This window comes from Abramis brama (assembly GCF_963993115.1).
Source record: "Abramis brama genome assembly, chromosome: 7".
NCBI classification, from domain to species: domain Eukaryota; kingdom Metazoa; phylum Chordata; class Actinopteri; order Cypriniformes; family Leuciscidae; genus Abramis; species Abramis brama.
The window spans coordinates 23,148,586-23,206,160 of record NC_139969.1 but is presented as its reverse complement, the minus strand read 5'-3'; the positions used below and the strand labels follow the sequence as shown (position 1 = coordinate 23,206,160).

Sequence of the window (57,575 nt, the reverse complement as noted above, 5' to 3'; positions counted from 1 at the left end):
ACAGCAATGGCTTTTTAAGTAATGCATTTGATACAATTTTGCAAATTTCCTGACCAATAATAAATAAGAGACAATTAAAAGATTTGTGTTTAGACATTTTGGGCTTGACCCTTTTTCCCCCCCCAGGAGCGTGTGTGTGAGAGAGTGTACGTGTATATATATATATATATATATATATATATATATATATATAGGCCTATATATATATATATAACTTTGAAGGCAATTACCTGTTAAAATTAAGTTTTATTTAAAATAAATTAAATAAAACTAATTTAAATCGCTTATTGGTGATGTTGATGATCGTTAAATAGAAAATAGAAAAATAACTGAAAATAAATAATTTAATAGAAAAGACATAGGACCTAATGTAATAAAATTTATCTGTATACTTTCTATGACAACATCCACAATACAAACAAAGCAACAACACTCTTATAGGGACATTTTCTCTTAAATGTACATCTTATTCACACTACAAGAACTGTGCATGCAAACATGCAGGAGCATTTTCATGCCAGCAACTATGATTAACAATACGCATGTACTTCTGACAGCTAAAAAGATCTTGGACTAAATATCCTCTTTAGAAAGACCAATCTCATAAAAAAAAAAAAAAAAATGCATCTACAATTGTCTTTATGCAACAGTGCAGTTACACAACCCATGTAAATGTTAACATAGAACTATACAATTACACTATAAATCACTATCATAAAACACAGAATGACGCACTATACTTCAGCTGCACAAGTAAGCTTGCTTTTATGACTCTCAATGAGAGACGTTTGTTTGTCCACATGTCCACAGACATGCAAGCACATGACAAAAATGGGTAGGACGCAAAAACAGGATTGTAGCAGAATGTCAGTCTGTCTGAATCACATGACTTTTTTCCTGGAATAAGGAAGGAGATAAAAATAAAACCTGGTCACAAGAGACCTAAAAGGTCACCTTTCAGCTTTACAGATTATTAAGAGTCTGACAAATATTGAGCAGCAAAATGAGGGCAGGGGAAACAGAAAAACACAACAGACAGATACCAACTAGAAGAATAATGCCTGTGGTGGTGTTGTGCACCAAAATGGGGCGATGGATGGGGACCACGAATCAAACGCTTCTTCTTCAGCAAAATCCTTGTACTAAAGACAGCGTCCTTTGCTGTTCAGAGTCAGTAGTTTAATGAAACACAATCAAACCTCAAAGAGTCCATTTTCCCCGCATGTTTCCCTCCTGATCGATGTGTTTGAAATGATGGCTATGACCACCATCACATGCCAAAACGTCCCCATAAGCCTTGAGCTGCACGGTTTCCCTCATGTTCCTGCTGAGCAGTGAGATGCGCAGTTCCTACAGGAATGACGACGGAGCTGCACCCTGCAGATGGTGGAGGTGGTGTGGTGTACAGCACAGATTCATTGGTTTCTGTGTCCCGTTATAAACGGAGCATCGCTCGGCATTCAGACGGTGGAGAAGTCATCTTGGCAGGCGGAAGCGCGACGTGTGGTCGGGCTGCATTTCGTCATCATAGTGATTTGGGAGCTGAAGTTGAGGCCGTTGCTTGCCATTGAGGGCTGCTGGTACTTGGTATCAGCTCCCAGAAATCTCTGCATGTGCCACCGCCTCCACTTTCGTTTAATCTCAGACTGAACCTGGACAGTGTGTGAATGAGGTCAGGGAAAAGAAAATTACAGTTGCTTTTGTTAAAAGATTATTATGATCACAAGAAACAAATTCACTTTTCAAACATTTTCACGTTTCCAAACATTTGACTGGTTGTGTAACTGGCATGTGCAATTCTATCTGATTTAATAAAATATAAATAAGAATTCAATTCTGGTCATATTACCTCTCCATTTAGAAAACAGTACAGGACAGCGACACAAAATCCCTGAAGAAAAAAAAGTCAGTCATAACAACAAACAAATAAAAAAAAACTAGAATATATATATATATATAGAATATACATTCATGCTGTTTTAATCAGAATCAGTTTTAGAAATGACCATCTTAGACCACAAAATCAATGTTATATGTGACCCTGGATCACAAAACCAGTCACAAGTCGCACGGGTATATTTGTGGCAATAGCCAACAATGCATTGCATGGGTCAAAATTATCGATTTTTCTTTTATACCAAAAATCATTAGGATATTAAGTAAAGATCATGTTTCCAACCGCAAATATATAAAACATTTATTTTTGTGAGTGAATGCAGCAAAATCGTGAAAATAAATGGACAACTTTAAAGGCGATTTTCTCAATGTTCCGATTTTTTTGCATCCTCAGATTCCAGATTTTCAAGTAGTTGTATCTCGGGCAAATATTGTCCTACCCTAACAAACCATACGTCAATGGAAAGCTTATTTATTCAGCTTTCAGGTGATGTATACATCTCAATTTCAAAAAAATTACCCATGTGACTGATTTACCCATGTGACATTTAAGAAATCCAAACTAGATAAGCAATTGCTTATAGAAGAGTGCAGCTGTGGGTAAAAACATGTTTCAGTCCCCTGCTGCCTACCTGGAAAGACCCCAGGATCAAGTCAAACACCAAACGCACATAAGACGAGATGTGATGAGGCATAAAGGCAAAGATTATGTAGTTTATTCCAAACAAGGGAATCAAAAGTAGAGTTGATTTTGCAAGTCTCCTGTAAATCGAAAGAAATGGCATATGTTGGAATACTTTTGTGTTTATATTGTGCATGTAAGACCGCGGTGTCTATGGTCTAACACAAAAACTCACGAGTACTGGTGTGATTCATTTCTCCCAATATCCCGGGAACTGATTTTCTGACGAAGTATCCGTATGATACAAATGAAGAGAATAAAGTTCATCTAGAGAAAAACAGAATAAACAGATTATGACCTATTTGAATATTGCATTCACCACTTGCTATATTAGTTTATTTTATATTGCCATATTAGAATTGAATGCTGCTATACGGCCACTCACCAGTATTGTTATGAACGTAGGGGTTCTTATAATCCACCACAGATCATCGTCAATAAAATCCCAGCATCTGTTAAAAGGAAATAATTGGTGTAGAATGAATCTACGGTGATGGAGCAAAACATTTGGGTTCTGCAAGTAAAATTCTCGTTCATTTTCTGCATAGAGAAATTTATTTTCAGCAATACTGTATAAACCATTTAAGACAGATCTACCTTGAGCTACAAGGTTGTTAATGCCGTTATCAATCTATCTATATATTTTTTCCTCTTTCTGAAAGATGTGAAAACACTTGTGGAGTTTTTCTTATGCTATTTGAGCACATGGGAACACAAAAAATATATTTAATGTATTCTCTCATTCACCGCTATAAAGGTTTACCCAACTATGACGACTCCCGCTTCTGAGAAACCCGGAAATGTGAAAAGAGTCAATCCTGAAGAGTTAAACGCCACTTTTACCATTGAAACAAAGCTGATTGATATAGTTATTTTCTTAAACTCTTTATTAAATAATTGTTTAAAATTAAAAATGAATGTGGAAAAATATTTCCAGACCCAATGCTGCTAAAAAAGTGGACTTCGATCACTGTTTGAACGTATGTTGCATTCCACAGTCTACACATGTAGATTTAATGCAAAAACAAATTATGAATTTTTTTAAAATGAGGCAATGAAGAAGAAAATATCCACGTAAATTATTTTCAAATGTCCACTCCTATGAGCTCTGTTCTAAATATAGACTACTGACCTCCACAACGGCATGTCATTTATCATCAAGGAACAGCCTTGAGTGAAAATTACAGTGTCAGCTATACTGTAGCTATCGGCAAAAGGTGTGCAGAAGACAGAAATTCAACTGAGCTCATAAACTCATACAAATAGTTACATCCTTACTCCATTTGTTACTCTTAGGTAACGGTGGCTACAACAAGTATTTTTGATATGGCTTTATAGTAGCAAAGAGCAGTTCTCTTAAAAGCTCCATTTACTTACCCAACATCATGTAAATAAGCTTTTGTGATGCTCCAGACTGTTATGAAGACACCCGGAACTCCTGTAACACACATATCGACTATAATTATTATCAATATTTGAATACATACAGTTTTGACATATGAAGGCATAAATTAAGGCATATTTCCAGGGATTCCTTATTTAATTGGCCTACACAACCATTAGGAATTCAATAAAACAAGTGGGATTTCCAATTAGCCTCAAAATTAGCCTTAATTGATCCTGAGATACAGATCGGCGCCTGCTTATCGCATTATACAATCCTTAATGTAAAAAAATGTGATGTGAAACTCTTTCCAACACAATATAGTGACGTCAATGTAAAGGTTAATTGTTAAATCTCAAGTGTATACATTACATGGACAAGGTCCTATTGACTTTAGTGATCAATTTTTCATTCATATTTGACAGGCGTTTCTCTCCTGACGTGAAGAGTTATGAGACTGAGGGGCCATATATCTTAATTTCACTGGCACTGAGATACATGCACATACACACCCCATCCAATGAGAATGTACCACCAGAAGTACTTCCTCTCAGAGAAGAAGGACACAGCCAGGAGAGCGTGCAGATACAGACCCTCCACCAGTAACCAGAAGAAACTGGCTATGACGCCGTACTGGAAGAAAACCATCGCAGCCTTGCAGCCCACCTGTAAAATGCAGAGAGGATTTTGTTTAGAACTATTATGCACTTGTGTATATTATAACAGGAACTGCGGTCTTGCATGTTTACCATGTACTTAAACAAAGGGAATGCCTTTGCGCTGGTGTGTTGCATGCGCTTAGCACTAGAAGACATTGTGCAATACTTCTAAAGAGGGGCATTCAAAAGAGTGTAAACACATATAAAGAACTCCGCATGCTGGTCTGTTAATGTTTGAAACTTGTAGTGCACTGACTGTTCAGATATACTACATGTAATTATCACCCAGAAGTGTTAATAATTATTGCAATAATCACACAGACATAAACAATCTATATAGCGAATCCATTTTAATTAACAACAATATCCAACTAAGCCTGATTCCTCTACGGGCCGCTTAAATGTCAAACATGTTGTTGTGACCTTGCAAGGGTGTTTACGGAGGGGATACCGTGCCATCATGAGTGTTTGAGCACCCTGTTGTGACAGATGTGACATATTCTGTTGGCCAACAGCTGCGTCCAGACTACTCAAAACACTCAGAGCCAGATGAAGAGTGTTTATACAGGAAAACACACAGAGAACACACTATTAAACCTTTACACACACAGGCCGTTGAAAATGTAAGCTTTCTAATAACCCTTTATTATCTAATAACTCTTTATTAACAAAATGTTATTACTTCACAATTTTTTTTTTAAATCCGAGCACAACACATATGCTATTAATGAATATGAAATTGGCACTAAACAAGCCAAACATTACCATGATGCTGGGTAAATACAGCGTCGACCATATCCGGATGAGGGAGGTAATTTACAAACTCTTCAAAGATCTTAAAGGACTGCTCAAACACGGCTACGCCTCGCCACAAAATGAGATTAATGAGCACTTTACCAACCAACATTTAAAGAGCAAACCTTATGACAAAACATTAGAGCAATTTACTCCTGGCAGTGTATCAATTGTGCAGTCTGTGCTGTTTGTTTCTTAGGTTAAGAGGGGGGAAAAATCAATTGCATTCACCAGGTGCAGTTACATTCAGCTAAGAAAGCAGAAATAAAGTAGAACGCAACCAAATACACCTATAACCTAATGAATGTGCTTTATGTGGTAATATTCAAGTGAAAAATATGATTTAAAATCTTTAAATGGTTACAAAAACATTAGTCATTTTTGTTAGTTCAGTTAAAAAAGACCTCCTTAAGGTAACAGTTAATACGTTTTACAGTGCACCAGGAAATATAATTGTAAATATAACTGGAATATCACATTTTATTACATATCTCTCTGCAGTACTTCATTCTGATTAGTCAATGGCAGAATTCAGAGGTTAGATTTTCATCAGTCAGGCCTTGGGCCGGAAGTAAAATTCCCATTAAATTAATTTAATTAATTTCGCTTATTCAAAACAAAAACAAAAGCGTAGCTTGATGAAGCTGTGAATGAGCGTGGAATCATGGGAGTTGTCGTCTTTACCTCCACAGCCGATGAAAAGCCGTCCGACGGGTTAATGTATTAAGAGCTCAGCTAATGTATTAAAGTTTTATTAGCGTTACAGTGGCATGAAGCAGGACGGGCCGAGTGACTGGGACATTTTACGTTTCTGTTTTATTATGTTTATATGCCGCAGTCGGTCGCTGACGCACCTTTCATTTTGTTGTTTATGCATATTGTACAATCAAAGTTTTGTTTAATGTCCGCCAACTTGAACTTTGTTACAGTAATATTTGATCGCTTAAATTGACATTATTTTGTTTCATTCTTATAAAACACCCGTAAATGCTGAATTACTACTCATACGGGTCACTTTATCTGATGAATTAAAATTGTGGGGTGACGCAACACTGTTTTACTTGGTCAAAACAATCATATAAAAAATACATTTGAGTGTGTTGAAAGTTGTTATAATGTTACTCTGTGGCTTCGCTCGTGGCTGTTGTGAGACACTTGTTGCACACTGCAGTAATCTAGATCGATATTATAATATCATATTAATAAAAGCTGGATGACTGTGCTGCTAAATGGCTTGCAATTCATTTTAAAATATTGAATGGTGTTGAAAATGCTGTATTTCTGTTACTACAAATAAAGCTCTTTCTGATTTTGCTGTTAGCCACTTGACATAATAATGTTGTCTGATTTACTTTTTGGGTACAAACATGTTACTTACGGTAAATCAAGAAAACAAGAGATTCAAACAATAAGACTAACCGTGTTGAGCTATACAATTAGCTGTCTGTCGATAAAGGTATCCAAACAGTTGCTCACCTGTCTAATAAAACTCATAATGTATTAAAGCGTCTTTGGTGTTTCCATGATTTCAACGGAAAACCAGAAATCAAGGGTACCGCGGAAATGGCGTTATTATGACACAGGACATTACACTGGTTAAAAAGAGTATTTCTCTGGATGTAAACATTGTTTACATGATACCTTACTTAAAAACCACTTACAGATCTATAGTGGCAGTCATCAGGTTCCTCCACCTCATACAGGACAACATCCTTCATTATTACAGCCACAGCCTTCAGTATAAAGGACATGAACAGGTGAATATGGATGTAGTTCCTTGTGCAGTGCAGTTTTCTGGAAAGAAAAGACAGAAAGAGACTCAGTGGTTTGTTTCAACATAATAAATGATACGCAATAATAGGCTCTGCAAATACACTGTGTTCTAAATTATTATGCAAGTGACATATCAGTAGGATTTCGGTACAATAAAAATTCATATTTGAGTTTTTCAAAGAAAGTTTTTGTTTGTTTTATTTCTTGTATCTTTTTAGATAACTGGTATCAATCTCAGACAGGTTTGTTGAGTATTTTGCCAGGTCTTCTTAGGTGAATGGAAAACCTACTTAAAGAGGTGTTTTCACATTATTAATAAAATCACAGTTCTTTTTGAAGATGAAAAGTATGAAATGGTGCGATGCGAACTTAATGTTTTCCAAAAACTGAATAGATCGAAAAGATTTGTGAGTGATTTAAAGCATAGAAGAACCCAGTCAGATAAAGGCTTTAGAATGGAAGTTTCTGTCAAACTAGATAATTTGATTATTAAACAAGCCACTGCTGGTGTCTCTGGAGCCTCAAGAACCTCTCCATGCAGGCTGCCAGTTGTGCATAAAGCTGCATTTCAGCCACCCCTAACCAAAGCTCACAAATTAAGAGAAACCTTTACAATGGGTTTAGAAATACATTTTTAAATAGTTGTGTTTACGGACGAATGCTGTGCTGCAATGGATGGTCCAGACGGATGGATTTCTGGATGGTTGGTGAATGGCCACCCCGCTCCAACAAGACTGTGACGTCAGCAAGGAGCTAGCATTTGATGATTTGGGCTGGAATATTAGGAAGTGAGATTGTTTGAAGTGTTAACCGTTTAGCGGGGTCCCAGGCCATGCTCCGCATGAGATTTATTTGTTTGCTTGCTTGTTTGTTTATTTATTTTTGCAAAATAGTATTTTGTGGTATCATCCACATACAAAGGTTTTTAATAACATAACTGCATGTATTTTATATTATTTAAGCACTTAAAACCTTATCAGTTTGAGAATTTTACTTAAACAACTTTACTTAAAATGTTTTAATATTGACAATGTTAATTTCCAGTCATCTGCCAGGTTTTTCCTAATATCTGTCATTATTAGCAGAACACATATTGTACATGGAAACCAATTGTTTAGTAAGTAATTCAGGAAGGTCCAGACATTAAAGCTCTTGATTCTAACTTGTACTCAGCCTTATAAAAGTTCTTGTAATTGTTTAACTATAGTATTTGTTACAATAAGGATAATCACAGGTAAGACCATTGATGGCTCCTCATTACCATGCTTTGAGCAATGTTAACTTTTCTTTCTTTTTTATCTATAGCATTTGTCATGAAGAATAGACAAACACTTGTAATGAAAAATCTGTTCCCTTGACAGATAATCTATTATTAGTTAGTTATAACAAGTAAGTCAACAATTACCACAATAAATACAATAAAAGTGATACATTCTAGTAAAGGTGGTCATGAGTAGTTTAAAACGCTTTCTGGTTTATGTTGGTGCAAGATGATGTTTTCTCCTCTTTTTATCAGTCTTTTCAGTTTATGTGGCTGTTTTAGATCACGTTTGATTTTCTCCATAGCGTTTTAAAGTGGCAAATTCTCAATAGAATTCAAATGGGTCGCACATTTTATCATCAGCTGCGCGATAGGAAGTGATTTGCGTGCCACACATGCACAATTAAATAAACCAGACCTCAGTCATGTTGCGCAGATAATTGGTCCGTTCGGTTCGTACGGGAACTTAGTGCACTTCGTGTACTTGCTTGTTTTGGTTATTGGGGACGTTACCTCCCCCATCCCAATGTCTGCGAGACAGAATTTGATACATTAAGACAAAAGGGCTACATACAATAGGAAACTGTTACGCCCTCGCCCTCCCACAGGAGATCGATCTACCCTGCAAGAGTTGATTGCATCTGAGGCACAGTCACAATGTAAATGCATCTGTCTAAAGATGACTGAAAATAGGCTACACATAATCTTTCAACTGTTTGCTGCTCAGCATTGGCTTTTTTATAGCTGTCCTTTTGATACAATTCATTTGTTTGACAGACACTTCCCTTAATAAGCCTTTATCTGATCAGGTTCTTCTGTGCTTTAAATCACTCACAAATCTTTCGACAGTTTGATAATCTCTATTCAGTTTTCGCAAAATATTAGTTGTTTTCATGCCTTTTGAAAGACATTGCACCATTTCATGCTTTTCATCTTCATAGAAAGATCTTTCTTCCACCCCATATAGCATGAGAACTGTGACTTGCTTAATAATGTGGAAAAACCTCTTTAAGTAGGTTTTCCATTTACCTAAGAAGACCTGGCAAACTAATTAACAAACCTGTCTGAGGATGATATTGATACCAGTTATCTAAAAAGATTCAAGAAATAAAACAAACACATTTTTTTTGAAAAACTAAAATATGAATGTTTAAATGTTTATTGTACTAAAATCCTACTGATATGTCAATTGCATAATAATTTGGAACACAAATATATATATAATTTTATAAAATTCATGAAATTTCCGTACATATTACTATCTGCACTCAAATGAATGTTCTTCATTCATATATGTTGTTCATGTTGAGGAGAGCAGCTCATTCTGTTCAAACACACTGCTTGTGTTCAAAGCTGAGAAGGAAACTTGTATACTATATATGAGAGCTTAAACATATCAAGACTCTCAAGAACTGTGTTCCTGTTTAATTAAGTGTGATGTAAGCCAAAAGAGGAAGCTGTTCAATACACTTGAGATATGGCTTCACCTCTGAGGTCACTGAGCGGGGCATTCACTGTGTTTTACACTCACTAATTTACTGCTGAGAAGCTTGTGCACTGCAAAGCTGCATCTCAGAGGTTACAAGCCATTTTGTTTGGGAGGTTGTGCAATAATGGAAACTGTGTATAACCCAATCAAATGCCTGACTTGGTGTACTTTCGCAATGTATTGTTAAATGTGATATAAAACAGGGCATTGTGAACAAGGTCTTCTGGCTTGACACCAGTGTGATTTAGCAGAACACTGATTTGCTGCTAGATCACAGCTGGATCAATCACATAAAATGTGGGTATCCACTGAGGACAACAAAACTATCAAATTTGAGTTATTTGGGAGTTTCTGAGAGAGGCAAAAGCCATAAAGAGCCAAGGTCTTGTGACTCCTGTCCAATAAAACACATCAATGGTATATTTTGAGTTGTATTTGAGGACTTACCTGAAAAAGCACAGGATGATGATGGCGATAATGAGGGATATAAGAGACACCGTGTGACCAATGGTGTATCCAATTCTCACAGAGCCCAGGAATTCACCCTATGAGGGAAAAAATGTGAATGATAGCCAACTAAACTTGATTAGTTGTAAAATGATTAATATGTAGAACTGGAATAAGAACTATAACAACAGTCTTGATTGTTTTGGATAGCTGGTTTAATTAGCTGCCATTTAGCAGAAGATTTTCCATTAAAACTGAATTACCCCGCTAATTAGTGTTTGCGTGTTCAAGACAGACAGTCTGTAAATCAGTGGTTTGTATTTCTCACCAACTCTTTCTGCAGGTTATATCAGTATTCCAGTCGGTGGTGAAAAGAGACTGTGTTTATTGATTCATTCAGCCGATTTGTTCAAAACACGGATTCATTCAGAAACAAAACAAGTGACTGGCTGCATCTAAATAATATGTCTACTTCCCTACAATATAGTAGGCAAAAATACCAATGGACACTTTACTATCCCATGAGGCCACAGAGAGGAGTTATGAAAGGCAGTAAAGCGATGCAACTGATGCTGATAGGTCAACATGATAATGACAACTTGACGAATGTCGTACGTCCAGATACTACACACATTCAAACTATATAGAACATATTTTTTAAACTACGTAATTAATTATTTAAAAGAACTACCAATTTAGAAAGTAGATTTCAGCGTTTCCACCGCAGGAACCTTCCCCAAGAACTAGGGACTTTGGGGAGGTACTCGGTGTGTTGGAACCCAGGTACCAGGGTCTAAATTAAGTTCTGGGTAAAAATGTCCCCCTCAGAAAGTCCCTGCTCGTAAGGTAGTACTTTTTCAAAGTTTAAGAACTTTCGGAGGTGGGACTTGGGCGCTGAACATGCTGATTGGTTGAGTTCACGCAGCATTTTGATTGGTTGAATCCACACAGCATTTTATTTCAACCACCATTTTTAAAAGTCAGTTGCGGTGCGTGCAGTAAGAGTTGTTTGCAATTCAAATCAACGATGGACTTTAAAAAATACAACCGATGGACCGAAGACGAAGTTCAGGCTTTATTAAGCTTATACGGAGGATGAAATCCAATGCGAACTGAAAAGTCGACCGCACTCCCATGTCACTGGACTAATTTGCCTAATCTTCACGGTACTTTAGACCACGAGGGAAATGCAGACAGCAACAGGTCTGGGGGAAAAAAAAGTTCCTGGGACAAATTGTTCTGGGTAATTTTGGTGGAAACGCGGCTATTCATTGAGTGAGTCATTGAATCATTTACCCAACCGATTCAAACACAAATTAAATCAGCAATGAAGCCCCACTACTGTCAGACTCAGCCTCAGACCACCCACGGACCTCTGGCTTAACGTCTGATGCATATGGCACACTAAACTGAAAACACTTCAGGATTTTCGAAGTCGTCATCTGATTGGTTGAATTCTACAAGATGTTTGGGAGACATGTCGCGTTATTTAGCGGTCCGCCTGGAAACAAAGATGCCGTGAGGCCGAACCCTCTCATTTAAGAAGAACGCCGTTGTGTTTACAACTGTGATAATAAACGCTTATCAGGATCAACTAAAAGCTGGATGTGAAGTATGTAAAGTTTGCGGCATATACTCTTTAAAATACGTCCAGGAGTTTTACACACCGTTCTATTATTGTAGGGACATCGACATTACATTTTCACACCCCTAAACATGACGCAGAACAAAACAAACTGTGATTGGTTGCTTTACATGTCAGTCAGACGACATCTGGGTAGTCCTTGGTCATTAAAAAATGTGCTATGGAGTCAGGTTAGGGTTAGGGTTAGTTAGGGTTAGGGTTAGGTGTTAATACTTATGTGTTAACACCTAACACATAGGTGTTAACACACGCTCTATGTGTTAATACTATACTGCAAGCTGAGGTTAAAGAGTCTTAACCTTTGGGCGCCTACCATACATTGTATTAATTGATTTATTGCAGCCAGCAGCCATATCACCCTGTAACCCAAGACTGGTTGCCCACTGAAGCTAAGCAGGTTTGAGCCTGGTAAGTACCTGGATGGGAGACCTCCTGGGAAAACTAGGTTGCTGCTGGAAGAGGTGTTAGTGGGGCCAATGCCCCAGTAAAGTGATGGGGACACTTTACTGTCAAAGAGCACCGTCCTTCGGATGAGACGTTAAACAGAGGTCCTGACTCTCTGTGGTCATTAAAAATCCCAGGATGTCCTTCAGAAAAAGAGTAGGGGTGTAACCCTGGCATCCTGGCCAAATTTGCCCATTGGCCTCTGTCCATCATGGCCTATTAATCATCCCCATATGTACTGATTGGCTTCATCACTCTGTCTCCTCTCCACCAATAAGCTGGTGTGTGGTGGGCGTTCTGGCGCAATATGGCTGCCGTCGCATCATCCAGGTGGATGTTGCACATTGGTGGTGGTTGAGGAGATTCCTCCTTCTATATAGAAAAGCGCTATATAAATGTAACGAATTATTATTATTATTATTAATTTAGATTTAATAGTGAACTCGATTGATGTTGAAGCCATAGTCTTGTGGGCAGCGTTCTGACATATAGTGCAACAGCACTTCAGGCGACCAAACTCGTGGTCCTTTCCCGATCCTGTGCCCCTCTCAACCTCCTGTCTCTTTTTGACTGTCCTATCCAACAAAGGCAAAAATGCCTAACAATATAACTTAAAAAAAGAAAACTTGATTGATTGCGGATTTGGTACCTGTGAAAATGTATGTAGTTACTGATTAAAACACACTGGATGCCAATCAAAACAATAAAGAAAAAAAGCAACCATACGCACCATGTTTCCATCCTCTGTGATATTTGGGTCGTAGCCACAGTTGAACGCAACGACAACTGGGTTTATTTCTGTCCAGCCATTGGCAGTACAGCTCTTCGAAATGTTTCCTGAAAATGGCAAAAGGGCGGTGAATACGTTAAACTAGAAGATTCAATCACAGCTTAATTCCTCCATGTAATCACTGCTACTCAGTCACACTTAAAACGCATAGCCAAAAATGAGCTGACCGATTACTGCAAAACAAGCAAAGGAAATGAGCACTTCATGGATCTCAAGCGGCCAATGAATTAATCAACAGGAAATTACTTACATCTACATGCACTGGAAAACTTGGAATATCTTTTTTTTTTTAATGTTGCAACACAAATTTTATGATCTTTGAATTTTATGAGCAAACTTTAATGGAATTATCTGACATTTTTTGGAACAGTTTTCCTTGCAATTTGGAGAAGCAAATTTCAGCAACTGATCACTGTGCTAAATGTTAATTGGCTTGAGAATCCTCTCAGGCCTAGAGGACTTCAAACTGAATGGAGCTGATTTGTGAAGTACACAAGCTCATCATCAGGTAATCACGCTCTGCAAAGTGGAGGAGGAAAAATAACAGATGTAGTCCTGTCGGTCTTATCGCTGCCTGAAATACCAGCTGGTAAATCCTTTTACTTACTGGACACATTACATCACGCTTATCAAATTCATGACCTTTCTGCCATAGACTTGAGGCCAGGTTTTTTGAGGGCTGATGTCACAACAGAAGATGAATGGAAAGGAATGGAATTTTAAAAAACAGCACCTCCTAAAATATTACCAGTATTACGAGGAAAGGATTGTAAATTTGCCTCTGACTTAACCGAGTATTAAAATGTCATACAGATATCTCACTCTGCATTTGGAAATATTTAGTTTTCTATCAAATAAATAAATTAAAAACAATCAAATAAAATAAAAGTTGAATGTACTGTTTGTCACTGGTTGTATTTTCATCTAACAAATTTCCCAGGGGAAAATTTGGCTCACAATTAGAGAGATTAGTCATGAATAAAACATCAACTTCTTCACCCCTGAAAATGTTACTCTCATTTGTAGGAACCTTGTTATCCTTGGGGAAAATTAGGGCATCAAAGAAGGTAGGCATAAACCTTTAGAGAACACATCAGGCTCCACTTGTGAACAGAGAAACATAACTGTGTGCAGGGTTTCATGTAAATCCACTGCACATTAATTATAACAGAATCTTTGTAACGAAATGTCATAAAATCAGCTAGCTAAAAAAGCCTTTAATGAGTAGCATTTTCTCCATGCAAAGCTTCCACAATTAACTGACAGATTTTGACCACCCCATTCTGCCTGTTCACCAAGCCTTTAAACAGAGAAGCTGTTTTCTATTCCTGAAGTTAAACAGCAGCCCCACATACAATTAAAATGGCTCTGTGGGAACCAAGAGGGGGGAAAAAAACTCACTGCAAAACACTGAATTTTTTTTGGAACGTTTGATATGCATTTGGCAAGTTGTAGCGGTGATCATCTCCCTCAGATGGGACAGCTTGGAAACCTCATTATCAGTCTGCCAGCAGTATGTGTAGCTGATGATGTTATACCTCTGAGAGCGAAAATCTACATTTAGACAAAGTGAGGATTGGGGACATTCACAGTGCCTGCAACAGAATTACATAAAATATGAGCTATTTTATAGTGATAACTAATAAACAGATTATAGTCAAAAACTGCTCCTGCTCAACTCATATCAGCATCCAGAGCTTGCAAAATCCTTCGATGACTCAATTTTTTATTCATGTCCATGACAAAAGCACTGTCATTCGGTATGTTTTTCCTAAATGACAATCTCCTCATCAAAATACATGTGCATTAAAAACGCATAAGACATTGTCTGTGTAATCTTAAGCAATGGGGCTAGACCGAGGCAGATAAGCTACTGCTGCTAGAGTCTGGGTTTGTTTTCAATGAGGGATTGTCAGAAGAATGCTTTCATCATCCCGAAAGACAATGAGGATTGTCAGTGCCATGTATGAAGATGTGGACCGAACATGGGAGCTAATCAACCTGCTGTTATGTTATTTCAGAGCGTGCCTTTGAAGAGATCGTCTGCCTTGAAGCACGCTGCAGAAACACACGCTGGGCCTCAGAGGAGGCCTCAGATTTAAGCTTGCTCCTGTCAGAATTTACACAAGATTCATTGCCAGCCTGAAGGGAGAGGATGGGGGTTCTGGTAAAGTTTTGGTCCTTGTGCAAGTATTGACAGTAGCATGACTTGTATAAACATGAATCCAACTAGGCTTTTGATAAAGCTCTTTGAGCAAAGTGTTATTACAGCAGCTTTCTGCATTGAAGGTGAGTGTTTAGGTGTGTCCTTCTCTTTCAAATGCAAGCTACTTGATGTATTATTATGACAGCGGCTCCAAAAGTGGAACTATTGTTAGAAGTCGTAAGAATGTGGGTAATTAAAGAATATTCAGTGTTCAATACAAGCTAAGTTCAATCCAACAGCATTTGTGGCATGCCTCCAAAAATAATGGTCACACTGAGGTACTTACAACTTACAGGAAAAGTTCGCTCCAGCTGGTAAACACCTTCGAGATTGGTCCGTGGTGATGATATAATACAGGGGTCACCAAACTCGGTCCTGGAGGGCCGCTGTCCTGCAGAGTTTAGCTCAAACCAGGTCTAACACACCTGCCTGAAAGTTTCTATATGCCTATTGAGACCTTGATTAGCTGGTTCAGGTGTGTTTAATTCGGGTTGGAGCTAAACCCTGCAGGACAGCGGCCCTCCAGGACCGAGTTTGGTGACCCCTGATATAATAGGTAGGCTCCGCCTTCTTTGACGTGGTAATCTTCTCCAGTTCATTGAATTCCAGTTCAAAACATGAACACACTAAAGAGGCGCTTTATAGTAGAAAATTAAGTTGTATTTCTAATTGAAAGGGTGTTTTTTTTGTTTTTCAAGTTCAATACTGTAAAACTGCTTGCTTTAAAGCAATATATAAAGTAGTTTATGTATAAAGTAATGTATAAAGTAGTTTATAAACATGATGTGACTTGACTGGAGTACCGAATTGCAGAGCTTGTGCAAACATGTCCTCATCGCTATAATCAGACGCTTTCTTAGCAGCTGTTTTCTCACTGCTGTCATTTTTGTTGTGTGTTGAATGGAAAGTGTGCATCACATACTTACATATTCATCAAAACGGGATGTTCGCTAACAGTATACTTGCTGGGCACATATTTCAGAAATTTTTTTTACCCCTAAGCGAAGAACGAAAAGGAACTTCGCGAGTATATTAGGGCCTTTATAGTCTTGTGTTGTCAAGATGACAAATTTGTAAAATTGGATATAAGTAAATTTCAACACAAATAGTGTTAATGTCTTGCGTCTAAACTTTTATTTATATTTATGTATTTAAATTTTACGACTTTTAATATTATTGTTAACTAAAATTATTAGAAATCATTTTTGGCAATTGAAATAAAGCAGAAAGATGCAATATTAGATGAAAAACTACAACTTAACTTAAAATTTTGAAAGTTGAAAAAGTTTAAATTGAAGTACTAAAATTTCTCAAATTAAAACTGAAGAGTTCAGATGCAAAAGCCTCTAAGTGCCGTCTGAAATTTTCTTCTAGAATGATCATTTTTTTATCAAGCTCGTATATTTAAGTTCAGTAATTTCACTTAAATGACAATTAATTTTCATTGCCATTTAAGTGAAATAACTGAACTTAAATATACGAGCTGGATAAAAATGATCATTCTAGAAGAAAATTTCAGACGGCACTTAGAGGCTTTTGCATCTGAACTCTTCAACTGAGCTAAAAATTATTTAAAGATATACAGAAATCTAAAAAAAAAAACATAAACCTATAAAAAAAAATTTAACTAAAGATACAAATGGAAATAAATTTTTGTAGAAATCAACATTAGGCCACATATTCTTGATTGAGCTTAACTACTGAATCATGAACTTTGTGTTTACCTTTGCTTGCAAGCATGTAAAGTAACGTAGAACAGCTCTGGTTTGGTAAACTTTACTTCCTGAACATTTATATGAGGTGTGATCATGAGGTCATTGCCGTATTGACAGAGTGTTTGACTGAAGCATGAAAGTGAATGCTGAGTTATGAGCAAAGAAACCACTCTGAAAAGTTGAGAAGATTAATGACTGTATGTTTGCTGTAAAGCTCCTGGGTAAAAAGTTCACATGTGTTAGGACACTAGAAGCACCACCCTCCATAAATTTATGACATGTCCCTGGATCTGTGTGCTGCCAAGTTTCGTAACGCTTGTTTTCCTTTCCATGCTCCTATAAAAATGATTTGCATTTTGATTTGACCATAACACAAGAATTCTTTTGAATCTGTAATCTGATACTACAACTAGACAGATTGAGCTTCAAGAAAGGAATTTTACTTCTGCTGGATAATACAGGAACAGCTGGCAAACTGGAATTGAGATTTAATCTTCAGGCTTGATTACACAAAGCATCAGTGCTATTAGGAAAGAGCCATAAACAAATATTTCTACACACACAACAGTCCCAAATGGCTACATTTATGCAATTAAACACTTAAAATGTCTGAAATTGTCTACAGAATTTTTTTTTTCCTGAATTGAACTGCTTAAGATTCTGAGGTTTTGTTGTTGTTGTCGTTGTTTTGTGGATTTATAAAGTCAGTTCTCCATAAATTCACACTTATTTAGCTTGATAGGTGTTAGTGCTATATTTCTCTATAAAATAAATGCCACTTGGGTCGATATTTTGTTATATAATACAAATAGATTCAAGTGTGGCTGAAAAATCAAAAAAAATCAAAAATCAAACCCACAGTCAGTTCTACACAATACAGAAAGCTTTGATAGATAAAAATGTGTATGATTCATTTTGAGGCCATTAAATGAAGTGAATAGATTGAACTGGCTTTCCAAAAGCAATACAATCCAACTTATGGTTGGAATTTCGCATAGTTCCACTGAAATGAGCGTGATCGCAGCAAGTAGTGCAGAGTAAACTCTAGTGTGTACTGTAGTCACCCTAATAAAACAATTCTATCTAATATTATCAATATTTACAGCTGAATATATTTTAAACACTCTTTCTGGGCAATAAACACTGAGCATTTCTGGGAAATCGGTGCTAAGGAAAACAAACGTCTCCTTTGATTGGTCCAGAAAGCCTCAATCTGTTTGCTATAAATTAATGAGGATTTTTGCATCCATTGGGTCCGTGCATGTCCTTTGTTCTTCCCTCTGGTTCATAAATTGTTCCATCAACATGTTATATATGTCTCGGTCTCCCCTAAAATCCAGCTCAACATTCCCCGTCAGTTAGTAATAATTTTTTTCCCATCACATGATCATCAATTTGGCCAGCCCCCAAACTAATATCCAGGTCTTTTCCCATTCACATCTGGCCTGTATCACAGCTCACCAAAGGCTATCTCCTGCATGAACTCTACAAGATAAATCCACTGCATTTCACCCTGTACCATCTAAATCCCTCAATCCATGTTTGGGATTTCTTCCAAAAAGCACTCTCTCAGAGCACTCAGAGTTTCACAGGCAAGGCATGCCCCTTTCAGCAAGACGGAGATATGACCTGGAAGCTATTAGAAATGTGTAAACAGTTCATAGGATGAAATCAGGGTCGTAAATCAAAGCTGAAATTGTGACAGAAAGCGCAAATGAGTAGAAGAACATTCACATAAATAAACTTAAATTCTATATCATCTATACGGCGGTCCAAAAAGATAAAAACACATAGACACTTTCTATAGAAAAGAAAGGCGTCACAGATACATCTTCAGCATACGACAAGCCTTTGTAAGAGCTTGGCCAAAAGTGCTGTATTTTTAAAGATGTGTCATTACAGAAATGGCCCCTACATTAGAACTGCATGGATGTCACAGCTGCTTTTAAAGTAAGATCACTTTGAAAACCTTATTGATCCACACAGTAATTTTCCTTTACAATTTCATGATTACTGAGCAACCCACTCTCAAGAAATATTGGCAAACTTAACTGCCGTAGACTCCTCAGTTCCTCTGGACATTTCATTTCAACTTAATTTCAACATGACTCCTTTTACTCCTCTGTGTGCTTGAGAGGAAGAAGGAAAATTTAAGAGCCAGGGTCAAATCAAAATAAAGATTATTGCTGAAAATATGAAACGAAGGCTGTTCCATTAACTTTATGACAAAAGGCGTTTTTTTTTAATTCCCCAGACCGAATTACAAACACTAAAATAAATTAAGGTAAGGTTTTGTTTGAATGACGTCTGGCATGATATGAGTGCTCATGTTTAAACCTGTCCATCAAAGGACAGTATGATTGACAGGTCTATTGGAGACTGTCCAATAGAAAAGACAAGTCAGCAGCGATCTATAAATGCAAGCTATTAAAATTATGCTGAAAGCAGTTTAGTTATTAGCCAGTCAGCAAAGAGTACATAAGTCAAGGACTCTAAAGGACATTCACTCATACAGCAACATATACATACTCTTAAAAATAAAGATTCCAAACGGGGGTTTTCATGGCGATGCCATAGAAGAACCATTTTGGTTCCCCAAAGAACCTTTCACTGTTCTTAAAAGAACCATTTTTCTTAGAGTGGAGATTCATTTGAATGAATCTTTAAAGAATCTTTTCTACTATAAAGAACCTTTTGTACAATGGAAATGTTTCATGGATGTTAAAGGTTCTTTATGGAAACATTGATGCCAAGGAAGAACCTTATTTTTAAGAGTGGAATGAAACATCCACATAAATCGGCGGTTCAGAATGTATCATGTTGCCTTTCTAAACAATCCCATACTTTTTGTTTTCACCCCACAAGTCAAGTATAAATCATCAGGTCAAATATACACTACAGTTAAAAAATTGGGGTCGATTTTAAAATGTTTTTATAAGAAATCTATTATTCTCACCAAGGCTTCAAACATATAGTAAAAAAAGTAATATTATGAAATATTAATACAATTTCATAATAATAATCATTATTTTATGAATTATGAATTTATGAATTTTATGATTTAAAATGTAATTTATTTATGTGATGGCAAAGCTGAATTTTCAGCAGCCATTGCATCCTTCAGAAATCATTCTAATTTGCTGCTCAAGAAACATTTCCAATTATCAATGTTGAAAACAGTTGAGCTGCTTAATATTTTTTGTGGAAACTGAGGAAACTTTATTTCTTTTGATGAATAGAAAGTTCAAAAGAACAGTGTTTATTTAAAATAGAAATATTTTGTAGCATTATAAATGATTTTACTGTCACTTTTGATCAATTTAATGCATCTGTGAATAAAAGTATTCATTTATGTTAAAAAAAATACTGACCCCAAACAGTAGAGTGTGTGTGTGTGTGTGTGTGTGTGTGTGTGTGTATTACATTAAAACACCCTTTTATAAAAGGGTGATATAAAAAAATATGTATGCAAAAAAGATGTCTGCTTCTTGGTATCCATAAAAACACACCTACCTTGATTTCATGTTCAGTTGCTAAATACACAGCTAATCCTGATTATCCTAACACAACCACAAAAGGCTTACTAAATGGTATTAAAAGTTAGCTATGGCTTTCCTTGTTTGAATAAATTACAGTAGTCATGAATTCTCAGCAAATAATTACCCACCAGGCTCTCCCCACAGAAAGTCACATGATTACAGTTTGTGTGTAAATATCGCTGCTAAACCACAGCAGCAGGTCCAAATCAAAGACTAATCAGAAGAACTCAGAAAAAGGCTTTGGCATAGTCTTTAAATAATGTGATGTTGGTTATGATGCTAATTCAGTCATAACGAGGACATTTGCTTTCTCTGAAAATTAGTCTCTAAAGAGGTTGCAGTTCTATTAGTGACTTCAAAGCAATACCAAAGCACTTTTCCTCTTCGGTCCCCCTACAGGTTGGAAGCGGAATTGTCCATTACCGCTGTCGTAAATAATTTAGCCTACCACAGCCTACCGTCGCACACACACTATTTGTTTATCCAGCACCGGCTTTGGAAATAACGATGTCCACAGAAAAGGTATGTCGCATGATTTTATGTAGCCTCCTTCAGCTCTCGCCAACGAGTGCAAGCTGGTCCAATGTTCACTCTAGTTCAAGCTCTTTCTCTATCACGCTCCCGTTTTCTTTTCTTCGCCTCCTCCGACATCATAACCTTCCTTTTATTTGCAGACTCCGTCATGATGACAATTCAAAAGCTACCTGGCTGCTAGGTATCTTCCATTTATATGCCGAGTACGCTCCACCCAGAGCCTTGCTCCACCTATCGGCTATTGCAACGCTTGCCGTAAAGCAAGTCAAATTTGTAGTTTCTTATGTCTCTCTAACAACAGATCCGCTACCCGATCTGGCAAACTTGCATAGTGCAGTTATAGCCGATAGAGGGCCGCAAAGCGAATGCAGAAGTGCCGTTCACCGTTACGAGTTGATGAACCACTGAAACGATTTTGAAAACGTTATTTTAAGGTACAAAAGAATCTTTGGTGTTGCTTTAAAAGACGTTATCAAGAATGATAAGAAATAGAATAATGTTGAAAACACAAGGAGAAAGACAGGAGGTTTATTGAAAAACATTTTGCATCTCTATATTTATTGGAAAAGATATTGACATACCTCTCTGATCACTGAAATGGCTGAAGTAATTTGGACAGGGGATGGTGACCAGCTCTCCAATCCTGGCTGATGGCCAACACGCTAGATCCCATTCACCTGTGCAACCTGACCACAGAAATGAAGAAAAACTGATTAGGGGATGGAAACTGAAAAAATACTGCCACCTAATCAAGTTTTAATTGGTGATAGGATCTAGATTGTCTCTTTAATTGGTCAATAGAATCCTGTACAATTATTGTGGCTCTTGACAATTTAAAGTCACAATGTAACGTAAGTAGCAACAGATCTTTTCTTTCATGTTGTATTGTACTTAAAAAATGAAGTGTGGGGAATTGGTTGGCTCAATATATCCATCGGTTGTTGACTGAATGGAGAAAATTCTGAAAGCAAGTTTTAAGTTGATTGTAAGAAAGGGACTAAATGATTAAAGAAGTCCGGCATATGTCACCAGTCTGTAATTTCACCAGAAGATCGAATTATGTCAAAACCAATTTTAATATAAAAACATATGCATGGATGAATCATTCACGATAAGATCAATAATATGCATTTAGATAATAGATAGGGTGAGTTTAAATTGTGTTATACCATTTGATTTGCTGAATTGGATTAATTCCATATTTAATTCTTTGCTCTGAGAATCAAATCATTTTAAAATCCAACTGATATCAGATTTTTATAACAGACTGGGCTACATGATAAAGAGAAACCAATCAAACACAATGCCATGGGAGTGAGCTTTATCAAAGTACATCTCACAGTCTGAGAAAACAATTTGCATATTGGTCTAAGATATATTACTCAGGGGAGATTTGTGATTGAGATTTACATCACAGGACACACAAATGACAACAAACAACTTTGACACACTAGCCACAATCAGACCTCAGTTTCATACAACTAGCTTTTGTAATTGCTTTGTCCATTAAGAACAAAATCAATATGAGATTAGACAGGAATAGGCAGCGTTTCTGTTTGATGAGGTACATGCCCAATAGTCAAGCACTGAAGCTCTTGGTGAAGTCCACAAACTAAGACACCTGCAAGTTTAATTTACTAGCTTTTTCACACACACACACACACACGTGTTGAATCACACCACTGCTCTGAAACAACCTCTAATTAAATCATGCAGATAATGACAGTGAAACCACCTAATGTTGTGAAGATCGCACTGCACAGAATGACATTTCTGCCTAATTAGCCAGCATACCTTTGTAACCTCTTCTAAAACCTGAAAAGTTAACCCAGACAAGCAAATACAAAACAACAATTATCTAGCCAATGTCTAGAGTAGAAGTTTGAGCTGACTGCAGTTTGTGGGAAGATGTGAGGGAAAAAATATTGACACTTTTGCAGAAATGCAGATAAGCAGCAGAGCTCAAAAAAAAAAAAATTTGCACACTAGCCATTTAATCAGATCTTAACACACTTAAAATGTTGCTCTAGCAGTATTAGGCCAACCACATATTCCACTTTTTTTTTTTTTTTTACACTGTTTTATGTTTGCAGGAGTTATGCTGCTATTTCTAGTTGATGAACATTGATGAACAAGTGATCACATTAAAAAGCAGAGACCTTCAGCATTACAATCACAGAACTTACTGGTACACTGTAAAAAAATATTTGTAGTTTTTATAGAAAATGACGGTAAAAATGCTACAGTAAAACCCTTAATTTGTTAACTGGTTTACCATTGCATTATATGTAATTTTGCAAGTAAAAACTATGAATTACCATATAAATTATGGTGAGAAAAAGTAAAATGACTTGCCCAGAAGTCCCTGTGTGACACATCACATATTATGTTTCATTCAGTAATGTACATTAGGGCATTTTATGTTATAGCATTATTTGAGTGTTGCCCTGATGGTGTTTTGTCTTTTTGTGTATGACCCTGTGCACCTTCTGCATAAGTACTGGACATGTTTTATGGACAGGTCACTAATGATTCATCATGTGGCTTTCAGTTGTACCACCTGTATTAATATGGTGGTTATCATTTTAAGGTAAACGGTAGATTTTGGTAACCATAGCTGTGGATTTTTACTAAAAATGTAACAGAATTTTTTTTACAGCGTATATCACCAATATGAAGAAATCACACTGTCTTTACATGCATACATTGTCATACAGTGAAGGATATGCAGTGTACATACCTGACGTGATGTTTTCCACCTTGGACAAACACTCCCTTTTCTCCCACATGACCTCACACATCTGGACAGACAGCATCTGTACAAGATTCTGACATGAGGTATGTTTTCTTGCAATCAAATATATATACAATTTTTTAAGTTACAAAAAATACTACATCACATTTCCGAATAGCAACAGACCTTTGATCACATTACAAGCTGAACATAATTACTGTTTGAAGAGAATAAAGTGAACTGGTTGCACATGTGACACTGCCTCTCTCTTTTCCTGAGTGTCATGGAGATTTGATGAAGGGTATGACAATTCATGTTGTTCCTTCCATTTTACATAGCAATTTAACAAGTGTAGCACAAGTACCTGAGCTATGCTGAGCTCTTAATAATGTCTTCACCTCTGTCGGTCCCTAAAGAACTAACCTCTTGACATCTATATGGTGGAAAAATGTACAACATAAATTATTTGTCTTAAAACTGTGTCTCTGCAGCTGTGTCCAATTTTCCTTAAAAATGTAGGCTGTACTATGCTCTCATGGATTCCTCCATAAAGCACCAGAGGACAGTGAGATTTATGGCAGGTACTCTGGCAGATGAGGCCATTGAGAGGTGGCATCAATAAATACTTCACTGTAGAGCTATGGTTACTCCCAAACCAGTATGCTTACAGAAAGTATGACCATCTGGGACAAATGTTACTCCAGTGTACTAACCGGTCAATATGTGTGATCAACAGCAGTGTTTTGCCCATCAAAAGACTAAAAAGTGCCTTCATCAACACCGGACCAGAAACGTGTCCCTTTTAAGTCATATTTTGCTGAATATCATTTAGTATAATGATTAATATTATTACATCATTTCTGAACAAAAAAAGATCTATATAGGCTAGGTGAAACATACTCATCAATGTACTCAGCACATAAAATGTTATCCACACACATTTTTAGCTAGCATATATTAAGCCCTATTTTCTGTTTCTTTCTGTTTTATAGGTTTAACAAAGCAGAATATAAATCTTTTCACATACTGACAGATCTACTGGGCTGATCCTGCCATTAAATCTTTATCTTTTTCAATTAAACCAGGTGAAAACGAGCGTTCAGAATATTTAACTATGTGCAGAGCAAACAATAGCATATACTGTACTGCGTGGGGTGACATGAATGAATTCAGTGGCACGTTGAGCTGTACAGAGACCTGAGTCACTACAGTCTGCAGTGAGGAAGGAGCTTATCAAGGACAGGACACACGGATGAACAGAGAAGAAAATGAGAGTTGTTACCATGGTGTCACAATACAAGAAAACCATTCGATTTCACAATTTCAAATAGCATGATCAACAATACGACAACCACTTTAGATGGTGAACATATGCTGTATAGAGGAATCTTCCCATAGTAACTCTGCTACTGCAAACTGATAGGCAACTGATTTCCCTGGTTAACCTGAAAAAATGATTTTAACCTGCATAAATGTTAGATTTAACATTTAACATTAGCAGCACAAAAAATAGTGATATGTGATGTGTCATAAATCTAATGATGTAACGCATTAACACTTCAGCACCTTTTATAAAATGTTACCTAAAATGTAAAACCTTAGGAAATGCTTGAAGTAATTCAATAAACAATAAACTCTAGATTTATTTTGATGGAAATCTGACATCCACACTTACAACTGCCAACAAAAGATGCTGTCTTTTTAAACGATTGGGCTGTAAATGACACTGCAAACTCCACACTTGAACAAGATCTGATTAGCATTCACCTGTGTAAGTCAGCTTTAATGATAATATCTTTGAATGCTGGCCAGTGCTTTTTCAATATATCAGAGAAAGTTTCAGTTTAAGTGAAGTTCTCTTATCCAGACAAGTATGTCCTGTCAGCCTAATTTTTATCTTAAATTGGATTAATTTCTGACGGATAATGCAGTAAAATTCTAATTGAATGCGTTTCATCGCTGCTAGCAGAAAAGTCAATGAATCTCATGAAATGTAGACACGTTTAATTAAATTCCGTTTCGAAATTCTGCTGTATATGAGAGGAAACGCACAGCAGCTGCTTTGAGACAGAAGAGCAACAGTTTGAGGCTCATTTAGCCTATTTAAATATTTGTCAGGAAGATTTATTCAAATCAACGTGGGCTTCAAATTTGAAACGCAAACATTCTTCAATGAAAAAAGCATCCAAACTATCTATAAATCCTTGGACCTGACACATTTGTTTGAGGTGTTAAAAGTAGGCTACTTCATTGCTATTCTTTCGTCGATGACTAATTACGTGGGAAACCGAATGAAATGAAGTGTTGATACTCACAGGTCCGAATGAGCAGGCTAGGAATAAAATCAGCATTCGTTTAGATATATCCATTTCAGCCGTTTAAGCAGTTGACTGAGAGCGCTTGACAAAGGTATCGATGCACAGAGACAAGTTGACGGCAGAAAAGTAACTGACAAAGAATCCGAAGCGTCAGCCAACTACGCGCTGCGCGCGCGGGCGCTCCGGTGCGCGTGGGTTCACCAGTACTACGCCGCGAGACCTGTCCATGTTTCTCCTTAATCCCAAAAAACACTTCATTCATAAACGACTCTGGAATGATGCGAAGCCATTCACAACTGGCGTTTGCATAAACCACGTAGACAACTGACACGCGTGAGATGGACTGTAAAAATCCAAGGTAGTCGATCCACGTCCTAAACCCTCACTTCCAAAGTAGGTGTGTGTGTGTGTGTGTGTGTGTGTGTGGTCTATAGCAGCACAGCCCCGAATAAAAGCGCTGAATGACTCATTCTCTGTCTTAACCTGTACGCACAGCAGCTTCTGCATCTTTTGCTATTTTTTCTCTTAAATTAAAACTAAAACAGAGCTCTGAACAATTAAACTTCCATATATCACAGCTTCTGATTTCTACTGCTTCCCATTGAACAGCAACTGTTCTATTCAATTATTTTCTGTAGTTAAACGGTTGTAATATTCAACATATCATGTGCAAGACAATAATGTAAACTGACACGCCAATGTAAATATGTGAGCCCTTGCCATCCCAAGTTGCCAATGATCACCAATAACTCACTGGTGGAAGTGCCTCGGGAATCTAAATGTAAATGCCTTCATGGAAATGTATTTCATTGGTGGAGAAATGTAGAGTTAATCAAAAGCAGATATGTATTCATATGAGCTTGAAGCATGAAATCATTCATTTTGAAAGCATAATGGAGAGTCTAATAGCCTATAGATTAGCCAACCCACATGAGCTCTTGTTGTTTTTGAAAGAACCTGCCAGAAGAACAAGAGAAGTGAATGTAGCCTACTCAGTGCAGCTTTTAAGGAAATGTATGTGAAGTGGTGGACATGCCATAAAAAACTGATATTCCTTTTAATTTGTCAGGGTTCACATACTCTCAGCTCACTGATCTTTCAAAAAACTATAGGCTACATACTATACATTCCTCCAGATTTACTGCTTATTTAGATGCATTGACTTTATGACATGCTGCGCCAGCACACATAATTGCACCCTTCATCATTACTAACAATATAGCAAAGATTTTATACAACTGGAAAAAGACAAAAGTCAACAATTTATGCAAAACGTGTGCAACGTTTCCTGTTATTTATTTGTTGCTATTTAGCTAAAACAAAAGGTGCAAAATACAGTCAGCATGCATTAAATGACTTTCCGTACACTCCAGCATAATATTGGCCAAAAGATCTGTGAATACAAATACGCACATGAAACAATTAAGCAAAAACATCATGCATTTAATTTTTGTGTAATTGCATCCTGTTTTTTTGTTTTGTTGAATGTGCTTTTAACTCTTGTGAAATTGAATCCTGGTGTTTTGTTGTGTTTTGTTTGGATGAGTCACAGAACGCAGATCTGAGGAATGCCATCAATACTAACCATGGAATAAAACAGCTGAAATGTAAGACAGTGCCATATATGACCTCAAAAGTGTTAGTAAAATCTAAAGCCTAAAGTTCTTCTTCCTCAATAATGACCAATAATTTGACAATTTTGACAGTTTAACTGATTTCCTAAACTACTGTGTGTCATCAACTTCCCTGATCAACAATGTGTCATAAACTTACTTTGCAATGCCTGACCTTTAGAAATACATCAGAATCTTAACACATAAGTTTATCTTATATTAGCAGTAGTATTTTTGTGCTGCCAGTCTAAAGAAAGAAATATGCCTTCACATGTGGAATGGATGAGCTGAAACCATCTTTGCTTTTGGCTGTGGCTCTGTGATGGAGAAGGAATATAACACTCCTTATCTCAAGCCTAATCTATCATTATCTTCTGGACTCTATCCTTCCTTAAGCCCACATCCTGTTCAAATCTAGAGGTGTGTCTGCGTACTTGTGCACTATTCTACCCCATTTTGTAGTATAAATAGTGTGAGTAGTGTGTTCACACTGAAAATTCCAAAAAGAAAGAGTGTACTCTAAATACCTGGATGATGCACTAAAAAACAGTGTGGAATGTTGGACACTTCATGGACTCAACGGTCACAGCTTTCCTTATACATAGCAGAGGGGGGAGGCTATCAGACTCTAATGCTGGATGGCAAAATAACATTATACTATACACTATGTAGTGTATGAATTTTATGAATTAAGTGCTTGTTTATGAGACACAACTTTGAAAGAGGGGGCGGTGCTGTGTAAATGTGCAAGGCTTGTCTGAATTAGAACAAACCCTTACTATCAACAAGCAGTCTCATAAATTACACACAGAGGCAACAATGAGTTTAAACTTTGAGAATTATACTTGTCATGTCCTGTCAGTTTAGATACTGTGAATAAAGTGGCGGAAATATTGATTTAAATTTAAATTATTTTGTGAACGCTTCTACTACAAAAAATAAAATAAATAAATAAATAGTACATAACAAATGTAGAAAAGTATCAACCTAGCCACAAGATGAACATTGCAATAACATTCTAGTAATATTAATATTCAAGTCCTCCGATGTCACAATCAATAACTAAATTGCAAAATTGCGCCAGCTGCATTTGATTGAAACAATAGAGTGCAATTCTTCGATGTGATAAAAGAGGCATGGTTTCAGTCAGGAATATGGTCTTGGCATGGACGACAGCTAATATTAGGAAATATCGCACCCGGGTGGCTCAACTGACCAATGAGAATCGAGTATTGCAGAGAGCAGAGTAAAAAAAAAAATTATGCCGTTTGATTGTCGTGTCACACTTCATTCAGAGTGGAGCAATAGTTTATTTAACATTATTTATAAATTCCTAGTTAGTTTATATCCTCATTGTCATTGGTCGAAACGGAAATAACTAGGCCTATGTTTTGTATATTCAATCACACCCAAAAATCAACATAGGAACAATGACTGTCTTATACCTAAGTGGTTTATTAGCTGAGACATGAAATGTAAGTTGCAACAGTCTTTTCTTCCCTATTGTGACGTACTGTATAAGCGAAACGGCTGCTCAAACAAGAAAAAAAATGTCTTGTCTTAATTTTGTCCATCAGGAATGTATTGGACGGTTTGCTACAGCTGTGATGTCATGTGAGTGACACCTTCCCGCCAGTAAACACTGGGAAGATATTTTGATGAAAGATTTAATTAAATTAAAGATATGCACGAATAAATTATTTTGAATAAATACTGCAATATTCCTTTAAATGAAATGTCAATTTGGATTTCATGGTGACTTTAAAATAGGGCACATGAAAACTCTAGATTACAATACGATTATATTCTTCTTTAGTGTAAGTTTGCTACAAATTCTTATAGGCACAGTACTGGATTAAACATTGTTCAAGCCTCATCACATTAAAATCAGCATACACTGTAAACCCGAATAAGTTGGCAAAACTCAAAAAAATAAAAAACTTAGCAAGCTTTAACAAGCTATTTTGCTAATATACTAATTTGTTAACATGTTAACAATAGTATGTTAGTAGCAGTAATATAAAGGTTTTATTTGCTCTCAAATCAAGCTGCATGCACCACTTGTCATCATGATGGTAACTAAAACCATAACAAAACATAATCACTACTAAATTTCCCTTAACATTAATCTTGCACAAAAAACAACAACATTATATTACACTTAATTTTAGCATTTACCTTTCTAATGCCATCAGCAAAGCATGCTGGAAAATAGACATCCCAGTCGTTTCAGTTCAACTTAAGTTCGTCTAAATTAAAAGAAATAATTTCATAAAACTCAAAACAATGAAACAGTTCAGTTTACTTAAGTTCTGTGAACTTGAAAGAAAAAGAAAGTGCTAAATACTCATAAAAGTTAATGTGACTGACCTAATTAGTTTAATTTAAGTTTGTCCTACTCAAACCAATTAATTATTTTGAGCGTTAGGGTTTACGGCTACAACAATAATATTTATGACGTATATTCCAAAGCCAATATTCTAAACTAAGTAAAATAATATTATTTTAAAGAATAATCTGCCACCAAAAATGTTTAATTCTTCAAAGAGGAGAGTCACTCAGGCACTCACATATACTTAGTTTGCCATATATTTTATTCATCTTAAAGCTGTGCCTCCAATAAAAAATACACTAAAAAAAATGAACTAGGAAGGTTGTGCACTTTACATAATATATTTATATTTAGTTTACTTATAATAATTGTGTTTGTTGACTTGAAATGTTTTTTTCTATTAAGGTCCACGTAATTATGTCTCAACTTAACAGTACAAAATCCTAACGTGTTGTCTAAACACAAACCATTTATGTTAAGTAAAAAATTCTTACATCCAGCGGGTGGCAGTATAGTGCGACGCCAACTGCCATTTTGCCCTAACTTAATTTGATTGTGTTCAATCTGCTTAATATGTAAAATTTAAGGTTACTTAATCCTTTTGTGTTGGATTACATGAATGATTTGTATTGCATTAACTGAAACTGGGCAGTGCTTGTTAATTCCCAGCATGCTTTGCATATGGTTGAATTAAGAGAGAATAAATGTTAAAATTAAGTGTTATTTTATGGGGTTTTTTGAGAAAATGAGAAAAGGGGAAGACTTGATAGTGTGTAATTGTGTGTAATGTTCAATTACATTGGAATTATTAGAACCATTTAAATTACAGTGGGTTACCATTGTGGAGACGTGTGGAGCATTTTGTTTGGCTGTGGACTGATTCAGTTACTATTAACTGCTTTGGTTGAAGGAGCATGTAAATCTTAGCATTTAAGATGCTAATATGTGCTACTGCTAGCAAATAGCTAGCTGTAGTCTATCAATTTAATTCTGTGTCACTAAAATAAATGAAATATTAATAGATGATGAAAATAACAATCACATAAGTTGGATGCAAATTAAGTAAATGAGTTGGTCCAAAACATTGCAAATTAGTTGGGCTGACAAATGTTGACATTAAATTAAGCTGTGTCCAACCATAGTAAATAAGTTGAATCAACCTTAATAAATTAAGTTGACCCAACGTAAGTACATTAAATTGGAATAACAGAATTGCATAATGCTGAAATAAAGCAAGTTAATCATGTGGAAATTATTTCCATGATTTTTTTATGTTCATTCAAAGAGTTATTTTTTTGAGTGTACACTAGGCAAGGTAAAATGACAGAAGTGCAGAAGTATAAGCAAATTAAATCAAAGAGGTTTGATGCTTTGGGCAGAAAAGGGAGTAGGCTATAGTAATTCATCAGCGTTTGATCAAATCAATTCTCCAAATGTAATAGGGTCAATGACAAACACAGAGGTGAACCTGTTGACTCAGTTTACCCTCTGGCAATTCAGCATGAAACCTTTTTAGAGATCAGTTTGCACATTAAACCCCCTTACCTGGAAGGAACGAGAAGCAATGGTGGTTTTGGAAATAGTGTATGGCTTTTAGACTTATTTAAGACTTATTAGCAATACAGGTAATTCTTAATTTGTTTGCTCCTGTTTTTGCACAAAAAGAATTGTGTGAATGTTTATAGTGGACTACCTACTGAACATTTTTATTGTAATGCAGAGATTTGTGTGTTTGGCTTCAAGGTTGATTAAACAAACAAATACCAAACGTTAAACCTGCTGTTTGAATACCAGAGACTCTGCACAAGTTGTGGCCTGCGCAAGGAATCGTGTGCCAGTGTACTTTGGGAAAATTCACAACCTGTCTCAAAAAAGAGCATCCAACTGATTAAAATGATTTAATGATTCACAAGAGAAAAAAAAGATTGGTATTTTCACTGCAATGAGCCAGACACTTCATAATACTATCTGCAGCTGTTCCTTATTTGAGTGTATTACCAAGTGAAATGCCTGAATGTTAAATACACTGGACAAATTGATTCTATTGATTTAAACCTGAATCCTCCGTGACACTACGCATGTGGAGGCTTTTAAATGAATGGGAATTACAATGATGTGACATGGTGAACATGTAAACAAATCAGTTGTTAGTATGGATTGCAAAACAGCTTCTCTAATGGTTGACATAAGTCCTTAGTCAGGTTAGACGCCATATTGAATTTAACAGGGATCATGAAAACAAGGCTGTGAGAAACCGTGCTTTAAAATGGCATGCTTTTAAAAGTTGAGTTGTGAAAATTATGTGATCTAAGACCTTTGAACAGTTATAAAGGTCCCATCACGTCATTTTCACAACTTTGTCATCTTTTTTTGTCATCTGAAAGTTTTTTTCTGAAAGACGTTTCGTCAGCTGAACAACTGGTGTGTTGTTAAAGAACAGTACAATCCATTAAAGGATCGCAGCCTCGTTCTCAATCCTGCCAAAAATTAAATAAGGCGCTATAATGACTAAGGTTTTTTTTTTTTCACAGAATAGATTATATATTTTGATGTGATGCTCTGCTAGTTGGTCGACACACATTTTCCTCATTATTTGAATTATCAACAAAAAAGAAAAGAAAAAAAAGGTACATGATCAAACTGAAATGCTCTCTTGCTTTGGACTCTCACATGCCTCATGTTTACAAAATTGCTCAACACAGTGAGTGTGTGTCATTTCTACATGCATCAGGGGCTATGTGTCTGTGGTGACATATTGCTTCCAGGCTGAGACAGAGGTCTTGACCAACATGATCTCTCTGTAGAGTCTAATCTCAGAGACTCAGAGGGCCTTAAAGGGGTCATGAACTTGCTTAAAAAAAATAAATAATTGTTGTCTGAGGTCAACTTATGACGTTCGCTTGGTTTTTACATTCAAAAACATTAAAATGAATAGTAATAGGCTATTTTCTACCCTGGTTTTGAGCCTAGCTCCTGAAACATTTGGCTTTTATGGGTGTGCCGCATTTAAGACTTGGAAGTAATCGCCCACTGCTATGATTGGATAACAATTTTGCATATTATAATGAGTTTCATGTAATGCGTGAATCGGTGGGCGGGGCTAAACAGGCAGTGTTGAAGTAGGCGTTGATCTTCTTCTGCGGATTTGGTGTTTGATACCCTTTGCCGTCATAGTTCCCCACTTTGAAAAACCTGTCGTTCGCTGTGCCTGGTGTCAATAACAGCTTTTATTGGACTAACAAGGAAGTTTTCAGTTCTGAAACTTACAGGATATTCTTATTGTATGATGACCTCTTGTATGTCAAAAGCTCAAGGAAAATTTGATTTCTCAGTTCATCACCCCTTTAATGACTGACAATCACCAACAGTAGTGTGAAAGCAGTCAGAGAGCTTGGTATAATGATCTTTGACCAAATTTATTTAAGAGTTATGTTATCAGACACATACACTCATTGAAGACATCCATTTCCAAGCGTGTTAATTGCAGCTGTTACATTGATGTAATAAATGAAATTCCATTCGGTTTGAAATACTTGCGATAGTGAGATAGTGAAACACAAACACAATAAAGGACAAAAAACAAAACTCCCTTTTCTGCATGTTTCCTTCTGCGGTACTTAACCACGGAAGTATGTGCTACTTACATCCGCTTCACATGTGGTCTCAAAAAGGATTGTTTGTCACCTCTGTTGCTTTACCATGAGTAGACTACTAACAACACATCCTGTGACAACAATTATACTACATATTACAATGATAACAGAGAAGAACCCCAGAAGGCAGTAGGGCTACTGGATTATCTTAAGTTTTTTTTTTTTTGAAAATAGACAAATAATAATAATAATAATAATGACATGTTTTAAATATTAGGTAACACTTTTTATTTTTATAGTGTAATTGTTACATATAGCTAGTAATAACTATAAATGCATAATTACATGCAACTAACCCTAAACCAAACCAAGCCCTAATCCTAACCCTATAATAAGTACATGTAGTTGCTTCTTAAATATACAATTACAGAGTAACAAAGAACTTAAAATAAAGTGTATTGTAATATGTAATATGACTTGCATATGTGACTATTATGTAGATCTATTATTTGAATCAAATTCATGTTTTAATAGTATAGGAGGACTCGTCGCAGGTTTCATCAGTCCAGTCTGTTTATTGCAACCATAAATGTCTGGTTTTTGGTAGGCCAACGTTTACACAAATACGATGTACTAAATACAGAAAAGTTATTCCTTGTTGTTCCTCATTTTTTTTTGAAAAGCTTCAAACAACGTTGTCAAAATGACCCTGAAAACTACAAAAAAAAGCTGTATTACGCATGCCAGGCCATGTAGGCGACGTCACTTTGTAAAGAAACACTACGCGCCTGTAGACTGAACGCGTAATATGCACGCACATGACGTCACCGTTTTCACAAATTCGCATATTTGTAGTTTACACGGAGACGATAACTGTATCATTTTCAAAAATGTGTAGGCTACTTAGAAACCCGTTTTCAAAAGTTTGTGTTTTCATGCCCCTAAAATGCTGTTGTTGTGTAAATGAACGGCGAAAACACAAAGAGTGAAACAAAAAGTTTTCTGTTTTTAGTTGAAAATGGTGTCATGAAAACGGCTCCTTAAAGGGCTTTTTCGATGACGGCATTCTGTAAAAAAGAAAGACCATCTTTTCTTCATTCCAATTCTGACATCCAAAGGCACAAGAAGACATGTTTTGTCTTACTCCGTGGATCTCGCCCATTTTCCTCCATTTGTTACCACTGTTTTTCTGCCACCATAATGTGTGCGCAACTGCCCCCAAATGTCATGTCAAAATACCAAATATCACGCCCCCATGTCTGCTCCCAAATGGTCTATTCATATCTGACAGACATCTGCATTCATGGCATTTCCCATTTTCTATGTCATATTCTAAAAACAGATGTTAATTGCTCAACTTATTATAAATAATTTACAATCATTCAGTAGATTTCTGCTAAAAAAAAAATAAGACTTGAATCGCATCTTCTTTTTTGTTCCTAATATAAAATTAGCCTTTGACTCAACATTTCAGTCACAACAGAGGAAGTGTATTTTAACACCATTTTAAACTGCATATAGCAGCAAATACAGTGACATGAAACCAAACATCGTCGCTGCTGACTGACGCTGGTTAGTACTCTTGAGTTACGGCAATACTTTTTTTTTTATTTGTTACACATTTAAGTGACTTTGTAAGTACATGTAACTTTATCCATTTTAATTTTTCAGGTATATTTTGAGAAGACATGAAAGCAAACGGGATATTTGGTAAGAAATGCATTCATTTACTGTTTTATATATATTGCGTTTTACTGCTACACATATATATATACATACATATATATATATATATATATATATATATATATATATATATATATATATACACACACACACATACATATATATATATATATATATATATATATATATATATATATATATATATAAACACACACACAAGGATTCTATGAAGGCACTGAACCCATTAACAACAAAAAATGTATCATTCACTCATGTTTTTTGTGTGATCTTCAAGACAATTTTGGTGAATGGCCTCGTTACTTCTTGTTCTGCATCTGGGTCATCGATATCACCCTGATATTTACTGTATATCACTTGGAAACATGTTTGAGAGAAAAGGTTGCAAATTACATTAAGGAAAGAGAAGAGGAATATGTCAACAGCGGTGCAAGCGGCTTAACATGTGAGCAAGCCAGTTGAAGCAATAATTGGACAATTAATGTTAATTGCTCTCACACAAAAATGGCAGTTCAAAGAAACAATTGATGTCTTGTAATTATTATTGTAATTATTAAATTAATTTTGTTCACTCCAATTAAATGTTTATTTTTGTGCAGCAATCAGCAGTAAATTGTGAATAATAGGTACAGCTTCATAATATGATGTTCATATTCATGTTTCTGATAAACAATGTCTAAAATAAATCTGAAAAGATAATGTGCCTATGTAGTATCTAACCTTTTTTTCTTGACATGTCTGAGTTTCTTAAAAAACTCATGTTACAAACCTTAAATAACTTAAATGTTATAAACAACAATAAAAAGTGTTAATTTAGAAATAAGCACAAGAAGACTCAGTATGCTGTTTTGCAACATTTGTTTCATTAGAATAAAATGACATAGTACTTTCATTTGCACAGGGTAAGCGAGTCTGAAATGGAGGGGATGTTAATCTCCTGGGAGGAAAAAATGTCCTTTATTTGTCTTTTACTTTCTCATAAGTAATTCATCCTGTAGTGAACAAGCCAAAGTACACAGGGTCAATCCTGCTGCAGCTGCTGCCAGGAGACACACACATTCCAAAGGGCAACAACATGCATGACAAGATGCTTCAGTTCACATCCACACCAAAGTAAATGTACATGAAGAGCCGTGATCAAAGCGTGTGTACTCACACAAAATGTGTGGCAACCCTGTCTTTGTAATCACTGTTTAAAGCTCAATGGTTTCAGAAGCTTGCAATCAACACTAAGGTGGTTTCCAAAGCACTTGTACTAAACATATATCAGAGTTGTTTGTCACAAATCATTCATCTTAGTGTGTATCATGCAACGTCTGTGTTAAACTTTTAGTAATCATCAACAATGATTTTCAGTGAGATCAGATGCATTTCAACTATTAAACATTCATAAATGAGCTTTTCAGAAGTATTATGTCTTTTACAACACTTAACAACATAAAGGTGCAGTAAGCGATTTCTGAGAAACGCTGTTGATATTTGAAATCACAAAAACAAACACGCCTCTACCCAAAAGGCTTATACCCCTATCTTGATTCACAAACAGGCTATGCAACACAGGCACCTAGTAGACACGCCCCTTACTGCTGATTGGCTACAAGTGTGTTTTAGTGATCGGTCTGATCAACTTTCAACCTAAACCCGCGGGACCCAACGTAACAGAGTGCAGCGCGGGACTAGATTTGATGGCCGAGTGCGGGCACGGGCGGTAATGCACTCGTGTGTGTGCAGGTTGCGGGAGAATAAAACGATCTGTGGGACTCCCGCAAAATAGAAATATCTATAAACAAAACATCTAAAAACGAATAAATTGTTATCCATCTGTTGCACAAAAGCAACAAGAACAACTAAAACAAAATAGAAACGATTTACAGGCCAGAGTTTCTATTTATAACATGTTTGCAGCGTTGAACAAAATCCTGAATGCAATGGCCAATCAGATGCATTTAAGATAGAATCCCCTCACCGCTCAAAACTGACTTTTTGTTCAGTGCTGAATTCTGCATGCCGGCAAATCCTGATTATAACAAACAAAGTGTAGATATTATGATACTTCTGCATGAGAGCGCCCTCTGGCGTTCAAATGGGGCAGTATTTACTACCAATCAGCCGCACTCCAACTGATAAGCTGCGCATAAAATAATCGCAGCCTTTGCCAAATCGCGTGTGGTTTTATTGTGATTAATCGTGCAGCCCTAGAAAAAATCTATTTATACTTTTATGCGGGCGGCACAAAACATGAATGTTGCGGGCGGGAACGGGAGAAGGTAACATATATTTTTGCAGGAGTGGGACAGAATCCTACGGGAGCGGGACTGAATAATCCGTCCCACGCAGGTCTCTACTTTCAACAGCGTTTCTCAGAAATCGCTTACTGCACCTTTAAAACAAACAAAAGGGACATTTTTTGTTTTTTTACTCCTCCTATGACTTCTGTACTACTTACTCTTGAAACGTGGTTTTGTTATTATTATTGGTTCTTGTATGACATATTGCTTATGATGTTTCTTATTTGTATTTTGCGTTGGATTACAGAGTCTGCTAAATTACAACATTTTAATGTAAATACACACACATGTAAATCTTATTGTAACTAGCAAATCAAAATACTGTCAGGTATAAAACTGTTAATTTTGGTCACGAGTAACTATACATATACACAGCAGGGTGGGAATTATGTAATTTTAGGGGCAAGGCCATTTGGCCTCCACCTTTTTTTTTTTTTTAGGGGCACCAAGGCCATATGACAGGGCACAAAGGCCATCGTACAATTCGATGGTTTTCCCATTCAGATTGATACCATAACATCCTAATTTGGAATAAGACATGGATTATGTCTTTTTTAATTAAAAAAAAACATTTTTTAATGAGAGAGAGAGAGAGCGCCATTACATCCAGAAGGTATACACCCTCACACAACAATAGAAACAACATAAATGCCAATAAAAGCATTCAGAAACACCCCAAATGCCAATGAAAGCATTCAGAAACAACACAAATGCCAATAAATTAATAATTTCCTGCATTGTCGAACGCTCTTCTTCATGTGTTTCAAATATGGACTATAATGTTCAGTAGAGTTGAATAATGTGCTGGTATGAATTGAAAACACAGCACATCAGTATACAGCGCTCATAATGATAACATACGCATTTGGCTATAAATTCAATAAAATATTATTCCTGTCAATAGAAATCTGATGTAAACTGAGAATATATCAATATTTCTCCAAATCTGCACACTTTTGAGCTAAAAGCCCAGAGGGACGTTGTTTTGTGAATCGCTTTCATGACGACAGCACAGGAGTTTTTTATGAATGGGAGCGTCTGACGCTCATAATTCATATTAACGTTAAAGGTATCGACTCATTTTTGCATTTCATAACTCCTGACACAAATTAAGACATAACTGTCAATATAAATTTCTCAGAATACAATAGTGGTCAAATACTGAAACGTGAGTCTTATATCTTTTTAATGATGTAAGTTATAGTTTGTCAAGGTAATAACATTAAATCTTATAGTAACTTTGAACTATAAAAAAAAAAAAAACGCTTCAGTGCGGCGACGCCGTTACCTCTGGAACCTTGCATAGGGCCCTTTTCTGAAAAGGGCACTTATCTACTAGCAAATAGATTTGGATATTTTTAGGTCAAACCGTTCTTGTCTGTCAGTCATATAATGCAGGTCTCTATGGTCACGGTCTCAAAGAGCATGCAGAGTCCAAATTAAAACAATTCCCCATCGTCCAAATTAAACAATTCCCCATCGTAAGTACACATTGATGGCCTAAGACACGAAACGAGCGGTTTGTGTGAGAAAACAAACAGTATTTATATCGTTTTTACCTCTTGTAACACAGCGACGTCCAAGTGATCTGAGGGCGCCCGCGCTTCCTGCTGTGTGACGTGTGCGCAGACTGGTGCATAGATAGACATATAGATTTCGCCTTGGCTACGGCAGTTCATGAACGAATGCCGTAGCCAAGGCGAAATCTAGTGTATATATCTATGCACCAGTGTCGACAACAGAGTGTCGTTCTTCTGTTGGTGCTGACGTTACATGCTTCTTGCACTGCTGTGAATCCACAAACTAATTGAAGTTCAGAGACTACTTGGGTGGAACTTGGACAGGGCCAGGGCACACAGGCCACTGTGGCCGTACGATGATTTTTTTTTCACGGGGCATGAAGGCCAAAGTGTAGGGCAACGGCGGCCATGGCCGCGTGGCCGCGGTATAATTCCCACCCTGATACACAGTATTACATTTAAAAAATATATTAAAATAGTAAAAGTTATTTTAAAATGTAGCAATATTTCACAATATTAATGTTTTTACTGTATTTTGATAAAAAAAATGCAGCCTTGGTGAGCATAAGACAGTTCTTTCAAATACATTGAAAACTTTTGAATGGTAGTGTATAATACAGAACAGAATGCCTCATAATGTAAGGCACAATTAATATATATGGCCTGGCACAAGCTCATATTAAATAGAAAATTGCTACAGTTCCATGCAAATATAAGCATCTGCCCCAGCTGAAACACATTTATGCAGGTATTGAAAACCTGGAAGGGTGTCATCTTCGACATTTAATGCTGAAACATATGTGTTTATGATATTTGGTTATTAATCAGTGCCGCTGTTTGGTGACATCAGGACTTCAGGGTTCACTTCATGGAAGAGAGGCCGAGTCCTGTGTCTCCAAACCACCAGACCCACCCGCACCACTAACACAATACAGACCATCACAAGGAGCACCACTGTGGAAAATAAGAGCATGACACTGTAAGCACTGTGAGCACAATGCTGCATTAATATGTAACATATTGCGAGGTCTTTCACTTTGTGCCTTAATGATGCTATATTTATGGTCAACCACAAAGACATGGTCATGGACGTGTTTATCATTGACTTACCTGAAAATACTGCGTTCCGGCCAGGTTCTGCTGCGTCATAATGCTTGCTTAGGCTTCCAATTAGAGCATAGATAATCACAGGGTAAACGGTGAGGATGTAACGGACATGCTTCTCTATTAGAAAGTTTTCAACCGTAAACCTGTAGAAGAAGTTGCAAAGAAACAAAGAACGCTTTAGAAATAGTGTGCTGATCTAATGCCTTTAATCATATGTTAAATATGGGTCAATGACATAAAAGTGCCCACGATAAAGAAAAAGATTCTTCTAGTTTCAAGAAAGGTTTCAGTTTAATGACTGGTGTGGTGTTTATAAATTAAAAACATATTTTCCTTGACTATCTGTGTATTAAACATCTTTTTAAAAAGGTTTTAAAGTACAATTTTCAAGGTAAAGAGGGTTTTTTTAAACACATTTTAACACCATTTTTTTGGAGAATTGCACCACGTGACAACTACAGTAACCTTGTCTTGTCATAAAAAGGTCAAATTTTTTTACCTTTTAGGAGACTTACTCATTATACAATTTACTGTTTTATGTTTTTAATTTCATGGTCTTTTCATGTTTTATTTTCTGAGAAATAATAATAAAAGCCGAAATTCAAAACTATTTAATAAGGTTGGCTTGTCAAAAAAACAAAACATTTTTTGTCTTCATTATGATATCAGTTGTATCACCTAACATTTTTGACTTTATGCTTCCCAAAAATAGCTTTTCAATATTTCAGAAGTTAATTTTCATTCAGAACTTTAAAGCACGCTCATAACAAAAGATGTGTATTTAAATCATTGCATGTATAAATTTCATTTTTTGGAAAAGCAAACACACGAATACGAACAAAGAAAGTGCATTGTGTCATTGACCCAATATGACCGAATTTGTAGCAGAAAATAAATGATTATGATTACCATATAATTACTTCCAACAGAAGTATGCATAAAGAAGCTGTAGCAGCATTTGTTGGGGAAACTGATGCCATATCCAGCACAATAGTGAAGTTGAGCAGTGTGGCAATGGCTGTCCATGTTGCATAGGTGGCAATACCATTTTGAACCTGAGGTACACGTATGATATAGCCATTTTAAACAAGTGAATCTGTACTGCACCTAATTTACCTGCTATATTTTAAGTCGATGCTGTGCAGTTAAATACGCTACATTTTAGGTGATATCCCCATTTAAAGAAAAATATAAAATTATGAGTGCCTCTCTTGTCAAGTGGAATCCAATATGTTCAATGCATACCAACACTATGATGCAGAGAAGGTCTTTTGGGTGGTGCTGTTTCAGCCAAGATCCATGAGTCCGTATCCCAACACAAGAGAAGAAGATCAGCAGGTAGTTGGTGAAAGCAATCAGGGAAAGCACCACAAGTGCAGGGATCATCAATCTAAATCAATAAGAAACAAACACGTGACCTCCTGTGACAGACTTAACAAGAAAAAAAAGAAAAAAACAGCAAAACACCACACAAAACTCTTATGATTACGCTGAAAACTATGTTGCCTATAACTTACTCTCTTTCCCACAATACAAGCCAGGTGCTGTTCAGAATCATGTTGATGATCCATGAGAGAAAGAATTCAGAGGGCAGGATTGCTGGACTTGAGTACAACCTGAGAACAAATAATTAAGACTAGACTATCAAACTAAAATAATGTCTTTCAAAACAGTGTGAATAAGCAAAGTGTTGATGTGAGTGGAGTGTGTGTGGTTTGAAGTACCCTCTACAGAACCAGGTCAGGATATATACGTTCATCAGGAAGAGCCAGGAATATATGACACCCCATATAGAGAAGGTCCATCCTGCAGGAGTGATCTCCGTCTCATATTTTGCGGAAATATTTCCAGTGCTGCGCTGAAATGGACCTTGAAAGACAAAAAAGAAAGTAGATGTATATATATAACTAGTTATATAACCGTAAATAAATGAACATACGTACCTTTTCCTGGTCCCGCGTGCGCGTTGATAATCAAAGCAGCAATGTAAGCGAATTGAGAAAGGACAATGAGCAAAATACGAAAGATCTTGTGATTCCTCAAAAGCGACATTTTAACTATTCAATTCTTCCGTTTTTGTGAAGCTATGACAATTTTGATGTTGAAATTGCGCTTGTCTTGCCACGCTGTGAAGTTAGCAAAGTTAGCTAGAGTAGTCGCTGTTACACTAGGTGCTAATAGAAACTATAGATTTATGTGATATATCTGCGAAGAGATCAATGTCGCCTTTCTTTTTGACTGAATTCTGCCTAGGACTTTTTAATATATATATTTTTGCCACTATGGCGTCTTCTAACTTGTTTACGTTACAAAATGATGCTCTGTTGAAAAGTGTAAGAGAGACATCTGCTGGACAATAACAACACGCCCAGCGTCCACAAGATGTTTCTCTAGACTAAAATTAATGTAACTTTGGCTTGGTTTTTACAGACAGGGCTTAAACTATGCCAGGACCTGGCCTTCGTTAAATTAGGACATTAAAGCTTTTATAAACGTGCGTCCCTTAAAAAAAATATACCAGTGTGCATCTTGGGACAAAACAATGGCAGTGACATATTTTATGAAATGTCAGTGCAAGTTTTTCTCAGTTAACAGCTCAGACATGCGTTTTAGTCTTAAGCCTTAATTTATAAGTATCTTATCTTAATTTATAGCCCCCCATTTTCATCATAAAATAATATATAAGCGTTCATAAAGTGCAGTGATAAGAGGTTTAAAATTTGTGTTTTTCTGAATTAAACAATCAGAATCATGATTTAATAGAGACCATTTTTTAAGTGCATTATGGGATTTTTCGCTGGTAAATTTGTTTACAATTTTTTCCATGTCTAAGGATGAACAGAATGAGCATACAACATTCAGCTTTTGATTTAACCCTGTAAAGCCTGACATATGAAATACTTGTCAGTTTCTAAATGGAACAGCTTATTTACCCTTTAAATAAAATAAAATGTTAAAAAAAATCTTTAAAAACAAGTTTACATTTGTTTTGTTTTTTTAATGTTATGGGTCATATTAGACACATCAGACTTTTATGGCTATATATATTATGGCTTTATAGTAGGCTATGATGTGAGAGAGCTCACACTCAAGGAGGAAAAACACATATTTTTTATTCAGAGGCCCAAACTGAGCAATTATATGCATTTTGGTGAGGTTGCTTTTAAAATTGTAAGATGAAATTCTGATTGCTTGTAATGTAAGATCTTTATAAAAGTATAGCAGACTACTTAAATTTAATAAAAATGTATATAAACATCAGTAGTCACTCTATTTCTCCCCACAAACATGCAATACATGACGACTGAGAGATATACAAATGAACGTTCCTCAAAAGCCTGATGTATCATATTTGATAGGCTACATACATTTAAACATGAAGGGGGACATTTGTTGAATTATACTAGGCTATATAAGAATTACTTGCTTAAAAATGAAAGCAGTGTGAGCTATCATTCAAAGAGCAGAGTGCATGTGTACAACTGGGATTGACTGAAAGCCATTTGGTTGGGACTGAACAGGTCACCTAACCAGCAGTTCATGCGCAAACCTAAAACAATTTCTCTGATTAACAAGTCTGATGTGTTAGTATTGCTGTGATGTGGTATTTTGAAGATAACAGTCATCTGTCCTGTCAGGTTGGTAAAACAATGCAGTGCAGTGGAGAAAGAGTAACAGTCTTTAAAACCTTTTGAAACCAATATATTTTGTCTTGCCAATGAAGAATAAATAGCCTAAGTGCCAGGTTCTTAGAAATGTACTCTTTGTATAAATATTGGTTTAATATTTTTAAATAAACTGTAAAAAGTGGCAATTGTTACACTGAGAAAAACAATAAGTAGAATTTACTCAATTTTTATAAGGCAAGTTTTTGCACAAATTTTTTTCAAGTAAATTTCACAATGATGGAAATTAAGTAAATCTACTTAACTAAGCCGAGTAAAATTCACAAAGTGAATAAGTACATATAACTTGGCCTGTTAAATTATATTGAGTAATTTTTACTTACAAATCTGATATAATTAATATAATTAAGTAAAACCACTTGATATTTTAAATACATTTTACTTGTTTTATGCAGTGCTGGTAATTATTTTAAATTCAATTAAATGTTACTCTTATAATGTGACAAAATAATACTGTGACAATGTGCAGTTAAGAGTAATTTATTAAGAAATAAGCATATACAGAAACCTATAATGACAATAATAACAATTCAGTGTGTTCGGTCTCTCTCTTTGTCCCTCTCAACCGGTTTACAGCAACGGAGGCACAAAGGGCTGAATGCATTTGAGAAATATCCTGAAATTAAGAAAAGAGAGAGAGAAAAAAACAATAATCAGTAAACAGCTAATACTTTTAAATTAAAAGTTAATTAATTTGCATTCACATTATTCATTTCATTTAAACCAAATCATTAAAAACATCCTGCATGACCTTACTCTCATAGTCAATTTACACACATTAATGCTAACATGTGACACACAGCAGATATCAAGGCTACGAATTAGGAATTTGGGAGTACGAATTATTGTCATTTACAACGTGGTTACGATTTAGTAAAAGCAGGGACCATTTAATAGATAGTATGCACGATTTAGCAAATGAATGAGGAAATGAATTATACTGTGCACGATGAGGGAACGAGAACCTTCTCACTTAGGCCTATTGTTAATTCGTGGCCAATATTTGTCATCTATAAAGAAAATTGCACACAAAATAAATATTAAACAAAAAGATCATGATTTAAGTGACATATTCATGGTTTTTAGGCGTAATTACTGATAAATCGTGTAAAACGTAAAGTTTAAAACTGAGAAAAAAATATGGCTAACATCTACAAAGTTAACTCGTCATTAACCCTCTTGAGTCGGCAAAAGCGCCCGCGCGTAGCAGCAAATTAGACTTATACTCCGTCATTTTTGGTCATAAAGATTACAGACTTAAGAAATATGAAAAAATAAACTGTTAAATGTCTACTTTTTCCACTTTCAATCGAAATAAAACATTGTGCTTTTGTAAAATAAAGAAAATAAACAGGGTGCTTTCTGCCTCTGCCTCTCCCTTAACTTTTTTCTGGAGCACGTCTCTAAACTTAAGAACACTAAACTTTTCAAATGTATAGCATGAAGTGATGACAAGACAATCGTTGAATTAATCAAAAAATCATTATAAATCCGTAATATAATGCAGTTTTTTACTGTTGCTTACCTGTCGAGAGCCGTTGGAGTGGAGATTCGAAATCCCTCAATCATCGCGTGTTTTCTTCTTTCTGCGCATGCGCAGATTCCTTTCTTCAAGGACTAAATTTTACTTGATTTTTTTAAATTTGCTTCAAGTACTTAATTAATGCATGTAAATATGCCAGAGAGTCAGAAGTCAATTTCACTTGTCTGTTGGATGTCTAATATTTACAAGTAAAAAATTAGTATATAATTAGGATTTACTTAATATACTAAAGTTTTCATTTTTACAAAATTATTCTTAGCAAAAGATACATGATTTTTCCTGTTTTATTTACTTTGACATAAAATCATTTTTTACAGTGTACCTTAAAGAGCTATTTTGATTTAACCCATTAGTTTTGTTGGTATAAAGTGATGCATGTAGATTTGTTCAGTGATGTTAAAACATATATTTGACTTGAATAAAACCAGTTCATTTAGATGTTACCATTTTTTTCTCCCTATGTAGGCTATATACCATAATATAAATTCATGAAACCTGCATGGCTGGAATGAAGTAGTTGCGTTTCCTCTCACAGCCACGCGAGGGCAGCAGACATCTTTTGATACAATTCCGGAATATCAATAAAACAAACTGTCCTGAGTAGACTGTAAAGCATCTCGTTTGCTTTTTAATTTCAAACACTTTTACCATTTCGTAATATCTCGCTTAACTTCTGTGTTGTTCTGCTATTAGTAATTAAACAGTGTATTGTAATTTCACAAATAGGCTACATCTCAAATGTGACTGGAGATGGTTCCACTTTGCACGTCAAAAAAATATAGATTCCTCCCCAGATAGCACAAGTAGGGGTGAATTCAGGTTGAATAGGACTCTTTTCACATCTCAGAGACGTCTAATAGGACCCCTACATCTCAGAGACGTCTATTTGATGTCTGCATTTACATCTGCAAGATGTATTTATTTTGGCGTGTTTGCTCATCTGCAATACATCTCTAGGATGTATCCTATAAGATGTCATATAGACATTTATAAGATGCTCTTATAATGTTCATTTATAAGATTTAGAATGTATGTATAACTGCTTTTTCTAAGACGTTTTTCGGATGTTTTTGCACAGCACATGCTTTCCAGATGAACAGATCTTTAGCAGACATATTACAGATGTACCTGTACTATCTGGGTCCCCCAAGCCTGAAAAACATCTGTAAATGTACAACAGGTGTTAACGTGTTGTCTGTTGTTGTGATATTTCGGCCTTCTTGTATCCGATTGAGAACAGTGTGTGTGTGGTTTAGATTACAACATTGAAACCCCGGTTTCACAGACAAGGCTTAAAGGGATGGTTCCCTTTAGCCATCTTAGCTGTATATGACTTTCTTCTTTCAGACGAATACAATCAGAGTTATAAAAAAAATTCCTGGTTCTTCCAAGCTTTATAATGGTACTGAATGGGGGGGTCGAGATTTTGAAGCCCAACAAAGTGCATCCATCCATCATAAACATACTCCACACGACTCCGGGGGGTTAATAGGCCTTCTGAAGTGAAGCGATGTGTTTGTGTAAGAAAAATATAGAGCAATAGAGCAAAACATATACCAGTCACAAATTAGAAGTCTAAAACGAGAATTGTTAAAGAGAAATGTCTGAGGATTTCGATATAAGACTGGAGGAGCTTGAGTTTGTTGCCCATTCCTATTTGTTTGAACAGGTGTCAAAGCTTACACTACTCCTACATCGCGTCAGGGGTTACACGTTTGGCGTAAATTGACTTGCGTAGGCCGTCTGCCGGAAGCTAGTTATTTTAGTTTATTACATTTTGAATATGGATATTTTTCTTACAAAAACCCATTGTGTTGCTTCAGAAGGCCTTTAACAACCCCCTGGAGTTGCATGGACGTACTTTTTTGGACTTCAAAATCAGGACCGCCATTCAGTTCCATTATAAAGCTTGGAAGAGCAATGACTTTTTTTTATATAACTCCGATTGTGTTTATCTGAAAGAAAATACACCTAGGATGGCTTAGGGTGAGTAAATATGGAACTATTCCTAGTCCTAGACTATACTGCATGTTTGAGCTGTTGTAACTGAAACCAACTTACACTGACCTTTCTTAAAATATATCAGTGCCATTGTTTTGTCTCGAGATGCACACCAATAATGTTTTTTATTTTTTTTTCTAAGGCACGTTCATAAAAGCTACTTAAATGTCCTAAGGCTTAATCCAAGCCCTGTCTGTGAAACCAGGCCATAAAATCTGAAATCAAATAACACAGATAAAGAAATTGATCAAATTGATTCCCAAAAACTACTTAAAAGTGCAAAACGTTCTTAAACTGGGTTTAGAGAAATTTGTAGCCCTGGGCAAATGACTTTCACTAACTGCTGTTACCTATTCTATTTTTAGAATGTGTCTTTTTCCACTCAAAAGATGATGTGAAGAATTTGAAACATTTAAGAAATTTCTATAATCAGAAAAGTTGCATTGTGTAACATAAAAATTGCATTTTGCAAACTGCAAATCATCTTAAGCTTTCCAAACGTGTATTTCATTAAAAAAAAATATGTAAAAAGAATAAGCCCAACATTATAACTGACAAACCGAAAATTGCAATGTTCACCAACATCTCAAAGCTGTACATACTGTATTTTTATTAGGGTTGATTTAAAAACCGCTGAAGGATTAAAGGGATGTACAAAAAAGTATCCCATAACATTATACCCTCTTTTCCTTTTATAAGGTTATTCTTCCATTATGTAGCCTCAATTTCCTAGTCAAGTTAATAACCTTAGACCTTGAACCAATGCATTAAGGAAATGGCCCTTAGAAATATTAAGGCATAGGAACATTTAAAATGCTGTTGCACATAAAATGACAATATTTTCAACAGTCTGGACTTTGCCTAAATAAGAGGCAAAATAATTCCACTTATCTGTAGTTGTTTGAGAAAGTCACATTCAAAACTGTCAAATGTCATTTGGTTTATGTTGACGATGAAGGTAATACTTTCAATAACAAATCTTACCGGAAGCGCAACGTTGTTTAAATGTCTTGAACTGAGAAATAATTTTGATTTAATCTAAATCTACATCATGGCAATATATGAGGACAACTCTTTCATACTCTTCAAGATAGTCAATATGTGCTGAAGCATAATAATGACTACATGAGAGACTGACACCTTAATTATTGCAAATACTTTATGTTGTAACAAATGACCAAAACAGATTACAGCACAACACATGCTTCTGAAAAAAAAAAAAAATTAAAATGTCTCTCTTCTGCTCCTCATATGGTTGCATAGAGAAACAAAAAACGAGTCAACAATCTGAAATTAATTCTAAAATAAATAAAAGCTTCTTTAAATGGGCAGTTTGGATATTTCCAATAATTAATGCTGACGTTTCAGGCTCTGCTGAAAATGACACATAGTCTTACAATAGGATGTAGGGTTGCATTAAGGCACATAACAAGCAGGTGAGAGGTACGGTGAAATACTGGAGACCAGGAGTCAGCTTTTAGCCTGCTTCCGTTTCAGAATCAGCTCCGCCAGGAGTTTATAACGGGACATGCACTCCTCCTGAATAGGAAAAAGAGAATCAATTCATTAGCTAATATCAAAGTTCAGCTTTTATGTGCAGATAAATATTGGTTTAAAAAGGACCTATTATGCTTTTTTACAAAGTCTTGATTTTGTTTTTAGGATTCACTAGAATAGGTTTTCATTTGTGAATGTTAAAAAAAACCAGAAACATTTTGTAGCAGCACCTCTCTTCCCAGTCTGTCAGAAACGCTCTGGGGCTCGCAACTGTAGTAAAATGGCCGACCGTCGCACCTGTCGTTTGAACCACATTGGTTCAACAATATAGGACTGTCATGAATGACGTCACACAGGTGGAGAGGTAATAACTTCTGCTAATTAATCTATTCTTTATCTCCCAGATGCTGCTGTACCGAACATGGCACTGTCAGGATTATGTTTCGTTTAGTTGTATTTTCATTCCCATGCGTTTGTTTTTTGTGCTTCAGATCAGTTTGGTCTTGATTGCATCCTAGTTAGGGCATTTTCACACTGGCAGTTTAGTTTGGAACGGGGCACGGTTCACATGAAAAATTGGTAATGTTAAAGCTTGGGTAAGACCAAAGCTGCGGGAGGCACCGGGAACAATCGTGTGTACATTTTTTTTTTTTTTTAAATAGGGTAAAACGCCCTTAGTCTCCTTGGTTACTGATTACATTAAGCTGTCTATCATTAAGTTTCCCTGTGTATTTATACTCCCGGTTTCCTTCAGTTCATTGTTGGTTCTTGTCTGTTTTATGTGGTTAGTGACATTATTCTCTGTGTAATCTCCGGTGTATGTTCTCCTAGTAAATAATCTGTGTTACATGTCATTTTGCTTTATTAATGTTCGATTCATTGCAGATTCCCTCATACATCATACTCCGAAGTTCCCTTGCCCTTCCCTTTTAAGCACATGAGCACTCGCTGATTGTTGACACGCTAAAATATCTATATTCAAATGTACCCTTGATATGTACCCTCATTTAATTCTGGTCTCTATGAAGCACCTCCTTCCAAAAAGCACAGTGTGCTCTGATTGGTCTGCTGAATCAGTGTGCTGTGATTGGTCATTTCAGAAATGTCACACCTTATACTGTAACTGTGTTAGATCCGGGGTTGGAAAAACAGAGTTTCTTGGACATGGCGACAACACAGAACTAAAGCAACTCAGTCAGGTCTCGCCCCCTTTATTTTGCGCATGCCAGGAATTATTTAAATAATGGATAGTGACTTGTTTTTTCCAGAAGTCAAGACTACAATCGACGCGTTTCAGGGAGTTCAGAAACAGTGCATACTGATATAGAGAATGACTCGTTTTGGAGTGGACTTTGTGTTTTGTAACTTTTTCACGCTCAAACAGCATTACACATTAAAAAAGTTGAAAATGTGAAAATGCATAATAGGTCTCTTTACATTAATTTTCCAACGACTCTGAGTGAGAACGTTGATGCTCACCTTGGTCTTTCCAGGCACCACCTTAGCGATCTTGTCCCAGCGTTCAGTGGTGCCTCGTGGGTATTGCTGTAAGGCCAACTCCAAGAGCTTCTGCTGGTTCTGTGTCCAGACGTCATCAGCAGCACTGGGTTTTTCTTTGGAGGATGATGGTTTCTTCTCATCTTCACTGTCTTCATCCGCAGCTGTTGGGTCGAAGTCTCTTTGTCTGCGCCCTTTCACCCTCTCCTCCACTGCTCCAGTTCCAGTGTTCCCGGCTGCAGACTTTTTTGTCCTCCTCCTGAGTGCTTTGCTCTCCGAGTCCTCTGCACCAACAGGCTCTCCCGAATCCTCCGGCTGCTGCTGCTGCTCTAAGGGCTCCTCTCTCTGGGTCATCAGACTGTCAGGCACCGTGACAGCTCTGGAGCTCTTCACCATCACTGCACCACCCTTCAGCTCAGAAAGCTTCACCAACCCTGGAAACAGAGACAAAATGAAGAGAGAGAGAGACATGAGTAAATGTTCTGACAGATATGCTTGATAATATATCAGTTGATGAAAAATGGAACATAGCAAGTGGAATTTTATTCAAAATCTTTTAATGAACGAGCAGCTTACCTGATGTATTGGTGACAGAGTCTTTGACTTGCTTCACTTTTGCTGTCACCTGTATAGAAAAAAAGTTCTCATTTTTTAACAAGACTTTTCTGTATTGTTTTACAAAACCAAACCATTTTTGGTTTCAGTGGCTCTTTACACACATCTACCTACTACTCAAAATATGAGCACTGAAAAACCCAGCTAATGTGCACATACTGTGCGCACAAATTTTTTTTTTATTAGTCCGTTTTTAACTACAGTACATTTATTATTATCATCAATGTTGAAAAAAAAAAGTTGTTCTGTGGAAACCATGATTTTGATGATATTTCATAAATAGACAACTCAGAAGAACAGCATTTATTTGAAATAGAAATCGCCAATAACATTGTAAATGTATTTTGATCAATTTAAAGCATTCTTGCTTAATTAAAGTATTAATTTCTGCCTCAAACTTTTGAATGGTAGTGTATTTGTTCGTGAGTGAACAAAACTAAACAGTCAGGTGACGCTGCTATCTACCATTTAAAATGCACAAAAATATGTTTTTATATATTTTTATTTAACAAATAATTTTTTTCACAGATTAAGTTATGGCTTTTATGTAACTGATTAAATCTTACATACACATATATACATATATATCAGCATTATCACTGCTATCGGCCTACCACTGGTCATAACTATACTAATTATAGACTCACCTCATTTACTGATCTGCCTAACTCATGTGCAATCTTCTCCCATCGGCCTGGCGTTCCACCAGGAAACTTGGCCATGCAGCGAGAGAGCTGGCTAAGACCCTCCTCCGTCCACTCGTGAACCTTCAATCATCACCAGCCATTGGTTATTGCACTACTTACATTTTATATCAATGTTCTTTCAACAGACACAAAAACTTGCCTTCTTCTTCTGCTGTTTTTTGTCTTCTAACCAATCATCCATTTGTTCTTCAATATCTTCAATGGACGTTCCCTGATCATATGTTGGCACAAAAGCTGCATTTGCACTGGGTTCATAGACTGGAAACTCCACTTTAGGTTTCTTCACCTTGGGTCGTTTTTCTTCTGCAGAGCAAGATCGGCATCACATATTATTAATGGTCACAGTCACAACTGAATCCCACTAATTATGTGCAGAGGTCAATGTGCAACGTATGACTGTTATCATGATCTTACTCTGCTGCATTTCCTGTTCTGCCAGAGCCTCTGCCTCCTTCTCTTTTACTTTCATTTCCTTATAATCTTTATAATACTGCTTCACATCCTAAAATACAACATACCATACGGTCATGAGTGTCTCTTTTGAAAACATGGTTCAAAAGCCTCAAATCTGGTGGAACAGTACCTGTATGATATGAGGGAGAGACTTCACTGAATAGTACAACCAGATGCTTAATTTAAGAGGCAGAATGTCATGCCAGTGTGGCCTGTCAGATCTACAAAAAGGAAGAAAATATATATAAGTCTGACTAGCAGTGTCAACATCTCTTCTTTAAGAAAGCATCTGGTGTTTTTAGGTTACCTCTCATTTTTGTCCTGTCCCAAGGACTTAATCTCCTCTGTTGTCTTACTGCTTTGCTTCTTCTTCTTCTCTCTCTTCTTCCTGCTCAGAAGTTCATCCTGAGAAGAATTGTGACACAGCAGCTCTCACTGGGCAAGCTAAAGTAAATGTAGTATTTCAGCTAACATTACATGATGACTCTGCTATACAACGATTCATCACTTACCAACTGCTTCTCAAGGTAGATGGACCATATAACTGCATAGTGACCCACAGTCAGAATGAGAAAGAGGAGGAAGCCCAACTCTCCATTACTCATCTTCCTAACACGTCGATAGTAGAAGACAGGCTGTCTCCAATCTGGCAGCCCATTAACCAGGATGTCGTCATACCTGTGAAGGCAGTAAGAAACTACTATGTAAAATCTATTTTTAAAAGAATTTAGCAAATGTAATACACAGTTCATAGACCCTAGTCACAGTCACAATGATGCAAACAGTGGTTTGGTATCTTACTCATGGGCACAATGTCAAATTATTGAGGTTCCGATTTCATCTCTATTTAAGAATCTCTAAGAATTTATGTGTAACCAATCTATATCCTGATTCATTAAGCAACCACAGATAAATGCAACAGATAAAGACCACCCCAAGTCATGAGAACATCTGGTAGAATAGTGGTTCTCTACCAGGGGGCCGGGAGTCCTGGGACCTACAGGGGGACCTCAGCAAACCTCCAAGGAGGCCACAGGATGACTTTGAATTATTTAATTACACACACACACACACATACACAATATATATATATATATACTTAAAATGCTAAAAATACAAACAAATAAATAAAAAATGTCAATGTAAACTTAAAATCATACTTTTCCCCTTCAATAACTATAAAAAACAGAAATAAAACCTTAAATATTTTGTAATCACACAAAGAATTGTGATTAATTGATTTAATATATTAACACTCACATTGCCTGTTAATACTGTCATAATCTTCTATCTTCACTCTCATTTTCTCTTGTGTCACTACCACATATACGCTTAACTACCATGGGAGCTAGAACTTTTAGCCATACGGCCCCTACCCTATGGAACTTCGTAATAGTGATAGTCTGCATACTTTCAAATCCTGTCTTAAGACCTATCTTTTTACCCAGGCTTTTTATGACCTGCTTTTATTAACCTGAACTGTACTTTACTGTATTTATGAAGCATGTGCTGTTATGTTGTTGTATTTAGCAATGCTAATGGATTTTTGTTTATTGTTTTTTTAATTATTTTTACTGTTTTGTTTGCTTGTAAGTTGACCTTGGGTGTTATGAAAGGCGCCGTTAAATAAAATGCATTATTATTGTTATAATTACAGCAGAACACCCGCGGAAATATCCTTTGAATATTGCAGTTTATCTGCAGGGTTTTTAATCAAATTTAAGGCCTTTTAAGACCTGCACAAATAAAACTAACACTGTTTGAGAATCACTGGTGTACGATAAATAAAAAAAAACAAATCATGAGAATCTCACCTTTGTCTTCTTTCCTCATCCTTGAGAACTTCGTAAATGGCAACCAACTAGTAAGAAATGACAAAGAAGATATTTCAAATGTAATGAACTGAATTGCAAGCAATCAACATGATCCAAAGAGTACTTTCATCCAGGCTTAACAAAACACCTACCTGTCGAAACTGGTTTTCTGCATCTTCATCTTTGTTTTTATCTGGATGTAATGAAAGCGAGAGCTTTCTATATGCTTTCCTGATCTCAGAGGAGGACGCATCCTGTTAGAAACAGAATCAGAAACATTACAATCATAAACACTTAATTGCCAATATTTACAAGAGTCAGAAACGCATATACTCCGAGACTACACTGCAGTACATGTTATATACGTATATGTAATAAAAATCATCACATATGATCATTCTGGTAGCATAGACTGTGATTGGATTGCCTTTGGTGTTTCAGGCAGAAATAGATAAGAGTTACTAGCAATAAAATCAGCAACATTTTTTCCATAATCTCCTTTCCTACATGAAGAATAAAATTACTACCACTAAACATACTGTAAAGTTAGCAATATCAACTGGAATATGCAGCTGTATGGTACACTGTTTTGGACTAGCAACAGCTACCAGCTGATCATACCAGTGTGGTTAAGATGTTTTTTTGGAGCATGGTAACGTTAGCTGCTTTACCAGCATGGACTAGCTATAATAACCATCTGGAAACTAGCTAACGTTACCAGCTCCTAAACAGCTTTTTTTTTTTTTTTTTTGCGGAGAATTAGCATTATTAATTTTCTTCTAAATGCATTGACAGCTAGGCTAATTCCTGCAAGGTACAGGTATAGCAGCGGAATTCGTTTCATGTATCCCCAATTCCCCATATCTGAATCACGGTTGACGCGTTAGGAAAGAAAGTGAAACCAAATGTTTTTTTGTTTTTACGCGTAGCGGTTATGATTATAAAAGCTCGGGCTCTTCGATGCATGAAATACCACTTAGCAGCTGAATGGCGAAATTAAAGCAGGGCGATAAAACGATCGTTTATGTGCTGAGCAATGACACGTCATGTTGTGTCGTATAGGCCCACAGCCTGGAGGTTTCTTTGTCAATGGCCACCGCCGTCCAGGTTCAGCAGGAGGCAGAGTCCGCCAACAGCTACCCTAAGTCGTGGGGCATATTTGTGAGGCTGAAGAGAGCTATTTAGCTAATGGGTTTGGTTACTTTTGATAAGAATGTAATCACTGTAAACTCTGGAGGCCACACTGCGATAAATCAGCGCTGCAATATGTTCAAGTTAAGTGCATTTACCGACACCGTTTGAATGGCCCGAGTAAAAGGCGTGACAAATTTGAATTACGAGTTACATCAAGTTGTTCTTACCTGATTAACCGAGAGGAACTCGTAGAAGGTTTGGGGGATTTCCTCCACTAGATCGAAAAGCTCCAGGTCTGCGTCCCATGCTAATGTTGGCAATGGCTGAATAACGAACAGCCCGGAGAACAACACCAACGTAAGGATCTCGGGCAAAGCCATTGCTGAAAGTCTGATATGTTTTCGAAGGTTTACCACACACTATCCATTCGGAAACCTTGGTTTTGAGACGCCCTTAGCATAACTTCCCGTCGTTTGGCTCAGACGGGCCCATAGCTCGAGCTCAGCCTGCTGTACGTACACACGTTTCACATGCAGCCGCCACAGCACGAGCCAATAAGCATGAAAGCTTCAGAGTAGTGACATGGTGCGTCGTGTCATGTCCATTCTTACCATGAGAGTATGCTACTTTCAGGACCCATAGCATTTCAATTTTTGAGCTATAGATTATTTCATAATAGTATCAAGTGAGCATTATGTAGGCTATACCGGTAGATGCGTAGCAGTGTTTTTTTTTTTCTCTCCCAAATACAAAAAAAGATGATCTCGGTCTCGTTCGTTCCAGGCTTTCCCACGTCTAAAATATAAGGATATCTCTTTGGTCTTTTCCTTGATTGTAAAATAAGTTATGTCACCAGCAGAAACGTGTACTAGGCCTATTCTTTTCACTATTTGTTTTATGATGGGAGAGATATGAAAAAATGAATGTTGTTCTCTTAACTTAAACTCATTTTAATCGTCTCAGGGCTACATTCATCCCGTTTCCTTTCGACAGAAACAGGGCCATGAAGTTCAGATGAAAGTCGATTAAAACTTTTCAACTGGCAGCAATAAGCTCAAGTGAACTGTGCATTGGTTTAACATTAAGCATGTCTAATATCTCATTAGCGCCTATGGTATTTTATGAATAAGAAAATGAGTGATAGCCTATTGACAGATCACAGAGTCAAAACATTTGAAATGCTAGTTAAGATAGGCTATAAAGCTTAGTTAGACTTTATATCGTTAAAATATAGGGAGTAAACAAAATCTATTGTTAAATATAGGCCTATACGAATTGACGATAATTTAATATATAAGTAGCCGGCTAGGCTATATTTATAAGCCATTTGCGGAGATAATCAGTGACAGCCACCTGGTCTACAATAAATGTAAGTCTTTTAAAAGAATCAGCCTTTCTATATGTTTATAATTATTTTGTCATTTATAGGCCTGTATATATTTTTCAATTAACGCAATGCCATTGATTTCTAGCTTTGATTTGGCCATTAGTGAAGTTGCATTTAAGACATGCGCAAACATGTTCAATTCTGTGAAATTCTTTAGGGAAAACCTTTTTAAAAAAGAAGACAAAAAAATTCATATTGATCCTAAACTTCTATAGCCTAATTTAGAAACTCATGAGGGCGTCGTTGCGCTAGTTACGGATAGTAGCCTAGCTATGTCAGTGGATGGCCTTTTTTAGTAACGGAAATCTGAAACAAAACATAGCTACATCTCCAATTTTTTTTAGTTCAGTGGAAAATCTTTAATTTAGCCATGTTTGTTGTTTGTTAAACTCTTGTCCTTGAGGCGGCACTGACCAGTTGTGTCAACTTTATAGGGACGCACACTATAATAACGTGTGACGGGGTAAGTGTAGTCATTTTGTTATCAGTGAGCAATTAAAACATCCAGTTAGAGCAACAGCTTGAGGTTTAACCACGTGACATTGGTAGGGAATAATTCTGCTAAATAGGCTACTAAAGAAAGCATTGCAATATTGCAATCGCCTATAGTCTAAACTCTAAAACATTAGGTAAATGCGTAAATCAATTAAAGCGCGCAAGCCAAAAGCACGATTTACCAAAATGCTATAGGCTACTATAATTACCGGCTCTAAATAAATAGGGAAATAAAAAATAGACATTTTCACTGGTCCATACCCCATTTTGGTGATCGA

General features: G+C 36.3%; 3 protein-coding genes and 1 long non-coding RNA gene across 4 annotated transcripts; 1 reads left to right on the top strand and 3 right to left on the bottom strand.

Moving 5' to 3' along the window:
- Positions 1 to 330: 330 nt before the first annotated feature.
- On the bottom strand, positions 331 to 26,716 carry vipr1a (vasoactive intestinal peptide receptor 1a). Its single transcript, XM_084119645.1, has 13 exons — positions 26,309 to 26,716; positions 24,000 to 24,075; positions 21,841 to 21,945; positions 13,206 to 13,312; positions 10,387 to 10,484; positions 7,078 to 7,210; positions 4,475 to 4,628; positions 3,956 to 4,016; positions 2,964 to 3,030; positions 2,754 to 2,845; positions 2,529 to 2,658; positions 1,850 to 1,891; positions 331 to 1,652 (listed from the first exon to the last, which is right to left on the bottom strand). Exons 1-13 carry the CDS (start codon positions 26,360 to 26,362, stop codon positions 1,461 to 1,463), a joined length of 1,311 nt encoding a protein of 436 aa, XP_083975771.1. The 5' UTR covers positions 26,363 to 26,716; the 3' UTR covers positions 331 to 1,460.
- Positions 26,717 to 35,371: 8,655 nt separating this feature from the next.
- Positions 35,372 to 37,417, top strand: LOC311086658. The gene is made up of 3 exons (XR_014607104.1): positions 35,372 to 35,421; positions 35,521 to 35,559; positions 35,831 to 37,417. It is a non-coding gene; the product is annotated as an uncharacterized lncRNA (long non-coding RNA).
- Positions 36,492 to 42,816, bottom strand: LOC311086657 (uncharacterized protein). The gene is made up of 7 exons (XM_084119644.1): positions 42,412 to 42,816; positions 42,193 to 42,337; positions 41,986 to 42,084; positions 41,714 to 41,858; positions 41,378 to 41,523; positions 40,472 to 40,611; positions 36,492 to 40,315 (listed from the first exon to the last, which is right to left on the bottom strand). Exons 1-7 carry the CDS (start codon positions 42,518 to 42,520, stop codon positions 40,182 to 40,184), a joined length of 918 nt encoding a protein of 305 aa, XP_083975770.1. The 5' UTR covers positions 42,521 to 42,816; the 3' UTR covers positions 36,492 to 40,181.
- A 6,023-nt stretch (positions 42,817 to 48,839) lies between these two features.
- On the bottom strand, positions 48,840 to 56,140 carry dnajc1 (DnaJ (Hsp40) homolog, subfamily C, member 1). Its single transcript, XM_084119362.1, has 12 exons — positions 55,643 to 56,140; positions 54,434 to 54,535; positions 54,282 to 54,328; positions 52,980 to 53,145; positions 52,775 to 52,872; positions 52,598 to 52,688; positions 52,429 to 52,516; positions 52,154 to 52,317; positions 51,955 to 52,074; positions 51,269 to 51,317; positions 50,675 to 51,126; positions 48,840 to 49,237 (listed from the first exon to the last, which is right to left on the bottom strand). The coding sequence occupies exons 1-12, from the start codon at positions 55,793 to 55,795 to the stop codon at positions 49,169 to 49,171; spliced, it is 1,599 nt and encodes a 532-aa protein (XP_083975488.1). The 5' UTR covers positions 55,796 to 56,140; the 3' UTR covers positions 48,840 to 49,168.
- Positions 56,141 to 57,575: the final 1,435 nt, after the last annotated feature.

Bases quoted from the DNA above. Each gene is read 5' to 3' on its own strand.
- LOC311086657 (XM_084119644.1), bottom strand. From the start codon at position 42,520: ATGTCGCTTTTGAGGAATCACAAGATCTTTCGTATTTTGCTCATTGTC. The intron at 42,338-42,411 runs GTACGTATGTTC...TTGTCTTTCAAG, and splicing joins GCACGCGGGACCAGGAAAAG to GTCCATTTCAGCGCAGCACT. The intron at 40,612-41,377 runs GTAATCATAATC...CTTCTTCTACAG, and splicing joins CTGTTGGAAGTAATTATATG to GTTTACGGTTGAAAACTTTC.
- vipr1a (XM_084119645.1), bottom strand. From the start codon at position 26,362: ATGGATATATCTAAACGAATGCTGATTTTATTCCTAGCCTGCTCATTC. The intron at 7,211-10,386 runs GTAAGTCCTCAA...TTTTCTTTCCAG, and splicing joins ATCATCCTGTGCTTTTTCAG to AAAACTGCACTGCACAAGGA. The intron at 1,653-1,849 runs GTAATATGACCA...CACACTGTCCAG, and splicing joins ACTGTTTTCTAAATGGAGAG to GTTCAGTCTGAGATTAAACG.
- dnajc1 (XM_084119362.1), bottom strand. From the start codon at position 55,795: ATGGCTTTGCCCGAGATCCTTACGTTGGTGTTGTTCTCCGGGCTGTTC. The intron at 54,536-55,642 runs GTAAGAACAACT...TGTTTCTAACAG, and splicing joins AGTTCCTCTCGGTTAATCAG to GATGCGTCCTCCTCTGAGAT. The intron at 52,517-52,597 runs GTACTGTTCCAC...GTTGTATTTTAG, and splicing joins CTCTCCCTCATATCATACAG to GATGTGAAGCAGTATTATAA.